General features: G+C 34.7%; 5 protein-coding genes and 1 long non-coding RNA gene across 9 annotated transcripts; 1 reads left to right on the top strand and 5 right to left on the bottom strand.

Moving 5' to 3' along the window:
• Positions 1–5,431: 5,431 nt before the first annotated feature.
• On the bottom strand, positions 5,432–12,172 carry LOC121239667 (ras-related protein RABE1c-like). 3 transcript variants are annotated; one of them, XM_041136939.1, is made up of 9 exons: positions 12,024–12,172; positions 11,633–11,763; positions 8,571–8,643; positions 8,374–8,474; positions 6,437–6,502; positions 6,260–6,357; positions 6,021–6,083; positions 5,856–5,948; positions 5,432–5,731 (listed from the first exon to the last, which is right to left on the bottom strand). In XM_041136939.1, exons 2-9 carry the CDS (start codon positions 11,703–11,705, stop codon positions 5,648–5,650), a joined length of 651 nt encoding a protein of 216 aa, XP_040992873.1. In that variant the 5' UTR covers positions 11,706–11,763; positions 12,024–12,172; the 3' UTR covers positions 5,432–5,647. The 3 variants fall into 3 exon arrangements, with proteins under 3 accessions (XP_040992873.1, XP_040992876.1, XP_040992874.1); XM_041136942.1 differs by having other exon boundaries at positions 11,870–12,114; XM_041136940.1 differs by having other exon boundaries at positions 11,923–12,114.
• Positions 12,173–26,393: 14,221 nt separating this feature from the next.
• Positions 26,394–28,826, bottom strand: LOC121239666 (40S ribosomal protein S15a-1-like). 2 transcript variants are annotated; one of them, XM_041136937.1, is made up of 4 exons: positions 28,673–28,826; positions 27,974–28,121; positions 27,720–27,880; positions 26,394–26,661 (listed from the first exon to the last, which is right to left on the bottom strand). In XM_041136937.1, the coding sequence occupies exons 2-4, from the start codon at positions 28,104–28,106 to the stop codon at positions 26,563–26,565; spliced, it is 393 nt and encodes a 130-aa protein (XP_040992871.1). In that variant the 5' UTR covers positions 28,107–28,121; positions 28,673–28,826; the 3' UTR covers positions 26,394–26,562. The 2 variants fall into 2 exon arrangements, with proteins under 2 accessions (XP_040992871.1, XP_040992872.1); XM_041136938.1 differs by having other exon boundaries at positions 26,607–26,709.
• A 17,518-nt stretch (positions 28,827–46,344) lies between these two features.
• LOC121239732 lies at positions 46,345–47,710 on the bottom strand. The gene is made up of 5 exons (XR_005935352.1): positions 47,569–47,710; positions 47,395–47,484; positions 47,241–47,321; positions 47,110–47,162; positions 46,345–46,592 (listed from the first exon to the last, which is right to left on the bottom strand). It is a non-coding gene; the product is annotated as an uncharacterized LOC121239732 (long non-coding RNA).
• Positions 47,711–47,743: 33 nt separating this feature from the next.
• Positions 47,744–49,255, bottom strand: LOC121238105 (protein FAR-RED IMPAIRED RESPONSE 1-like). Its single transcript, XM_041134959.1, has one exon. The coding sequence runs from the start codon at positions 49,253–49,255 to the stop codon at positions 47,744–47,746; it is 1,512 nt and encodes a 503-aa protein (XP_040990893.1).
• LOC121240079 lies at positions 48,920–50,622 on the bottom strand. Its single transcript, XM_041137537.1, has 5 exons — positions 50,591–50,622; positions 50,360–50,423; positions 50,200–50,259; positions 49,991–50,107; positions 48,920–49,879 (listed from the first exon to the last, which is right to left on the bottom strand). The coding sequence occupies exons 2-5, from the start codon at positions 50,420–50,422 to the stop codon at positions 49,481–49,483; spliced, it is 639 nt and encodes a 212-aa protein (XP_040993471.1). The 5' UTR covers position 50,423; positions 50,591–50,622; the 3' UTR covers positions 48,920–49,480.
• A 2,974-nt stretch (positions 50,623–53,596) lies between these two features.
• Positions 53,597–54,334, top strand: LOC121239783 (probable histone H2B.1). The gene has a single exon (XM_041137105.1). The coding sequence runs from the start codon at positions 53,693–53,695 to the stop codon at positions 54,137–54,139; it is 447 nt and encodes a 148-aa protein (XP_040993039.1). The 5' UTR covers positions 53,597–53,692; the 3' UTR covers positions 54,140–54,334.
• Positions 54,335–70,797: the final 16,463 nt, after the last annotated feature.

The following is a 70,797-nucleotide window of genomic DNA, read 5'->3' as shown; positions in this document are numbered from 1 at the left end:
AAATCAAATTAAGATAATATCAAATCAAATTCTTGATATGATCTAATATCCCCTTAAACTCAAGGTTGAGAATTTTGAAATCTTGAGTTTAAAGTTTGAGTGTAGCCTTTATATTTGTTTGGTTGGTCGCCAATGAGATGATAAAAGTAGTTTGGTGCTAAAGCAACTCGTAGTTGGAATATCAAATCAGGAGCTGTGGTCAACAATGAGTTCCTAATGGGCCAAAACTAAAAAGGAGCTAACAATAGTGAGTTGATTGCTATCTAGAATGACAATAGTGTTGATAATGTTCAACACTCCTTTTAAATACAATGAGTAAATATGAAATTCATATAAAAAAATTAATTTTTTAATAGTGGATCCCACTCTTTTTCAAAAAATATACGCGATGCTTGTACAACTCATGATAGAAAAATAATATTTGCAGTCTTGGAATGTGTAATTCTCCTATGTACTCTCTTTGAAAAAAGTGGATAAATCTAGAATTTATATGAATTTTTTTTTATTTAATAGTGGTCTCTACTTTTTTTCAAAAAGAATGCGTGGGACTACATATTTTAAAACTACGTATAACATTACCCTCCTATAAAAGTATCATCATTTTAAAAAATGGTACGAATGGGAAGAGGGTGAAAGAAATTGCGTGTCTATCATTACTTTGTTTTTGGTTATATTTGAAGTGCAATGGGGAATGTGGTCTAGATCTTTTAGTATCATATAATCCATAGTGGGTTGTAGGGTTGAAAATCAAACTGGCTGGTTTGGTTTCGGTCCAAAATTGAAATTGAATCAACTTGCTTTTTATTTGTATAAGACTGGTCGAACCAACTGATTAAGGACAAGAAAACCAATCGGAGCAGTTTCGATCGGTTCGACAGTTTTTGATTGGTTTTGGGCCCTGGGATGATAATTTTTTTGATCTACTTTTAAGACTAGCCGTATAAATTACACTTCCTTTGGACTATAAATCACACTTCGAATACCAAAAGAATTCATCCTTCAATGTATTGTTAAAATGATCCACATCAAATATACCTGCGAATGAGCTTGAATCTTGCCAAAAATTTGATAAGGCATGATAATATTGAGGGAGAGGTATTTAACTCAGTGGTAGAGAGATGAGAGAGAAAGAGATGGGATGCAAGGTAGAGAGAGACGACATCAAGGTGACAGGGCTGATGAGTTGAGTCTCACCAGTAGACAACAGAGAGATGTCTGAGAGAAACGGCAATGTTGATGAGAGAGAAAGTGAGAAATGGAGCTATGTGAAGATATGAATAAGAGGGATGGGGAGGCTCGAGTTAGGGTTTCAACCTTAATCCAAAATAATGATGCCGCCTTATTTCTATTATTTCTTTTTATAAAATATATATTATAAACGATGTCGTTTAACTCACTTAAGGTAAACAATATTGTTTTATATTAGAATAAAATTAAAAATATGTATATTATATTATATCAGTCGGTTTGGCTGTTTGAACACTGTTCAAGCCGGAACCTAACCGGCCGACCTTAGTTGATCCTAACAATTCCTATTATTGGTCGTCTGGTCCTCTATCAATTTTGGCCAATTTCGATCGGTGATGATCTGTTCGTCGATTTTTGTACAACCTTATTTGGTTATTTGGCAAAACATTTTGTTTAGAAGTTTTATTGCTTGCAATTTAGTATGTAAATATACTATCATTGTCGAGCTTATTAAGTTTATAGATAAAAATAAAAATAAAAAACTAATAATTGTTTGTACTAATTAATGTAGATGGCTTTTAAATATGACTTTTCTTTTCTTTTCTTATCCACAAGCTTTGATTGAGATTGCCTACAGGAATTATTTGAATAAGAGCACCATATTTTAAATATAACATTTTGAAACGCTTAAAAGTATGTATGACTTTTATGCAATCCAAGACCAAATAGTAATATATCATCCAAATAAAGAAATTAAATTTTAAAAACCCCAAATTAATAAAAATCATCGTTTCAAATCCATCCATCCGGGCTTCGGTTGTTCTCTTATAAAGTGAGATATACAAGTGGGATCTACACTTATAATGGTATAGGAAAAATAATTTGTACAAATTTCAATAGACAAGTCTCGGGTAGGTCATTTATAAAAAAAATGAACCACATTATAAAAAAGTGTAAAAAACTTTATCTTTTTTAGTGTGACCCACATATTTACAAAAGGTATGCATGTAGCTTGTCTATTTAGGACCTATACCTATAATTATTCTATGGCATCTATCCCCCTATACTTAAAAATTAAAATAGATTTAAACTAAATATCCTAATCCACTCATCACATGATATGTCTCAATAAATTCATTGGCCAAGAAACTTAATTTTGTGCACCTTGCCTTATTCTTTAATTAATCAAGCCCAAAACTTTTAAATGATTTATATATATTTATATATATGAGTTATTCTATCTTGAGCCAGTATATAGAGCATACCATCAATATCATTTAAATGATAATATTTAATTTATAAAATTTAAAATTTATTTTATAAATCAAATTATGTCACGTAAACGTTTTACTAAATGTGCTCTATACATAAGCTTTAGAGTATAATTTTGCATCTAACTGAGTTCCACACAATTTTAATCTAGATCTAATTAAGTGCAAAAAGTTTCAAGAGAAACCTAATAATTAATACAAAGTTCTATTCATATAAGAAGTAAAAACAATACACAGTACTATTGATATACGACTTCAATTTTTTTAAGCAAACATATTATAAATATATATATATATATATATACACAAAATAATTATAAGATAGAAATAAAAAAAAGAAGGATATGGAAGGAATGATCACTTGGCTCCCAACCTTCACAAAAGGAAGCTGCCCATGTTCTGTAATTTAAATACTAATCTTTCACAGTAAATATTCTTTAAATCTCATAGAATATATGAAGTGCAAGTATTTTTTTTGTTTTTACCGAATGAGAAAATAAAATAATAAAAAAAGTTGGTAGAACATTATCGATCTTGTTTTATTATAACTAGCTAATTTTACTTGGATCATTAATTCGTCATCACTAACTTAAATTCCTAACTCTGCCAGCAACAAGACCACAAGGCTAGTGGAGGGATATTCTTTTGTATCTGACTCATGCTCCTCCTCCGAGTCCTTCACCAAAAGCAGAGAGCATGCATGTATGTGTTAGTAAAAAAATTTAATAGGAGTGTCATAAAATGAATTCACAGCTAAAAAGATATCTCATGGGTTTAATGGAAAGGAGCGAGTGGAAGTTTAATATTAAAAAATTAATTTTTTCACGTAGATTTACTTTATTATTTTTTTTTTTTAATGCAAACTCATCTCAAAACTAGCTTATTACGAATGATCTCAAGAATTTACTCACCGCCGGCATCGACACCGCCTCCTCATCAGTACTAGAGCTGGAGCGGGGGGTGGAAGGAGCAGAAATACGACATTCTCCGCCTGGTTTGGCTCGTCTTGTGTTGATTGGGATCGTTGTTGTTGAAGCTGACGACACAGGTAGACTTGGAGTTGATCCAGATATGCTTGCATCAATCCACTGTAGTATTCTGCAGCGGGAATTTGGGGATAGACACTATACCTTGCAGCCATATATATGATCTCTTTCTCGCTCTAAAGTAATAATCTTAGTTCCTTGCAGTTGAGCTTTCTCTGTATAAATTGGAGTGCATGCATGCAGTTAAACGTATTATATCGATACGTACATATAGAGTGAGTTTATGAACTAGGATCTCTGTGTTGTTTTAATTGGGACTAGGATTTGGAGAAGCAGAATTTTAGTAGGAGTGAAATTTGAAAACAATTAGATAATGACAAAATTATGAAAGATTGGAATATTATTATTATAAATTGAATATATATTATATATACGTGGTTTGTGAGCAGGATAATTAGGAGTTGGAGATTGAAGACGATTCGTTAATGGATTTGGAGAGAGAGAATTTTGCCGGAGTTTTGACTCGCCAAGTCAATGCTAGCTGCCTTTAAAAGACGAAGAAGCAATATTCAAGGGGCTCCACTAGATTCATTCTCCATTCTACACATATATGACCACCATATATGAATATATAAATAAAGAAAATTTCTTTCGAGTTTTGCTACTTATCATCCCTACACACTATATACTACATTTTTATTTAAAAAATAAAAATTTAAATTTTTTTTGGTTTTATTTTTCTTAAACTAATTGAATTCTTCTACTCATCATCCATACATCACAAACTTAATAAGAGATAAAAATAAATAAATAAAAAGTGTGGTGTGTGAGAATGATGTATAGAATTTTTCATTATTTTTTATGTTTTATTTGAAAGTTTGTGAAAGTTATAATAATTAGATAATGATTATATGAAAAAATTAAAAATCTGAAATTGGAAATGTTTTATATTTGAGTGATATTTGAGAATGAAATATCTAATAGTATCTAAGAACACTTATATTTCCAAATTCTAGTCCATAGATGCCATAGAATTCCACCATTAATTTGATTCATATTTATATTTTATAGATTTCTTGTCCGAAATCTAAAGATTAAAGAATGAGAGAGATGGATATATAAAAAGAAAATTCTATACACCATACTACCATCCCATTTTCATCTCACATTATTTTGTGAGCATTTAATAATGGTCAAGATATTAATTGAGAACGCACTTTGTATGTCTTATTTCTATCCCACAAGGTCTTAAAGTTTGGACAAGAATTCTGTAGAATCCAAATCCGTTTAATTGTTGTTTCCAAGATTTTCTAGAATCATTTCAAGCAGAAAATTTGTGATCTTCTACGTATAATATATGGAAAGGAAAGAATGAAACCTGACCTACAACTTATACTTCCTATTATTTGGACTATGCCTTTTTAGTGTTTTTACTCTTAATTATCAAAAAAAGAAACCTGACCTATAATGGTATTCTAGATGAGGTTTTAATCAAATTGTAAGATATGGTATATTTTTACATATTCATGGAAGAAAGTACCACCTTTTTGTTTTTTAAAAATTGTGATCTCTTCCTAAAGAAAAATTATTCTCATAAGTCACTATTCATCATTCCACACTCAATAAAAAATACCCCACACCCTATAAAAAAGCTATAAAAAAATTCAAGTGTAGAATGTGAAAGTAAATAATAACTGATGCATAGTAAATCCAAAATATCCTTTAAATGTTCAAGACAGACCAGTTTTTTTGGGAATAATCTGAATTGGCCGTCTTGTTTCTAATTGGCTTATCTTTCATTAGAGAGGTTAACCAACGGTCAATTTTTTTTTTTTTTTCCCTAAGATTATAATGGCACCTGCTCAAAAACTCTCTTTATGTGCCTTTTCAAGTTCCAAATTTATCTCATTGAAAAAATTTTGAAAAAAAAAAACTATAAAACAAATCAAGCTGGCTCATGTCCCATGCAAATGAAAGAAAAGGGGTAGAAAACAAATAAAGCTGTTGATTGCCAGAAAATACACATCCAAAGTTAGCAACAAAATAGACTCTCAAATATGAAAAACTACTCTTCACACACTAAAACAAAAAAGAATTTGAGTCAGAAAAATTACAAGCACCCATCAAATTGCTATCACAATTAGTTTTTTGCTTTTCAGAAGAGTGTCGGCCTCCATTATGTGTGCTGAAACAATCGGATTCTTAAGACCCACAGCAAGCCGATTTTTGGGCAGATTGGCCACCTCCGGCTGCCTGGTCTGCTTGATTGATCCTAATGGTCGTAGGCTGCAATGATACAACCATACCAACACTTTAAAACAAAAAATGGATACCTGAGGGTGATCGCTAATAATATCAATGTATTTCGTTTTCTTCATTCTTATTCAAGACAAGGCAGGAATTTTTGTACCTCAGCCCTATTGTCGGTGTCTGCAAGCCTTTGCTTTATATCCCTTGCTATGGAAAAGAAAACTTGTTCCACATTTAGATTTGTCTTTGCACTCTGCAATGAATAGTATATTTCAGCACCTGCTATCCTTACAAATCAGCTTCTATAATCAGTTGCATTACTTACCGTTTCAAAGAATTTGATACCATACTCGTCAGCAAGTGCTTGGCCCTTGGAAGTAGGCACAGCCTACAAAAAAATATATGTAAAATACAATGACCTACAATTGCATGAGAGAGAGAGAGATTGCAATGGTCAATAATCAAAAGCCTACATGAGTTGGTAGTCTTTTCTCATCCCTAAGCAAAAAGAAATTTTATTTGAATAGGTTTCATTCAGTAGGAATACAACATAAAGGAACATACCCTCTTGCTTTCATCCATGTCAGCCTTGTTCCCAACCAGTATCTTGTTAACATTATCTGAAGCATGCTGTTCAATGTTGCGAATCCAATTTCTGATGTCTGCAAATAAGTGAATTTTGTCAATCAGTGCAAGGAAATGTGTGTGAGAGAGAAGGGAGCTGAGGAAGGAAAAACATACTGTTGAAAGATGATTCATCAGTCACATCATAGACCAGCAAAATGCCCATGGCTCCACGATAGTAAGCTGGAAATGGTGAAAATAATCAGAAGAAAAAGAAAGTAACAGTGGTAATAAGGTGAAAAATATTGATCTATGCAAGTAACTGCGGCAGTACAAAACAATGAAGGACAATAAAAAACGCGAAAACAGCAACACAAGAATTATCAGCAGACCTCCCAGTGCTAAGGTCAAAATATTCAAGTTAGCGATGTCTAGTTGATGGAGATCGTATAGTGATCTACGCACTTCAACTACATGGGAATACTTGATGGAGATCACCAGAATCCCTTAGATGGTTCCATGGGCTGAATGCTAAAGATAATTTGGCATTTCAAACCTAACGTAAAAAATAAGGGCATAACTCTGGCATTTTTATTTGGTACATCTTTTCAGAGATGAAGACAAGCCAAGAGACGATCAATCTGCCGAGCTCAGGTTGGTTGTCGAATGGTAGAGCTTGGCTCAAGCACGGAACAAACCACACAGGATCAACTTGAAATTAGCTGAAAGGCTTACATTTGACGCATAAGTTAGTGAGCCACTCTGGAACTCCATTGTATATTATAATATTAACCCTGAACAAGGGGTTGGCTCAAGTGCTAAAGGCCAGGGCTATGTTCCCCCTAGATCTAAGGTTCAAATCCCCTTGGGTGCAAACAATCCCTAGGGGCCATCGGACTGGGGGATTTTCCCCTTGAATTACCCGAGGTGCACTTGCGAGAAACTCCTTGCCGAGGACCTATGCACCCCTAGGATTAGTCGGGACACTGTTCCGGACACCCGGCGCCAATAAAAAAAAAAAAAAAAAAAAAAAAAAAGGGCAGGCCCATGAGGTTGATTCAAGTTTACAGCAAACAATTTCCAAAGAGCAACCTCTCTTTTGTATTTACTTTATATATAACATTTACTCTCAAGGTGCAGCCTTGTAGTCAAAAGGCAGAATTGGGATCAGCAGTAGACTCAGATATCCTGAGTTTGACTCCGCACTAAAGTTTTTTTACATTACCTGATCCAGGGTTCTGGCACGTGGGGATCAGTATTCAGAGTTTACTCCTCAGGGGGAAGGGCCCTACCTTGTTGAGGTTTCATGCCAACAAAAACTATTCTTTTCCCCAAAAATAGGAGTTCTCTTATATATATCCTGTGTACTAGGGTTGCCTCCTTTTGCACATCTTAAGGGAATCTTCTTATTAAAAAACAAAATCTTTATGAAATTCAAGCACCAATCTTTAGATTATTTAATTATGGAGTAAAATGATTATTAAAAGTTATGGTGACACCAAAATCCAACGTTAGAACCACTGAGACAGTATTTAAGCAGAGCTTTATCTGTAGATTGCTTGACAAACGTTGAGCAAGTTCAAAAGCTTGCAAGCGTAATTCTTTTTATGTTTGGACCTCTTGTTTTCTAATTATTGAGCCTTTCGACTGGTTCAGCCTTGGTTTCATCAAATAACCACCAAGCCAAGTGAAGCTTTCTTTGGGGCCAAGCCCAAGATTGCATGTGGCTTCGCTTATCGGCAGGTGATCACTTTGTTCCAGAACCCAGTCTACCACCCAAACTATTATTTTTTAGGTGTCTGAGAAAAAAGTCCCGAGTAATCATGGGAGCGCACAAGCCCATGGCAAGGATACCACTCAAACAATATTTTTATTTCATTAAATTCCATTTTTCAAAATGCAAGATAAATAAGCTTATAAAATCAACTGGTTTCATCATGGAAACTCATCTACCATGGACGACGTAAGTGTAACAAATCGCCCATCTATCAACGGCCCTCATTAAGTGATTTGAATAACAAAACATAATGACCAGATTACCATACTGTCTAGAGCGTCTACCTTTCTGTAATATAAAAATGCTTGCAAGGGAAATATCAAAAAAAAAAAAATACCGGTCGTGATTGTTCGGAACCGTTCCTGACCAGCTGTATCCCATATTTGCAGCTTGATTCGTTTTCCATCAAGCTCAATAGTTCTTATCTTAAAGTCAATGCTGCGTACAGAAGAATGACAGTGAGATAGGTAAGATTTTACAAGAACCCAACACTAAATGCTGCACTTCAACTCCAATGTCCAAAGAATAGGATACCCAATGGTGGTGATGAAACTAGTCGTGAAGGAACCATCTGAGAATCGTAAAAGAAGGCAACTCTTACCCACACCTGTAGAAGTAAATGACATGAATCATCAAAACCTCCGTTGTCAAACCTTAGGTGCACAACATTCATAATCTAAAAGTAATTTTTTTATAGGTTAATCTAAAAATAAATTAATGGGATAGATAATTTCATAGCCCAAGAAACATTCTCTAATTATGAATATGGTAAATCCCAAAAGACTGAAACTTTGCTGATATGCTCCCCAGAAATATGGAATACAAATTGATATACCCCGAGTGAATGTCTCCACATTAACAGATTGAAATACAAAAAAGCATCAACCAAATTGCCAACTCATTAACAGATCAAATGATCTCCAACATCAACTCAACTAGATAGCATAAGCATCTCCACACAAATATAAAGCTTCTATAATAAGCCAAGAATATTCAAATCAATGGAAATTAACAGTGAAAACTCATCTGAATAACCCAATCAAGGTCTGTCTCTGCTGGCTGTCCCCACTTCAACATCACTTATTTTGTCTTAGTTATAATAATAATAATAATAACTATAGCAATAACAACAATAACCATAAATAACATCACTTTCTTTGTCCCAAATATCATGATTAACATTGTGCCAGAGAGAGAGAGAGAACAAAAACAATGACAAAGAGGCCTAAGAATGTATCAAAAGCTACAAAAGAACTTCAAGATTTCTAGTGACTGACCACAAGTAGGTGGGGCAGCCTTTGCCAATTGAATTCACTTGAAGGGTACACAATAAATTGAAAAATAAAATAAATATTCTGAATCAGTAGATTACCATGAACTACCCATTTTAAAATTTATGACTAGAAGTACTCCAAAGTAAGGTCCAAAGCCCATATAAAAATTTAATTAGAACACATTGCTAAAATAATATAGGTCAACATGACAAAGAACGGTGATTTGATTGCAATCGCAACCTTTGCATGCAACAGTCAGGAAGCCAACAAACGCTAACATGAATAAATAATCAAGTAAAGCTTAGCAAGATTCTTTTTTTTTTTTTTATAAGCTTAGCAAGATTCTAACCACACATATGAGATAGAAGTAGTGAACCAAAAAAAATATTGATGAAACATGTGGTTTCAATTTACTTGATTTTGTAAAACCAAGAAAAAATTACAGAACAAGCAGAATGAAAAATGAAAATAACATTTACATGGCAGCTAAACCACTTTTTTGTTTCCCTTCAAGTCATGTCATTTAAGAACTGATTCACTTCCTATAATTTTGGTAAAGGGAGGGGGTTTCCATCTTTAAATGTAACTGAATCGATTTTGAATAATTAGTTAAATGCTCTGAGCCCCTAAAAGAAAACTGAGCAAAAGATAGGAACTATTACTGGAAAGACAAGATTGCCTAAATACTTTATCATCAAAACGTAATCTTTTAACTAAAATACATTTTTCTTCCTCTACATTTAGACCTATCATCATTTTGGTCACAGGACTTGGATTTGGTTCTTGTAAAGATCAAACTTGGTCAACTTATTCGTTGGATTTCCATTTTCCATCAATTTAATTCTTTTATCTAAATCCAATAATATAAGCCATTGAGTGTTAAGAGATAATGCATTAAATGATGCCGCATTTCATCTAAAAAAATATTAGAAAAATAAATGTAGAAAGTTTCAAAAATTCACTCTGTCACATTGTACTAGCTTTAATTCTTTTGAGTCATTGGAAGTTGCTGTGATTTTTTTTTTTTTCTCTTTTTAATGGCACCGGGTGTCCAAGAACAGCGTCCCGACCAATCCCAATGGGGCACAGGCCCTTGGCAAGAAGTTTTCCGCAAATGCACCTCAGGTAATTCAAGGGAAAAATCCCTCAGTCCGATAGCCCCTAGAGATTGTTTGCACTCAATGGGATTTGAATCTTAGACCGGGGGGAGCATATCCCCAACTCCCAAGCTCAAGGCCTTTACCACTTGAGCCAACCCCTAGGGGTTAATTTAGAATTGCTATGATTATAAACCAAACCCATCATCCATTCCTCAAGACGCAACCCATCAGAACCTTCTATCAAATATGACGTCCTTTAACACTTTTTTTTCTTTTGTACATTTAATGGTAATCAATCTCCTAATTTACAAAGAAGCATTTTTTTTTTTTTTTTATGTCGGGGAACCTCTCCAGGGCCCTTCAGACCCATCCGTATAGAGTAAACCCTGATCCCGTGCACCGCACTCTTGGAAGTTTCTCTACATAGAACTGGTTAAATCGCTGACTTTTCACCAAGAGGTGTGGCCCCAAAGGATTGTTTGCACCCATGAGGTGTTGAACCTTGGACCTTGAAGGGAGTGATACCCCAAGACCAAGGTCTTCACCACTTGGGCCAACCCCTAGGGTTTACAAAGAAACATATTGACAACAAATTGAAACTTCAACGAATAAATTGACCAGATTTGAACTTTGGTATCAAAATTCCAGCAAACCTAAATCTGTGGCACTTACCCTATAAAGAGAAAGTGATTAAGTTAGAGGTCATTGGCATAAACACAAAAACACTGCAAAATACCTCAGCAATCACCCCCAAACGTATTTATCTATGTATATTTACAACAAATAATAATGATGATGATAAATCGTGAGAACCTTAATTTAAAGAAATTATTTGGGCATAATTGGAATAAAAAATAACATTCTTCAAATTCCAAAATAGTATTTTTTGGCTAATTCGCGTAATTTCATTTAAATCCTCAAAATTTTAACACCTAACAGCTCAAAAATCAGGTCAGAACAAGTTTAAAACAAAATCAAACTAGATCCACACAAATACCGCATCACAATGTCCGGTAATTGTAAACCTCGACAGAAACAAAAAATTCCAAATTCCATAATCTAAAAAATTATAAACAGAACAAATCAATCCAAGCCGCATGCAAGCTAGAATGCAGAATTTTTTTTTTTCCAACACTACCACAGTTTATGTTCTCAAATAATCCCTTCGATTCTCGCGAAAACGAGAGAAAAAACAGAAGGAAAAATGCTCTAAGTGACATACCGCTGTCACCGATCAATAGGAGCTTTATGAGGTAATCGTAATCGGCCCGAGCCCTTGCCGGTGGAGCAGCCATTTGAGTAATAATTAAAAATTAATATCAATATAGAAAGCCCTACAAATAATTTAGCTCCCTGCAAGCAAAGGAGAAAGCGAACAAAATAAAAACAAAAATTCTATACCAAAAGCATAGAAAATACAATGAGAACCAGAAAAATCAAAATTAGCAAGAACAAATACCAGATCGGAGGAAGAGAGAGAGAGGGAGGGGGAGAGAGAGAGAGAGAGGGAACGAGTTTTCCCGAGAGAACGTGGGAGAGAGTGGTCTCCGAGAGGTCAGAAGTGAAGGAGCAAAGAGCTATTGAGGGAGAGAGAGAGAGAGAGTTTGGGTTACCCTTTGAAGCTCCTCCGATTATGGTGTGGGTCGCTAAATTGCGCACTCTTCCTTACCTCCCTCTTTCTTTCGCCTTCTGCACTGTGCAGGCGTGCGCCCTTTCTTCCGCCTTCCGCCTTGTGCCTCCTTCAATGAACAGAATCCCAGCCAACGTTAGCTTGACATCTGTTAAACAGTATGTAAAGTTTTCCTCGTTTTGCCAAGTGTCATTTTTCAAACGGCAGGTTAGATGTGGGCCTAGAAATTATCAAGTGGTGATGCATGTAGGTTGTCAAAACTAAGTGTGTGAGTTGGCATCCTCATCATCGCCAATTAGGTACCACTTTTTTCAAAGCGTTAAGTTACAACTGTCAGATGGTTGTGTGGGAACGTAGCAACGGTAGCATAGAAAAATCTTCGTTGGTACATGGAATCAGAGCCGCCCACTAAATTAATTTGCTTATTAAAAAAGGAGAACATTTATTTGTAAATTTTATTTTTTTACGCACTCAGTATATTGTTGATGTAAAAAAGTTTCACATTAATTATATTAAAAAATTATTGATGATTTAATTTTTTTTAAATTATAATAGATTTCACTATAAATTATGTGCTAACACACCAATTTATATGGAACAAAACTCCACATTTTTTGTTTATATTTCTAGCGCGTCGACGTCTTAAGTGATTTTTTATATAAATCATATAAATACTTAAGTTAAGATTTAAAAATAATCGTAATTCTTATAAATAAATATTTTATAAATCATCTAATCCTATTATTGTTTTAGCCACAAAAGAATTAATTAAAATAAATTCACAAACTGACGTAGTTTGATATAGTATATTAAATTGTAAAATTATTTTTATTATAAACTAATTTTAACGTATCACATGAAACTAATTTACGTATATGAAATCTAGCACTATTCTTCATGTTTTTGAACAATATAGTTACGAATTAATCCAAGGGAATGATTCAAAGGGCGTCATGTGACGACATGGAAATGAATATGATTATCCGAGAGTTTTAAAGGCAGATGGGTATGGACCCATCGTGGGGTTTCCTCACATGGGATGGAGATGGAGATGGAGATGGGAATTATACTATGTTTCTGGAAACAATTTCAAAGAAATTGACCAGGTTGGCCACAGGCAATACTGGGATGTTTTTTCCAAACAAAACTAGGACGTGGTCTGAGGTATACCAAGTCAGTTTGGAACCTGTATATAATAATCTGTCCGAGCTTGTCTGTATTTAATAAATTAAAACATGGTTTGTTTTTCATTCTGCCCCTTTTGGACCAGATCTAGCAACTTGTCTTTCTTTTTGTCTTCTTTTTCATTTAGATTTGCTGTCATTGGATGATAGTACTACTACTGCCAAATCAGTTGCTTGATCCAAGAATATTCATGCATGTTTAACTTCCTAAACCTGAAAGTTTTGATGTTGTTGCACGAAAACTGTTTATTTGTATTTAATTATTTCTTGTAAAAATGATTAATTTTTATTAAAATGAGTTTGTTTTAATCACAAATAATTATTTTCGTCATAAATAATTCTTCACAAATATTCATTTTTCTTGTAATGTATTATATTCTTGCTCACCCAAAAAGCTGAAAAATGATCCAAACTATGAACATTAGTTGACCTAAGTGATTCAAGTGCGTGCATATACATTGCCTCTAGTGACTGACTATGTGGTCTCCACTCATAAATGCAACGCTAAAAGAGATTCAAAACCGAGATGCCCATACCGATACCAATACCTAATATTGGACTCCACACCACCATGATCATGTATTCATGTAAACACAGTCTTTATTGATCTATTTATGCACTAAGATTATATATATATATATATATATATATCTTCTTAGATATATATCATATTATTGAGTTTTTTTTTTCTCCTACTGGTCATCATCCTCTTGGAGCCCCTTGTCATGACATTTCCTGATCGGATAACCACAATCAAACTGCATTAATAAACAATGGCTCATGGTTTGTTGCTTTGTGACGGTGATCAGCTGATGATGATCTGCAATCTGTATTTTGAGCCCACAAAATTTTTTAAGATAGTGATACATATATACATGCATACATACACACGCATTTATATGGCTTAATTTGCTCAGTGCATGGTCAACTTGCACTATGGGAGATCACCAACCACCTTAAATTAAGTTGTGGGTACATCGTTGTATAAAGAGAATCTAGGAAGGAGGCTTAATTGGACATCATTTTATCCTAAGACTGGAGGATTGGTGATGTGAGCTATCCGTCATTATCATAATTAAGTGGAGTCTGCAGACATTCAACTTCGTGAAAATTTTTCAGCAACAAATCTTTCTAGAACCGACAAGCAAAGAGAAAAACAATATTACTCGACAAAAGCCACATGAATTTTCTAATTCTAACTTATTAGCTCGTGGAGTAAAGGCCTCTAAATGATCATGATCAACTCCCCTGCTGTTAAATATTATACTTGGAACTACAGAAAGAGAAAAGGCAGCATTAGTTGATCAGCTTAAACGTATATCATCATGCAGACAAGAGAGCAACGATTTTGGAATGCTCTCTTTATGGAATATGATTGGAAATCTTACTGTAAAAGCCACAATTGACGCTTGTTTCTTTTATAATCAAAGGTATATTGTTGTATATATACACCATGATTGGTGCATTTTATATAAAAGGAAGATATATTGTCACAGCGCTTGTTTATGTAAAGTTTGGTTTGTATTCGTGTGCAACATGATTTAATGACCTGACTCGACAAGAATTCGTTGCGTTTTTTTTTCTTTTGTTAACTTTCAATGAAGTTTGGATCATAGAGCGCAGACTTGGGTCGAAACTTTTGACCCTAAATGATCTGACCCAACCCGCTAATTAGGGTTTGCTATAAATTATATTAAACCCTTGCACGGCCGCACTATATATTTGATCTTTCTTCTAAATAAAATCTTCTACAACTCCATAGATGTAAGCCCATTGTTGAATCATGTAAATCTTATATTTGGTTGATTTCATTTTCGTTTTATTTTTCTTTTATTGTTCATATACATATATATATATATATATATATAGACACGCGCGCACAAATGACTTCACCATCCATGTTAGTGGGTTTCCCTCTCTCTTCTAAACGTGGTAGTTGACATGAGATGTCATGTACGTGATTTTATCTCCATATATTTGCAATAAAAATGGTAATAATAGGGCAGGATGGCTCGTGAGCATGGGTTGTCCTCAGGCTGATGTACTTGATTGTTTGTCTTAGGTTAAGATCAATAAGGTGATTGGACCCGATAATTATGGGTTCATTTCAAAACTGACCTCCCATTAACACTATTTACATCATCTGCAAGTAATTGGTAGCTTAGGTAGCTAAGGCTAAGATATATATATATCATCAATCATCTTCAGCTGTGAGAACGAAAATGAAGAAGAATGTATCATATACGTAGCATATTTATCCTTTTTGGCAATTTTAACTTCATATATATTGTCCCTCGCTCGCTCTTTTTGCAGGAGATGAGCGTGTTTCGTTAATATCCCATGCGCATCGCATAAATAAGGACAACATCGAATATGATGTGTCTCTAAATTAAAAGATTTTAGGACAAGTGAGATTTCGAAATCTTCAATATTATTTAAAACGGCATGCATGCTGATCTTGAAAACTGTTTATAGTTTATACCCAACAAAGAATGTTAATGGAACATTCTTCATTAACGTGAGAAAATATACTAAGCATCGATACTATTTTATACAAAACTCAATTGATTTGAACTGTTAATTTTGGCGATACCTAGTGATTATATATATATATATATCTATATATAAACTATATGGCTTGACTTGGATTTAATGAGTTAAAAGTATAATAAAAAGCAATCAAGGATGTAAGCTCACAAATACCAAGACAGGATTAGGTGCATTCTCATGATCTACCAATGGCCTCACGCCTCACGCCTCACATATCATGTGATCGGCACACCCCTGATGATACGTACGTACCAAGAATTGATGAAAATTTGTAGAAAGAAATATCCAATTAGAGGACAAAAAAACGTGCTACCAGACACATGAGTGGTCGGCCTTCAACCCAATAGCTAGAAACACATGCACCTGGTACACGTACAATATTTATACTCACAATCATTACTACTGTGATTTTTCATTGAGTAAGCTGGGAAACATCAACATCTTTACTGCTCACTTCATCATCCAAAGATCCTCAAAATCTGCTATTGACCTGCATTTTGGGGCAAGATATCCTACCAAATCAAAGATAATTGGCACGGTCAAATAAAGTCTAATAATAATCTTACAATTAGTGTAGCTAGTTTTGCTTATGAATAAGATCGTATATAGTAATTGGCAGGGTAGATAATTTGCCATCTTTGTATTTGTCGAAGGGCTGGGCAGCAGGGCTCCACACCACCACCTCCTTTGCGGGCCAAGCCTAACTCAAAATGTGTGTATATATATATATATATATATACATATATATATATAAACTCATTATCAAAACAACTCAAAGTGATGTTGTTTTTAGTAACGAAATCTTTTTTCAAAAAGAGCAATGTTACTCTGCCACTCAGAGCAGCTCGCTCCAAGTGTTCACTAGGCCAAATTGACATTTTTATTTTTTTTATTCATATATATATATAAACTCATTATCAAAACAACTCAAAGCGATGTTGTTTTTAGTAACGAAATCTTTTTTCAAAAAGAGCAATGCTACTCTGCCACTCAGAGCAGTCCGCTCCAAGTGTCCACTAGGCCAAATTGACATTTTTATTTTTTTTATTCATATTTTTTTATCATTTTAAAATTTTTTTAAAAAATATTAAAAAAAAATATCAATACTCTAATATTAGTCACTTCTTTAACTATTAAGTAAAGGAAAAAATTAAAAAAAAATAAAACACATGAAATATCAAAATGAGGGTAAGTTGAGCGAGTAAAGTAATATTTTTCTTTTAAAAAAACTACCGCCAAAATGAAGTCGTTTTTGGGGAGGGGGGTTTAAGTTTAGGGTCCCCCCCTCCCCTAGGTGATCGACAATGCTCTACTCTCTTCCCTCCCATCTCTCCCTCTTTCTTTTCTCTCTCTTTTCTGCGCCATGTGCCACTGCCCTCTCTCTCTCGTAGTCACCACGGTGCCGGAGTAAGAAATTGTTGACGTTTAGGTTTTTTTCTTTTCTCTCATTTGAGTCTCTGGCTTGGCTGCATATGTATTGTGTTTTGGTTTTTTCTTTTTGGTAGTTTTGGTTTTCAATGTGAGTTTGATGTGCATTAATTGAGAAGGTTTTGTAACTTTTTTTGAATTTTTGTGTGTTTTTTCGGATGGAACAGCCATGTGTGGCAGTGGACGATGGGGCGCGGAAGGATGAGGAATCTGCCCCCACCCCCGGGATAATGGGCCGGGAATGCAAAACTCACCCCAGCTCATGCAGGGGCACGGTGATGGAAGGGGTTGACTGCGCCAGTGTTCTTTGAATAAGGAGATATCGGGCTCCAATATTAGGATTTATGGAGCTCTATTCATTTTCAAGCAGTTTGCCTACTTTATATGTTAGAGGGGAAAACTTTTCTCTTTTTTTGTTTTTTTACGACCTACGAGTGCGTTGTTTCCACGTCTTTTTTTCATGAGAAACAGCTTTTAAGGGAAAAAAAAAGGTATAACGGTCCAAACTTCAAAAGCATGTTGATATGGGGAAAAAATTAAAAATAAATAAATAAAATGATAGAATATTGATAGATATGTAAATTGCTAAAAAAACTAAAACTCCCATTATAGATTATTAGGTAATCGAAAAGTAGATGGAAAAGGAATGGGCCAGCAGGTTAATGCTCCAAGCATATGCTGAAGAAGATCCTCTCCCCCCACAAAAGCCACGCGTACGTACCTACTCCCTTTTTCAAGTTTTAAAGCTCAGAAGCCTCCTCTGCACTATCCCTCTTCCACAAAAAACCATCCATGACCTTCATCTAGGTTTCCCACTGCAGTCCCACGTGACAGTTCTCATGGCGTCTAGGACGTCATGCAGGGCAAGATCAACGGCGACGATGGTGATGACGACCACGAGGAAGATCATGATCATGATCATGGGAGGCAAATGAATCGCCGCCGTTGAAGTTGGGGGGACATGTTTGATCGGTTTGGGCAACCAAGGACCCTTTGGCAATGCATCCTAGAATGCGATGATCATCATTTGTGCCTGTGGCTCAGGCTTTGTCTGTCAATTAAGATGGCTTTTGTGAGAATTAACCTTTGTTTTTATCTCCAAAGCTTAGATGAAACATAAACTAAGCTGTATTGCTAAGAGCTCCAAAGCTTGCTTTGTTTTTGTTTTTTTGTTTTTTTTGTTTTTTTTTTTGGTGCTGCATGTTTTTTCAGTTTGCTGTCTTTATTGTATTGTTTTCTATGGTGACTTCTTCACGTTTAGCTTTAACATATTTTATATTCTGTCTTCTGAGAAATATTCTTGTTTAATTATTTGAAGAAAATATTACTCAACAAATAACATTATTTAAAATTTTTGAGTTCGAATTTTAGAGCTTCAATCAAAAGAGATAGACATTTAAAACGAGTTTTATTTATAAGGATTTAGTTAATAATTAAATATGAGTTTCACTTTACATATTTTTTTTTTTTTAATTGAGAGAGTCAAACGCTACTATTTTATTTAGTTAGTTCAAGTTGTAGAATTAAATAAATGAATTTTTTATTATTTTAATTTAGGAATAATTTAGGTTATCTTTATTTTTTATATATATATGGAAGATGGAGGATTTGATCATGGTTCTATTAACGAAAAATTAAAGTATTACCAATTGATTCAAAAAATTTTAACAATTTAGGTTATCTTTATTGACAATGATACGATGCCGCCTAGAATAAATAGTTGGACATGCTCTAGTGCAATTGTACTACTTCTTCTTCTTTTTTTTCTTTCAAATGTTTTTAAAATATTTAAAAAATAAATTCACTAATAATCAATTCTTTAATTATTAAAAAAAATCAAAGACACGAGTGATAAAACTAAAGGGCAAAATCATAAGACAACTTAGCATTTTCCTATCTTTATTTCACCAAAAAATATTCTGAGTGAGATTTTTCAATTCTAATATAACAACACAAAATATGCCTATTAAGAATGAAATATTAAAATAATTTTTTTAATTATAGCTTTTTTTTCTTAGTTTTTGGAGAGAGAGAGAGAGAGATCAGAGAGATGGGCCTTCTCTAATAATAGTCAATACTTTGTATTGAAGTGAATCGTACATATCATAGAAATTGATAAAAATCTTTTTAGGACCTTCACGAGAATACTTATTTCCACTCTTTTTTTTTTTTTTAATTTGAGTACTTCTAAGAATACTTTATTATTATTTATTATTTTATTATTATTTTTTATATTTTATTTACTAATATTTAATATTTTATCGTTACTTTTTCATTACTTTTTTTATTACTGTTCACAAAATACTTGAGAATACTTTACTAAATTCTTTTTTATGTTTTAAATTGAATATTATCTTATTTTACATTTAAGTATTATTATAAATCAGGTCATCGGTATCTTTTTTGTTTCATGATTTCGAAGTTGTCTCCAGATTGATCTATTAAAACGATTAGTTATTAATTCTTCAGTTACATTTTGTTTATTACTGAAAAATAATTTGTGTGATGCTGGGCTGCCGTCCAGATGGACGTGAGCTATTTGCTCTTCACATTTTTTAGGAATAATTCTTCATCTTTTTTATTTTTTATTTTTTATTTTTATTTTTTCTCTTCACATTTTTAAAAATAAAAAAATATTAATACACTAATAATCATTTTAATCAGTAAGTAAAAAAAATTAAATATATGACCAGTCAAAATGAGAGAACAAAATAAGAGTACATACTAGTATTATTCAAATAATTTTATCAAAAGATCATTTCTCAAATCAGATTTATTTATTTATTTTTAATTTTCTATTTTGTTATAGAAATTCATATGCATATTGATATTTTCAATTAAAAGAATTTAAAAAATCCTCTGCCCTGCTTGAAGGTTCCATTTTTTCATAACTAATACAAGATATTTTATCCATATACGTAGAAAATGCAGGATCAATACATTGGAAATATTTTTTAAAAAACAATACCAAACTAGAAGTTTGGATATTATTCAGTGAAAAGTCAATGGTCGCAGACACTATTTCCTGACGACTTGAGAAATCTCCAATTTAATATGACGTATTTTGACTCAAATAATAATAAATTATTATTTTTTAAAATTATAATATGACGTATTTTATTATTTTTTATTTTTTAAAATTATTTTTTCTTTTTAATTTCCTTTCGTTGGTAAGAAAAGAGCAAAGAGAAAGAAGAAAAAAAAATTTCAAATTTCTTTTCGTTGGCAAGGAAAGATCAAAAAGAAAATAATATTTTGAAAGAGGATATATTTCCGTTGGTGTCGAGAGAAAAAGAGAGAGGGGAGGAGGAGAAAGAAAGAATAATAAAATAAAATTTAAAAAGTGAACAGTGTATCTTTAAATTTATAAAAATATTATTTATAACTATATAAATTTTTAGATATATATAATACGTCTAATTTAAGATTATATTATACAAATATGTAAATACATAATCCAATATTAGTTCTCTTTGATACATTCAAATATTGGGCGACAATACGCATTGCGGCGTGAAATTGTTTTGGTTGGGCACTATGTAGCAAGCCAAATACGCAGAACTGCACTAAGCATCTCATGCCGCAAATGACAATGCGGTGTAGTGCTGGTGAGCCATCTAGTCAAACTAACTTTCCATTACTGTTGGACACAGACACATGATGTTACTTCAACAAATAGGGCAATATGCTTCTAAAAATCAACTTCATGTCAACACCAAACATCCTCATTACATATATGCAACGCGGACTCTGGAAATGGAACTACTGTTAATCAAAAGTCAATATACGTTTCTATATTCAGGACCCAGATCACCGGAGAGTCGGAGCAAAAGCTCGCAAGGAGCCTGCTGTTGCAAAATATCGAGACCTTGCTCTACCAGACACCTGCCCAGAAAGATTGTATCGATAGACAAAGGCGTGAATGCCAAGTTCGAAAACAGAGTTCCATGACATCAAGTCCAATTAGGAAGGATGGATTGTCCACCCTATGAAATAATCAAGGGCACAATGTTAATGAAAACATTGAAACCTATACTGGCAACTATCAGCTTCAATGATAATATCATAGATTCCAAGCCATCCTCACAGTAGATACATGATGGTTCATAGCACTGGAATATTTATTCATTCTTCTAGAATGTACGATAGTTTGTTATTCTCTGCTGTGACATTGTTATTCTCTGCTGTAAACCGTTATGTACGTATTCGTCTTATTTTTTGTAAAGGTCTATATATAGATGCTGTACTCATCATTTCAATATATGAGGAAATATTCTTCTTTCAAGTATTCTGTCGAACATGGTATCTAGAGCCATTTGACAAACTGTCCACGTTGATCCATGGCCTCGTCTTCATCAAATCCTCCTCCCCCTCCTCCTCCTTCCTCATCACCCTCCTTCTCTCATCTTATCTCTACCAAACTGACCACAGAGAACTACCTTCTATGAAAAGTTCAAACCACAGGTTATCTAAGAGGCCAAGACTTATACTCCTATGTCGACAGCACCTCTAACTCACCTCTTAAGTTTTTTATTGAAACTGATTCCCCACCCAAACCTAATCCTGCCTATCATACATGGTGCCGCACAGACCAATTAGTTCTCAGTATACTTTTCTCATCGTTGTCTGAGTCCATTCTCAGTCACGTTCTTTCCGCTACTTCGACATATGATCTTTGGAACAAGCTTGCCTCAATGTTCTCCTCCCATTCTCAAGCTAAGGAGTTTCAGGTACGGTTTCAACTCACTAATCTCTCACGAGGAGAGCAAACAATTTCTGAATACTTCGGTAAGGTCCATTTGCTTGCTGATTCTTTGGCTGCTACTGGAAGCCATTTATCTGACAAAGAACTTGTTACTTACCTTTTAAATGGGTTAGGTCCTTCTTATGAGACCTTTGTCACTTTTATCACTACAAGAACTGACCCTCTTAATTCCCATGAGTTGTATGAGTTGTTACTCATTCATGAAACCTGTATGTCTCACAATGCTAAATCTGCCATTTCCTCTGGAGAAATTTCTGCAAATTACAGCACTTCTACATCACGTGACCAAAAGTTTCGTGGGTCTTCGCGTGGTGGTAGAAATGGCCGTGGCAGGGGACGTCATTACAATAATGGTCGTGGACGCCTGTCCTTCACCAACACTGCTCCACAGAACCACTCAACACGTCCCACTTGTCAAGTCTGCAATAGAGTTGGACATGTTGCTCTTCAATGCCGAAATCGTTTTAACAATGCCTTCCAATATGAGGCTCCTTCAAACTTCTCTGCAAATTACACAGCCAACTACACTGCTCAAAATGGCCTCCATGACAACTCCCGGTACCCAGATTTGGCAGCGACTCACCACATCACTAATGACATGAGCAACTTAAACCTGTCTTCAGAACAGTACAATGGTGATGAAACAATTCGGGTTGGTGACAGTAATGGTCTTCCTATCAGTGCTTACGGTGACTCTTCCTTTCCCACTTCCTCTTCTTCTTTTCTTCTCCAAAATCTATTACATGTCCCTTCCATTACTAAGAATCTTGTCTCTGTACTAAAGTTATGTGTTGATAATTGTTGTTTCTTTGAATTTCACTCCACTCACTTCTTTGTGAAGGACTCTCAGAGCGGGAAAATCCTCCTCATAGGACCAACTCGTAACGGGCTCTATATTTTTCCATCACCAGCAATCAGTTCCACTCACTCCCTCTCTCCCTCTATTCATTTTGGTGAGCGTACGCCCGTTGCCCAGTGGTATCGAAGGATGGGTCACCCATCTCTAGATCAAGTCTCCCGAATCCTGCGCACAAGGTGTTTGCCTGTTGTTTCCACTGAAGCTATTTTTCAATGTCCTAAATGTCCACTTGCAAAAGCTTGTCAACTTCCCTTTAACTCCAGTCGGTTTTCCTCTAATGGGCCCTTAGAATTGGTTTGTTCAGATTTATGGGGCCCTACTCCTTGTGTTTCTCGTATGGACTTTAAATATTATCTATCTTTTGTTGATCACTATACAAGATTCACATGGATTTTTCCTCTCAAACTCAAATCTGATGCCATTAATATTTTCTCCATTTTTTTATCCATTGTTGAACGCATGTTTAAAACCAAGTTAATAACATTACAAACTGATGGAGGTGGTGAATTCAAACCCATCACCTCCATGTGTCAAAAACTTGGAATTAAACACAATTTTTCCTGCCCACACACTCATCAACAAAATGGGCTTGTCAAAACAAAACATCGTCACATTGTGGAAACTAGGCTTGCTCTTCTAGCCCAAGCTTCCTTACCTTTTACATTTTGGACTGAAGCCTTTGAAACCACGGTATATCTCATCAATCTTCTACCCTCTCCCACTCTTAATAATCAATCCCCTTATTTCATTGTAAATAAAAAAGAACCTGATTATAATTTTTTGAAGGTATTCGGTTGTAAATGCTGGCCTAATTTATGTCCATATTTACCAAATAAACTCAATTTCCGTTCAACTTCTTGCATATTCCTAGGATATTGCAATACCCACAAAGGGTACAAGTGCCTTGATCTCACTACAAACCGTCTCTACATTTCGCGTGATGTTCGCTTCCATGAAACATCATTCCCTTACAAAAAAAATGACGCGGCTCACTTCACCTCTACCAACTTCAACAACCCACACTCTTTTACCTATTTTCCCATCCTCTATTCTCGGCCTATTCCCTTGTTCTTCATTGCCTGGCCCATTACAATCCGACTTCATCTCCCCATCGTTACTTGACCCTAGCCCATCACAGTCCAGTCTTACTTCACATCTACCCAACCCGATAATACCCTCATCTTCAACCTTCGACACCCCTGCTTCTCCCGATCCCGATTAGTCCCCTATCTCTCAAAATCAAGTTCACTCTCTCTCAAATCCTGTCCCTCCACGCTCCCTTATTAAAACTCACTCTACCACAAACTCCCTTCGACCATGTATTGCCTCTGATGGAACCATTCCGTACCCGCCTCGTCACTGTTTTCTCACTATTTCTACTGTGCCTGATGACCCTTCAAGTTACTCTATAGCTTCTAAATTCTCAGACTGGCGTGAAGCTATGGCTCAAGAGTACACTGCTCTCATAAAGACCAATACGTGGAGTCTTGTACCTCCTGTCAATATTTCTAACGTGCTTGGTTGCAGGTGGGTATACAGAACAAAAACCAACGCCGATGGTTCGTTTGAAAGAAGAAAGGCTCGATTAGTTGCAAAAGGTTTTCATCAGCAGCCTGGAATCGACTACAACGAGACCTTCAGCCCTGTGGTCAAACCGACCACCATACGCCTCATCTTGTCCATTGCCATTACCAGGAACTAGCCACTGCACCAATTGGACATCAATAATGCTTTCCTACATGGCACACTCACTAATGAAGTCTATATGCAACAACCTCAAGGTTTCATAGACCCTCTACGTCCCAACCATGTGTGCAAGCTCCATAAAGCTCTGTATGGCCTCAAACAGGCTCCAAGATCCTGGTTTGTTGAACTCAGCTCTTGGCTTCTTAATTATGGTTTCATTGCATCTAAAGCTGACCCATCATTGTTTATCCTTCATCATGCTCACACTACAATTTTTTTGCTAATTTATGTTGATGATATAGTCATCACGGCTTCTCATACTTCTTCCATAAATGATCTAATTCATCCTCTCGACAAAGCCTTCCTTGTGAAGGATCTTGGAAAATTATTTTTTTTTCTTGGACTTGAGGTTGACTACACTAAACAAGGCCTTCTGTTGACACAACGTAACTACATTAAGAGTCTTCTAACTCGAAGCAACATGCTTCATGCCAAGCCAATGATGTCACCCATTGCTGCTTCTCTAAAATTATCGAAATTTGATGCTCCAGCGTTTGAAGATGTCACTTTATACAGAAGCTTAGTTGGTGGTCTACAGTATCTGTCATTAACCCGACCTGACATAGCCTTCTTTGTCAACAAGGTATGTCAGTTTCTTCATGACCCGAAAGCTACACACTGGAGTGATGTGAAGAGAATACTTCGGTATCTCAAAGCTACTATAAATCATGGACTTCTTTTTCAACCTTAGTCCAACTTCACTCTTCAAGCTTACTCTAATGCTGATTGGGGTGGATGTCCAGACGATCGTAGATCAACAGGAGGCTACTGCATATATCTTGACAAGCACCTACTTTCATGGAGTTCAAAGAAGCAAAAGACTGTGACTAGATCCTCAACAGAGGCCGAATACAATGTTATTGCTACCTCAGCTGCTGAACTTATTTGGATACAAACACTTATACGTGAGCTTGTATTTCTCTTCCTCAATCTCCAATTCTTTGGTGTGACAACCTTTGAGCAACATATCTTTCAGCTAATCCTGTTTATCACTCCAAGACCAAGCACATGGACATAAATTATAACTTTGTCCGAGATCGTGTTGTTGCCAAAATGCTTCGTGCATCATTTATCAGTTCTAAAGATCAGATTGCAGATGTTCTAACAAAGCCCTTGGTTGTTGATAAATTCTTGCACTTCAAGTCGAATCTCAATGTGTTTGATACCCCCTTAGATTCAAGGGGGCGTATCAGCCTCAATGATAATATCATAGATTCCAAGCCATCCTCACAGCAGATACATGATGGTTCATAGCACTGGAATATTTATTCCTTCTTCTAGAATGTACGATAGTTTGTTATTCTCTACTCTGACTTTGTTATTCTCTGCTGTAAACCGTTATGTACGTATTCATCTTACTCTTTGTAAAGGTCTATATATAGACGCTGTACTCATCATTTGAATATATGAAAAAATATTCTTCTTTCAAGCATTCTATCGAACAGCAACTTCAAACCTCTACCCTCTCCAACCCTGAAAATACTCTTAACAGGTTGAGCAAACCCCGTAGACTGTCATGAAAAATCTAGATACACTACTTACGGCTCATATTTAGAAGAAGAAGAAGAAGAAGAAAGAAAGAAAGAAAGACATTACCTACATCAAAAGAAAAGCTTCTTATTATTGACTATTAATCCAACAACTATCATATCACAGCTATGATAGTTAACCCCCCTGCTCCCCAACCACCAAAAAATGTATGGGATAAGTTGTTGAATTGTGGCATTACTAAGAGAAGATCGAGAGGAAACAAAAGTACTCAGTGGGGCAGAAATAAAAAAGGAAAATAATTACCAGGTGACATATTAATTCCAACAAGACATCAAACTTGAGCAAAATCGCATTAAACTACAACAAAAGATTTAAGTCGACGCAAACTAATACCAAATTTGGAACAAAACAAGTTCTTTCTAAATTTTTTTCTTTTCTAGGGAACAAAGAAACAGCTCTGCAGTACCCCGTAATTCCAAAAGGATCTTTAAAGCTCTGCTTAATAAAAGAATCCAAGTACTTTGCCCCCAACATTCTTTCTCCTTGCTTCTTCATGGTCCATTATTCCCGCAGATGTGGTCAGCACAATATATCCAAACTGTAAAATTTATACACCATGTAAGCAGGTCAGCACAATATATCCAAACTGTAAAAGTTATACACCATGTAAGCAAACACAGTCTCTTGCCAAAAAAGTAATGCCCTTTGCTTTGTGAACAATAAGGTTGGTTTGACTATATAAAACCAAACTATCTCATCTCACATCATCTCATCTCATATAATCATTACAACTTTTTCAAACTTCCACACAAAATATAATAAACAATTCAATTTTATCAAATCTAAAAAAAAAAAATAATATTATAACAATATTTTATTTAACTTTCAACAAAACATCTCATCTCATCTCATCTGAACTACGTAACCAAACGAGGCCTAAATTGTAATGAACTTATTTAGTAAGGAATTAAACACATCCCATTATAGGTTCATGTAATATAATGTCCATCACATTATCTAAATGGTCACTTCAACAAATGCATGTGCTTCACACTAGGGGTGGCAATATGTGACACGACCCATAAACCTAACACAAACACAACACGAAATTAACAGATTTGAGTTTAATATAAATGGATTCGGGTCAAAACGAGTTGACCCGTTAAGACATGATTAATAAACAGGTCAACCCGCTTATCCAAAAATTAACCCGCAATAGCCAGTTTAAATTTTATTATTGTTGGATTGTAATATTGGTATTTTTCAATATGCTTATATTTTTAGTGTTGGGGTTGTAATTATGGACCTATACTCATATTTGTTATTGTTGGGTTTGCAATATCGATTTTATTATAAGTTAAAATCTGAAAAATATTAATATTTTTTGTTAATAGGTAGTCTTATTATTTATCTTTTTGAAATATTGTGGCTACTAATAAATATAGAATTTAACTTTTATGTGAAATTATGTTAATCAGATCAAATGGGTTATGCGGGTTAGTTCAACCCATTTACCATTAAACGGGTTAAAATGAGTCGTGTCGTGTATTTATGCAGACCAATTTCTAATTAATTATTAAACGGGTCAAAACGGATGACACAACACTATCCATTTTTTAAGGAAGCAGCAACAAATAAGAAGGTACCGAGGCTAACCTGTCTTGAAGGAAGCAGCCTGGCAGTCCAGCCCTCAACCTCTTTGACACCAACATCAAAACGAGGACTTATAACACCACACTTGTTCAGCCTTCCATTCAATTCAACGACAATCTTGCCAGATCTGTGATCATCAACAAACTCAAACTCCCCAATATAACCTACAAGATCAGGTCAGAGTGACTTAAATTAGAACTCATCATACACGAAAAAGGGGAAAACATGAGAGGATAAATGAGTGCAATCGAACAAACCATGCTTCTGCATGACCAGCAGAAACTTGATAATCACTTTAGAGGACGGCCTAATCATGACCTGTCGTTTTCCCGTCTTCTCAGCATTGTACATACTCTTGAGAGCATCATTCAACACACTGACTCTCACCATCCTCCCAAATTCAAGCTGCTCAAAAAGGTAGCACCCAGAATCGATTAATTAACAAAAACAAACACTTAATATTAACAAATCAATAAATCAACGCAGTCTGCATCGAATACAACAACGAAATGTACGAAACCGAGCCGAATAAAAGGATAGCATCCATTCAATAGGCGATCAACATGAAAAAGCCAAAATTATCTCCGTAGATGCTAGTTCTTACCAGCAGATTAATCAGTCAATTTTTTTTTATAAGTAATAATTTTATTCAAAGATAGGCATAAGCCCAAGTACACATGACGTATACAAAGGAAACACCTACAACTTCCAAAAACAAAAAGATTAATCAGTCAATTGATGCAAAAGATCAAATCTAACACAAACAAAGCGGTATTCGTTTTCCTTAATTTTTTACTCACCGAATCAAAGTCAGACTCAACCCCAAAGCATCAAAGTGATCTAGCTATTCTAATATGATTTATCTTACAATGAGCAAAGTAAAAATCGGAGAGAGAGAGAGAGAGAGAGAGAGAGAGGGATCCAGTGAGTCTAAAGTTGGGAGAAGATAGGTTTACCTGAGAGCAGAGACAACGGCCGCGTCTAAGAGCTTGAGGTTGAGGATGGGAGTGAGGATACAAGACAAATAGGCTAGGGTTCACGTTATGGTGGTTTTGTTTTGCGAAAGTATCCTTAGGGTTTGGGCCCAATACATTTCAGAAAGCATTGGCGTTGGAGGTTCCATGATCGATAGACTCGGCATGGGCCATCGACCTGGACTCGGCACGGGCCTGGTAGAAAAAAATATGTGGCAGGTGCACCGATTAATTGATGGGAAACTATAGCCCTATCCTAATAAAAATGGATCGAGATTCAACTAAGGCCCGTTTATTTTCACAAAATTTTTCAACTGATCTCATATCATATCATCTCATCTAATTATTACAATTTTTTTAAATTTTCAAATAAAATAAAATAAACAATTCAAAATTTTCAAATAAATAATAATAATAATAATAATATTAAAAAAATATATTCTAATAATATTTTATTCAATTTTCAACTTTTATCTTAGTTCATCTCATCTCATGTCATCTACGAAAACAATGCTCTAAGTTGAGTAAGAGCATCCAAGTCTGGTTTCCCAACATATTTTTTAAATTTTGGCTAAAAATCATTTTTTCTTAAATTTTACTCATCTTTCAAAATCATTCTATATCTCACTCTATTCTTTTCTCTATTATATTAAAATAATTTTCCCCTCTATTATATTAAAATAATTTTCCCCTATCTTTCTTTATTATTTTTTCTTTCACTTCTCTTTTCAATCATAACTACTCACTCTTTTGTCTTTTTCCTTCAGTTTGGAACTATTACTCTCAAGCGAATATTTTTAACATGTCGTCGAAAATTATTTTTTTGTTGATACGATCAAATTTCCAAAATTATTACGATTTTAATAATAATATAAATTTCCCTCAAAATTTACCTTTTCCAATGGTATTATTTTGTCGCAATTAAATTTTAAACGGTATTGATGTTTGTCCTTTTCCTGACAGACATATTTTCAAACAATAATATTTTGGTGTGTAAATAAGAGCACTTGCTCTTTCATTGACATTTAGAGCAATCTAAGTTTCATTTCAGATTAAGAGAAAATTCTCATTGTGGTCTCATTCTCCAAGCGCTTCTTCAATGGCTCATTGTTTCTTTCGCAAATTGATACTTTACTTAAGATTCTGAAGATGAGTTGGAGATAGTTCTTAATGAAGATGGAGGATCAACATCTCATTGTGGTAGTACTCGTCAACGTTGTAAGTACATTAGGCGTGATCATTTAGAAGGGCATGAATGGTTATTTCACGACTATTTTGTAAAATCACCAATATATCGCTCAAATCTATTTCAAATGAGATTTTGTATGGGTTGTGAACTTTTTCTTCGTATTCAGCGTGAGGTTGAGGTTTATGAGTCTTATTTCATCCAAATAAGAAATAATGCTAGAAGATTTGGTCTATCTTCCGTGTAAAAGATAACTATAGCACTTAGAATGCTTGTGTATGAAGTTGCTGTCGATTTCATAGATTAATACATACAAATTGGAGAAAGCACCACAAGGGAGAGCTTGAAAAAATTTGTGGCTATCATCGTAAATCTTTTTTCTAATAAATATTTAAGGTCTTCAAATGCTAATGATATTGCTCAAGTGCTCTCAGTTGGTGAACAAAGTGGATTCCTCAGGATGATAAGGAGCATTGATTACATGTATTGAAAGTGAAAAAATTGCCTAGTTGCATGGAAATGTATGTGTTTCGATCACAGTCGTAAACCAACTATTATCTTAGAAGTGGTAGCATCATATGATCTTTGGATATGACATGTTTTTTTTTTTTGGTTACCCGATTCGCATAATGATATCAATGTGCTAGAGATATATTTTATTTTCACTAAGCTCGCCCAAGGGCATACTCCTCCAGTCAATTACTCAATTAATAGTAATGAGTATACTATGGGGACATTGTCGATGGTATTTATCCAAAGTGACCAACATTTGTTAAAACAATCACATCCCTACAAGGGCAAAAAAAGAAATATTTTACAGCAGCACAGGAATCGGTAAGAAATGATATAGAGCGTGCATTTGAGGTTCTTCAATAATGTTTTGCAATAGTTCGTGGACCAGCTCGAATGTTCAAAGTCAATGATCTTAAAAACTTGATAATTCTACATAATATGATTATCAAAGATGAGCAAGATGATAATCATGTTCACGACTTCGAGTACGAACAAGTTAATGATAGTCCTCTTAAACTGTCGCACAATCATACAACTAAACTTATTGAGTTCATTCAACGTCATCATCAAATTAGAGACAATTCAACCCATTATTAGCACCAATCGAACCTAATTAAGCATCAAAGGCAATTATATAGGCATACTTAGAAATGTCTGGAGCTAGTGTAATATCTATTTCACAAGATCCTTGTTGTTTCCATTCCTACTAAATATATGTTGTATCAAACTAATATCTGTAATATATGTTCTATTAAAACATTAAATTATTGTGTTACAAACATTATCCTCAAAAGAAAAACTGTCCAACATTCCAACAATATCCTTAAAAGACAAAGAAAAAACATTTTATCTAATTTACAAATTAACCAATGCTTGCCATTGGTGAAATGTGTCACAATGATTAACTTAGTTACAACAAATTAACCAACAAAATAACAAAGTGTCACTGTCTTCCCTATTACTTTTTGCCACAATTTTCACATGATGTTGCTGGAAATATGTGCGTTGTATTTTAGGTAAGCCAGTGACGTCCATCAACATGATTCTCTCCTCCCTTTCCGGTCGTTCTCTCTCCACTTTCTCCTCTACTTTAAATTGATCAAATTCAAGTTTGTTCGCTCCCAACCACAACCTCTTGTCTAACTACTGTATTTTCACCTCCTCCTTCTCTCGTTCATAATGCATTTTTCTACTCCTTAAAAGAAAAAAACTATTTCTCCTGATCGCGTGACTCCTCAAGAAGAGTATACTTCATCTTGAAGAGCTCAACAATGTCCTCAGTTGGCCTAGTTGGAGCCTTCCGCTTTGACATCATCATTGTCAAGAACACATGCTTCTGCTCGGCATCATTTACTGAATCGACGGCAACAAAGGTATGAGTTGGGGTCGGCGACATCGTGGATTTTCGTTTTGCACCATCTTTGGAGCAACACTAAATCCATTTTGGTTGGTCTTTCAACAGGTACCAACAATCCTCGAATGAAAATTAATTTTTCTCCAACGATTGATACATGAGTTTTGCTTTCTCAAATTTGCAAGATAAAAATAAAAATAAAATGTTTAGTACGTATTTATCCAAAAATATAATAAAACGTATGTACAAGAACTTGTGGATGGATATACATTATCTTACTCGATCATGCTAGTTTGGTTTTACCATTCGACTTGGGCTAGTTTTGCAAAGAATTTATTGGTCACTTTTTGAATCGCTAACCACCAATGCATTAAGGATCCAATGGTCTGCTCCATTGTACTTTGCTTATACTGATTGAAGTATAAAAAAAAATTTCTTCCAAAGTTGGGCATGTTTTTAATCGGTCACTTGTATTGCATCTATTAAAGTATTTAACCATATTGATACAAGTAGTTTATCTTCCTCTTGGGTGAAGTTGGCACCTCTATTGGATTTCTTTATGGTAAGAACCTCCATTTGGTGTGGGGGTGGAGAGTCTTCCACTAACATTGGACTGTGTTGAGTTTAACTCAAGAAAGTGTGGTCAATGTTAGGATCTTGAGTTAGGAGGGTTGTGAAGAACATATTTTCATGCTCTTGTGAGTCTATCTCTATACAATCATAGAAAATAATGGAATTTAAACATTAGAAACTCAATGGTCAATGGTGAAAGCATTTTGCAACCTGGCTTAGGAAAAGAATGGTGACATCAAGAAAATGGCAATAACTTATGGCTGCAACACTCAATTGTCAATATTGTCCATCTGAGTTACCTTGCCATTGAGTTTTTGCACATATCCTTTGTCCCCACTCAAGTTTCACATCATCACAATCGAAAAGGAAAAAAAAAAAGGTATTATAGGGGCAATGAAGTTGCTACCAACATGGGTTGATGGGACAAGGGCGCTGCCCCCTTGTACGCCCACCCAACATCTCAACATTGCACTAAACATGTCACAAAACAAGTTATAAGACACATCATGTCATGACAATTTTTCTTATCTACCTTATCAGCTAAGAGCACCTACATTTAGCTCTCCAAATCCAACCAAGTAAAATGCAAAAAAACATACAGGTATTATTGCAACAATGCTCAAAGTTAATGCGAAAAGCAGTGATGGGGTTGCCATATAAACCAACAAGGGTCAAGTCACCTTGTAGTACAACCAATCAATGAAGCCAAGAAAATACAAAACACACACGAAAACAGGTTATAAGTTGATAAAATGAGGGCTCAAAATGGTCCAATTTCAAGTATAGCAAAGAGCACATGATTGAATGGCTACACCTCCGGGTTTCCTTTATGAAAATTTCACAATAAAGATGATCATCTGGGTTATCCTGCCATATCGATCAATGAGCATTCACTATAGCTACTAATATTACACTCTCAACTTTCAATCCTACCATCATTACACCCTCGTAACGTTAAAAAAAAAAAAAAAAAAATCCAATGACAACCAATGCATGTCAATCCCAAAAGTTGTTATCATAAAGTACATAGCACAAATCTCAGAAATCACAGACAAATGGTAAAAAAAATAGAAACCCAATGTTGCAGAAATCATAGCTTTCTTTATAAAGATGGATATAATAATGTTATCCTTAGAAACCCAATGCTTAAATCACAAGAAAAAATCGAATCATTTTGCAAACTGGGGCAACGTAAATCAGAGTCCAACACACATCCAGAAATCACAAGTTCCATATAAATAAATAAATGTAAATCACAAATGTAATCAGAGACTCAAATGTCTGGTAATCACAATGAATAATCCAATCATTTTGCAAACTAGGGCAGCGTAAATCAAAGCCCAACATGCATCTAGAAATCACAAGTTCCATATAAACAATTAACGTTAGGTTTGGATAGTGAGCTGAGATGAAAGTTAAAAGTTAAATAAATATTGTTAGAATATTATTTTTTAATATTATTATTTTGGGATTTGAAAAAGTTAAATCGTTTATTGTATTTTATGTGAGAATTTGTGAAAGTTGTAATGATGAGATGGGTTGAGAGCAAAGTTTTGAATACCGTACCAGACACCGTACCTGTCAAGGCACTGGAACAAAATATTTCAATACTAATACCATTTCGTGTATCGTTTCGTGATAGTCGATATATGAATAAATTATATATATAAATATATAAAAATTATATTCCAAATAATTGTCTATATATGAATAAATTATATATAAATACATATATATAAATTATAAATAGCCTAGTTTGAATTGGGGTCAAACAATGAGCTTGTAGTTTGAAAAAAGAAAAAAAAAAGAAAAAATTAAAGGTCGAAATATAAGCCGATATGGGCCGAAATACTGGCCGGTATTTGGGTCAGTACGAAATATATGTAATACCTGTATTGGACTAGTGGCCGGTACGATACGGTATTTAAAACAATGGTTGAGAGTGTTTCTTAATCCAAACCTAACCTAAATGTAAATCACAAATGTAATCAGAGACCCAAATGCATGGTAATCACAATGAATAATCGAATCATTTTGCAGACTAGGGCAACGTAAATCAGAGCCCAACATGCATTCAGAAATCACAAGTTCCACACCAACAAATAAATGTAAATCACAAATGTAATTAGAGACCCAACAAATAAATGTAAATTACAAATATAATTAGAGACCCAAATGTCTGGTAATCACAAGGAATAATTGAATCATTTTGCAAACTGGGGTAGCATAAATCAGAGTCCAACATGAATACAAAAATTACAAAATACATATCAACAAATAAATGTATATCACAAATGTAATTAGAGACCCAAATGTCTAGTAATTACAAGGAATAATCGAATCATGTTGCAAACTGGGGCAACGTAAATCAGAGCCCAACATGCATCCAAAAATCACAAGTTCCATAAGTTCCAAATAAAGATGGCAAATGTAATCAGAGACCTAAATGTCTAGTAACATGTAAATCACAAATGTAAATTACAAGGAATAATGGAATCAAAGCCACGTCTAGAATCCAATACATGTAAATACATGTAAATAACAGGCAATTCCAGAGACTTAAATGTAATTCAAAGACCCAAATGTAAATCACAATGAATAATCGAATTAGGGCCACATCTAGTAGCATGTAAATCAAAGCCCCATCAATCAAGTAAATCACAAGGAATACTAGAGCAATATGGATTTCAAGTGAACCCTACAATCAGCTTAGAGCATTTCGATGACACAAACAGACAGAGAGAATGAGAGAAATCGCATGTGTGTTGATTTATGGGTGTGTGGGTGTTGGAGGTGCATAGACTTATCGGAGATGAAGACCGGAGGAGCTATCGAATAGGGACGGAAAGGAGGCTTGGTAGCAAATAGATTTAAGGGCTGGTCTCCAAATGAGAGAATCAGGTTCGAACTCTCCACCCTTGTATAAAAAAAATTAAAAAAGTACAGTCCCTCTCATAAACAACCCTTACTATAAGGTGACTATTTTCTACCTTGAGATGGAGTCATGAATTCCATCTCAAATGAAGGTGGAGGCCCCCTCACCAGGTGCAAAACAGCCTCCACTCAATTTCTTCTCTAATTTTCTTATTTTTTTTTATTTTTAGTATATTCTTATTTATTTATTTTAACTTTTATTGTTTGCCATGGAAGTATAATAAACAATAATACAAAGTTGGCATGAGCTAAATACACATGTTGAAATTATACTTATCGGTATTTTTTTCAAGTAAGGATGAATGCTAATAATATGGTCAAATTATCCATGGTGGTGTCTAGATGGAGGTGCATTGCTTGAAGAAATTCATCAATGTCATGAACAACAATAAGTACAGAAAATAGAAATAAAGAAAAGAACATATAAATTTATGCGATAGACAACTTCACGAGTCCTAAGGAGGTAAATCCACTACAAATTATCTATAATAGCATCTTAAGCTGATCCCCCTTACAATAATAGAAATGGAGGAAGTGAAAGGTTGAAGATGTTGGTCAATCTAGAGAAGAAGCCTCATCCTATCTCTTTTCCTTCTCCTTTGTCTTTTTTATGCCAATCATTGATTTTTTTTTTATACACTTGTTAGCTTTTAAATTTATTATTTTGTCATCCTTAATCACTTTATCACTTGGACTGCAATATCAATTTAATCTGTTGTCACTTTATGATTTATCTTTCTACCATCATGGCGCGGCACCAATGATGAAGGTATGTGAGGCCACGGCCCCTCCAAAAATTTTGACAATATATATTAGCATATAAAAAGTTTTCTACCAGTCCTTCACATAAATATATTTTTATTATTTTTATGCATGGTCTGTACTCAATAATTAGACCAGCATTGAGAACAAATAAATAAATATAGAGTAGTTGTAAAAGTAGCAATGTTGATGTTTTAAAGCAATGAGTTTCTCCATGACCTAAAGCAAAATGCTATGAGAAATACTAGGGACACAAAATGATCCACAAACTGTAAGGGTGGGCAGTAAGGGCCCGCACCTCGCTGTCCCTCTCTTGTTCGTCCCTTCCCACAAGGAGAATGTCCAGCGAGGGCAAGGGGCGGGCTGACTCTACTATATATAAAAAAATAAATTTTAAATATTTACATAAATCAATATATTGTATATAAATATATACCATTTGTTGAAAACTTGAAGTTGTATTCAAGTTACTGGATTGCCTTGGCGTCCTAAGCCAAATTTTATATAGGAGGTTAAGATAATACAATAGTCATACTTAAGCAATGTGGTAGTAAAATAAAATAAAAGAGAAATTTTGGATTTTGAATCCGTGGATGGGAATTCAACTATATTGTTAAACAGAGCAGAACTTGAGCAAGATTTTGTTTTCCAAAGATTTTTTCCCTGTTTTGGATAACTAACAATGTGTTCACTTTTTTGTTTCCTTTTGCCCCCGAGCTCTTTGTTTTTATTTTTCTTTTCCAAAATGATTTCTTTTCATCCTAAGTTTACTTACCGAGAAAGTGAAGGAAAAATAGAAAGTCGTGGTTTTAAGTCTTATTGTTCCATTTGAATTTAATCTCTTGGATTTTTTGGAGTTTTTTTTTTTTTTTTTTTCTCCAGCCATTCCCTTTCTAAATTTTTTGGGCAAAATAATATTGTTTGGTCTTCAAAATTATTCTTGGGTGGAAATGTTTGTGTTTTCCTTATATTCTTTTGTCTTTATTTTTGTCTTCAAAGACGTATATCAATATTTTGTAGGAATTTCCTTTGTTTTTGGGCGAATCAGAGAAGGCTTTTGGATTTGATAGATTTCTGGGTATGTGTTATGTTGATTCTTGTTGTTACTGGCTTTTGGAGTTTTAAGGATGATGAAGCTGATAGAAATGGGGACGAAGAAGCTTAAAGGATGGGCTGGACGACAGGCTGGGTTTGTGTCACAAGTCCACGAACGAAATACATGGGCCATAGGCCTTGGGCCAATTTAATTTAATTTACAACTTTATTTACTTTTATGCTACCTGTTATTTGAACCACAATATAGCTAGTGGGTCTTGGGCCGTAGTTTTATTTTCCTATATGCTTTGAGTGTGTTAGTCTGGGCCCATGTAGGGGTCATCTCCTTTATGTACGAGCCAAGGGCTCTAGGGTTTTTCATCCAGAAACTTAATGAAAAATTCTACTTTGCTTATCTTATCTTCTTCTTTATTTTCTTTCTATGGAGGTGTTCCCCTCGAAGTGAGTAATTTCAGTATATTTTGTCCTAAGTAACTTGAGGTGTGTTACAAGTATTTAGAGTCAGGCTTTCCTTGGCAGCTGCTTCATCAATCTATGGAAATGGAAGAAATTATTGTATCTTTGGTCAAAATCAGGGAGATGGTAGAACAATCCCTACAAACTCAAGATCGAATCCTGCAGAAAATAAGAGAATTTAGGAGCAGTTTAAATGAAAACTCGAACCATACAGAGCACCAAAACTGCAAAATACAGGAAAAGGAAAGAGAAGAACATGCGCTTACCGTTGAAATCTCTATGGTTGAAATTTCTATGGTTGAAACTGCCAGTAACGTGGAGTCGTTCAGATTGGCTAGTTTGGCGAAGGTGTCCGAAGTAGGAGTGTGGGCTCCTGAGACGGTGGCGATGACATTGTACTCTAGCAATGACAATACTGAGATGATGTACACTCATGTGTCACCGGGGCCACTGATGGTGTCAGGATCGTTTAAGGAAGGAGAGAGCTCGTTGCAAAGAGTGTCGGGGAGGGCCAACCTCAACGCTGATGAGTTCCATAAGCTACTTCACGAGTCAGATCCGGTTAAGGTCGAGCTCAATTGGCTCGAGAATGAAGTGAGAGATAACGACTGTGAGTTGGAATAGGCCCAAACGACGATAATGGCCTTGAGGTTCTCTGAAAGACGAAAATGTAGTTAGAAAAAGGCAGTTGAAGAAACACTCATGGAAGAGCTGTCAAAGGTTGAGGAGAAGTTGAAGTTAACCGAATCTCTTCTTAAAAGTAAAAATCAGGAAATAAGGAAAATCAACAATGAGAAGAAAGCTTCCATGGCATCTTAGTTTGCTGCTACAACCACTCTTCAAAATGTTCATCTAATCTCTCATGAAGAACAATGTAAAATTTTCATGGAGTTGCAAATTTTGATCGATGAGAATTTTGCTCTTAAGTTGCTCGATGAATTGCCACCTTTTTGGCCCTTTGATAGGGGAAGAGAAAAAGAAATAGCCCTGAGATTCCCTCCTCTTCTGCCGCTCAGTGTGCTCTACTTTTGCTCTTCCATGGTCGTGGCTCACAAGGATGAAGACCCAACAACCAAAATCATGTGGGATTTCCCTATCTCTCTCATTCCCACTACCCACATAAGATATGTTCAAGTACCCTTGAAAATCAGTCTATACACTAGAACAATTAGTAGTGGCTATTTTGAGAATTCTAATGGTGGTGTTGATGGTGAGGTAGATAAAAAAGAGGTGATAACATGTGTGAAGGAGAGAAGGTTAGGGTAGGAAACCTGGGTAAGAGTTGAGGTGATACAAAAAATAGGATCAGATGATGAGTGCCGATGTACTAATCCAAGATTGTTGCTACTTGGAGTTAATTTGACTTTCTAGAGAGATGGGAGTGTGGAGCGAAAAAGCAATGCCATGCTTCACAAAATTTCTTCTAAGAATTGGTTGGAGATTGATTTTGGGATTGCAGAGGGAGTTGAATTTATTGCCATATCATTTTTCAAGTCTGTCGAAGTGATTGAGCATCTTAAAAGTGATATTGCAGCACGAGATCGCAATGGTTGCATTGTTGTGATTACAAAGATAGAGAGTATTGACTCACTGAAGAACTTGGAAGAGATCCTTCATGCATCAGAGGGAGTTGTGGTAGCAAGAGGAGACCTTGGTGCTCAAATAACATTGAACAAATCCCATCAACCCATCAAAAGATTCTTCAACCATACAAGCATTTAAATAGGCCTGTCATTGTTGTCTCCCAACTACTTGAATCTATGAATGAATACCCCACACCCACCATAGCAGAAGTGGCTGATGTTTCTGAAGATGCCAAACAACTATCACCCAGTAAGCTAAAAAGGAGACAAATAGAATTAAAGGACCTGATGAAGAAGTTAAGAATGTCGGATGCAGAATGGAAGCAAATTGCGATAAACGACTTAAATAATTCATTTATGTTTTTGAAAGATCATGAATTTGCTCTAAAGGAGTTTCTAATACTTGTTGTTCCAATTGATTTCTCCAAGGAGCTCTCTTGAGTATATTTCATTGCTACGGAGGCACTTGAGGTAGTTGAACAGTTGGAGTACATAAATGCTTTTCTTGGAGACACAAAATTATTGTTGGTCCCACCTGTTGCTGTTATCCATGGTTGTACAATGGAAGATAGGGCCTATGATGGTATGGGAGCAGTCCTTAATGGTGGTGTTGTTTTGAAACATAGTATCTCTCCTGAGAAATTCTTGTTTTTGACCCAAGTGGTGGGGCAATTGTAGGTAAGGATACCGCATCTTGTGAACAAGGTGCTTGTATGGGGAATGGTTTGTCACAAGTCTACGAATGGAATACATGGGCCTTGGGCCAATTTAATTTCATTTATAACTTCATTTACTTTGATGCTACCTGTTATTTGGACTACAATATAGCTAGTGGGCCTTGAGCCTTAGTTTTATTTTCTTTTGTGCTTTGAGTGTGTTAGTCTGCTCATGTATGGGTCATCTCCTTTATGTATGAGTCAATGGCTCTAAGGTTATTCATCCAAAAATTTAATGAAAAAATCTAATTTCTTTTTCTTATCTTCTTCTTCATTTTCTTTCTATGGAGGTGCTCCCTTAGAAGTGATGAATTTCAATATATTTTGTCTTAAATAACTTGAAGTGTGTTACAATTTGGGGTTTGAAGCTAGAAAGGGAGAGAGTTTTCGCCCAAATGAAATCTGAAGAAAAAAAAAAATGATGTCACTTAGTACGATGTACCTATTTCGGGTTGATGTTGGATATTGAGAACTATTGAAAAGTTGAAGATTTATTATCTAATTGACAAATTGATTCGATTTGTCTCGATGGCAATTTGAGTGAGTTTGAGCGAGTTTTTTTTATTATGAACATCATTAAGATAAAGTTTCGAAACAAAATAGAGGATAATTTTTTTAGAGATTATTTGGCAATCTATTTCGAAAAAAAATTTGCTAAAAAATTTAATACGGATGTCATAATTGATAAATTTTATTCAAAAAAAGTGCGACGAGCTCAATTAGTAAAACTGATTATATTTTTTTATCCATTCACATTTGTATTGAGAAAAAAAAGTATGTTTTATTTTATATAGAGTTATTTATTTTATATAGAGTTATTTCATACTTTGTATATAAATTTCTACATGTAACTTAGTCCCTCCTCCTTTGTTTTTATAATTATTCTCATTCTATTTAATTATTATAATTTTTTTAAATTTTTACACAAAATAAAATAAATAATTCAATTTTTTAAATTTTAAAATAAAAGTAATATTAAAATAATATTTTATAAAAATATTTTATTTAATTTTTATTTTTTATTTTAACTCATCTCATCTTATCTCATTGTAAAGACAAACGAGACCATTTCTAACTTTGTCTGTGCGTGTCACAGTCAACTTATTTCACTCCCAACAATGCTATTCAAGAAGTTTACGTTTGTTAAAAATGTAAAACTCGATAATCAAATTTATTACTTCTTGAAATGTATATATATTTTTCTTTAAAAAATTAAAAGTTCCAAGGACGAATGAGATGTTATCGATTCATTAAACTATGAAAATAGATTCGGAATTTTGATTATAATCTTGGTTTAAGTATTAAAATAGTCTCTAAATTTTACAAGTTTATTATTTTATTGATTATGTTTCTTATTTAAATTTTTTACTTCATAGGTTTGGACAATTTTATCAATAAGGTCTGTTTGTCAAATTTATATTAACTAACTTAAAAGAGATATTGATATGGTATGTTATATATAAGCATGCTATTATGCGATGAAAAAGAGTTTCACATTTAAAAATAAAAAATGAAAACTCAAAATAAATAAATAAATAAATAAAGGCAAAAGCCCAAAATTATGGACAGCATTTTGTTAAGCGAACAAAATGTGTTGCATGTCCATTATTTTTTTCCCAAGGCAGAATCTGATATAAAAATATGCCACGAATATCACAAAAAAAAAATTAAATAAATAAATAAAAACTTGGTTTACACATAAATTTTATCAATTCTGTTACAGACAACCGAGCCGTGAAACCGTGGGGGAATTGGCATGCCACGTCAGCCCATTAAATAAATAAATAAAACGAAGAAGAAGAAGACAACACAGACGGGAGGGAAGAATTCATGTTAAATAGCAAAGACAAAGACACTCGCAGAGATCGCGTCGTCGTGTCTTTTCTTCAACCATGTCTTTCTTCATGGCCACTGGATCATTGGTATGCTACAGGCAACTCAATCTTTTCTTCCAGATCCAAAGACACTATTAGTACTAATGGAGGTATGGCTGTTAAAGAGAGTTTTATACGGAAAAAGAAAGAATTTTATGCGGGAAAAAAAACAAAAACAAGCAAAACCAAGAACTAAAAAAGAATACCCATAACAAAAATTGCAGACCAATGATCCAGAGGCCGAGTCTGAAAATGGGTCTGGTGGAAAAAAAAAAAAAAAAGAAAAGGGGGGAAGACAGAGACCAAGATCTCGAAGTTGGTAAAGAAGAAGAAGCAGCAGCTGTGGTGTTGTCATTGTTCATTGTCCAGCAACAAAGATGATATATTCTGACAAAAAATGGGTGAAAAACTTTACCAACACTTTTCATTTCAAGCCGATTCCGTGGAAACCTTGAGATTTTGGTCTGAAGGAGCATACGAAAAGAGCTTTCTTTGTCTTGGAATTGAAGGAGCAGACCAAGAGAGGACAAATGCATGAACATTCCTGAACTTAAAGAAGCAAAACCAAGAACTAAAAAAAATACCCATAACAAAAATTGCAACCCAGCGTAAAGTTTGTGATTAGACCCTTAACTATAGCCCAATCTTGACCTGAGCTCTTATGGCTTCACTAAACTCAGTAATGACATCTTTTTGGGGCTTTTTTTTTTTCCTACATCGTTTAAGTTTAGCAATATGGTCATAAGGAGTACTATTGGGAGTACGGAAAAACAAATAATGCAGAAAAGAAGAGCTTAGTAATAATGGCTTGTAAACGTAAACATGGGAAATCAAAAGAACAAACCAGATGGGTCGCCAGACTCGCCACGAACATCGGTAATAAGCTGCAGATGGGTTATTGAAGTCTATGGAGGAAAAAACAAAAGAATATGAAGAGAGAGGAAAAGCTGGTTAAGTCGGTTTCGAGGAAGAAAACAAAAAAGCTATTTACAACCGGTTGGGGAACCGGCGTGTAACCGAGGCCTACGTGACACGGTTTGGAAACGTCGTTGTCCCAATTTGAAATGAAGACTCGCAAATACAGCTTATTTGCCTCATTTCTTTCAGAGCAAAAATTTCATTTCCTCCCGCTTCAATCCATTGTTCCCATCGTCTTCACCCAACCAGGAAGACGCTCGAACGAAGCTCACCTCCTGGTCTGAAAGCTGCGAACCACGAACCACCACGAACCACGAAACAGGGGAGCCCTGTCGTCTTCACGGAACCACTTGGTCTTCTGGGGCGAAGCACGAACCAAGGAGCCCTCTCGTCTTCTCGTCTTCATCGAAACACGGAGGTCTTCTATAGTGAACCACGAATGGCGGAGCCCTCTCGTCTTCACCGAACCACGGAGGTGAGCTGGTTCGAACCACGGAACCCTGTCAAATGTGAAGCCCTAGCCCGAAAACTCGAACCCGAACCCTAACCCTAACCCTAACCCTAACCCGAACCCTAACCCTAACCCTAACATCAAAAATTTTCCCTAATTCAAAATCGGACCGAGTTTGAAAATCAGGTTAGTTCTCTGATTGTTATATTTTCTTATATATTGTTGAGCTCCGATTAATAACTTGGCTTTGAATCCCTGCATGGAATCATAAGAAAATTGTAAATGTTAGTGGACTGAATTTCTATTTGATGAGCAATGGATTCTGAGGAATGTGTATTGAAATTGTAGAATTCACAGAAAAATCAATTTATATTGTCAAACTTTGTATTTGTCAAACAATTAGAATTATTTAAAAAATCATTGATTTGTCCCTTGAGTTAAGATTAATGATATATACAAAGTGTTGCGATTATGCTTATGGCTGATATTTTATTTGTTTTGGCTGTAAAGCATATTGGCTAATAATCATACTTGATTACAATAGCAGTACTTATTTAATTACTCTTGATTTTATTTATTACTAGAAAAAACTTGAGGAAATCATTGAATGCCATCTGTAATATCCAAGTACTGAGGTGTGACCTTTTTTTTTTTTTTTTATCAAATTTTCTTTCCACTGATGCTGAGATCTCTAATTCTTTTCTCCATTATAGTTTATTAGTTTACATTGACCAATATCTCCAATTATCCAAGAAGAAATTCTCATTAGTTTTATATATATAATAGTTTGTCCAAGTTTTTGAAGGGGATCTATGAGCTTGCTTGTTTCATATCCATTCTAAGAGCAATGACAAATATGTGAATAAACCCTTCCTCTTTCTTCTCCATGCATTGATAATTACTTCTTCTTCCAAATATGTTTTTTACATGACAGAGTGCAATGTTAGAAATCTGTTCAAGTTTTATATTGAACTGATTATCTGATATTATCGTTAATCATGCTTAACAATAATATCAATGTGCCTATTTTAGAAATATGCTAGAGATCATGCATTTTGTTGGCTTAAATGGGTAATAGCACGAAAAATTTAAAAAATGAATAATAAAGTATTGATTAGTGGGCTTTCTATTAATACTGAAAGTTAATAGTGTAAGGGTGGGAATATATGAAGCTTTACACAGCAGTTGCCATTGCTTATCTCAGCAGCTTGATTTGGATAGTATTGATTCATTGTGGTTAGTATCAACAATTATAAAATCACTTCAATTTATCTCTTATTAATTCAAGGATAACAATAGTATGTGATGTTTTTGACATTAATTATGCAAATTTTAGCCAACATTCTCATTTGGCCAAGCTAATTAGGATGTTTTAAGGAGATATTGTAATATTTACAGATTATTATTTAGAGATCTTGTATTTATTTATAGGAGATCTTGTATTTATTTATTTCATTAACAGATTATTATTCAATCATAGAACTCTCGTTCAAATTATATTATACTTATTTCTGTACTATATATAGAAATCATATTATTTAGAGATAAAGTTTGCCATGGGGTACCCTTGGGGCCATGGGGTTGGCCATGCGGCGCCCCACCAACAATTTTTTTTTTTTTTATGTTAACTGCCTTAAGAACCTGCTACAATGTCCTAGTGCTGACCAATTTGGATCCCAAGGTCTTGGCGCATTGAGAAAAATGTTTTTCTCCTCTAATTCATTATCTTTTTTTATTTTCTGGTTTTTTAAAAGAAAAATCTTGTTTCTTCCTCCTACATTTCTATAATCTCTAATAACACCTATCTCATATCAACTAATATAATTAGTTGGATTAAATATGAAATGAAAAACATTACGCACAAATATCGCAGTATACATTTCTTTGCAAAATCAGAGTGTTTGGGTCACTTTATTATATTAGAGTGTCTTACTTATTGGTTGAGAACCTTTATTTTTTTTTCTTCTTTTTCCTTGACGTAGCTTACCAATTTTAAATATGCATGGTTTAACTAATACAAGGGATCCATGGCTTGATTTTTCAGAATCACACATGGCATCATCTCAATCATCAGATTTAGTTAATGATGATGTCATAGAATCACCAACTTGTTGGTGTGGTTTGAAAACACCAATAAAGACGTCCTACACTAAGAAAAATCCTGGAAGGAGATTCTTTGCCTGCCCAAAATATAATACGGTAAATAAACTTTATAGTTGTTAGATTTGCATATCGATTTGTTGGTGGCGGGGTGTACATGGATCCATGTTAATTGGGAGTTTTTACTGTGTGCATGGAGATGCAATGTGTGAATTCTTTGTATGGGCGGATATATTTAAGTTGATAGAGGAGAACATTTTATCAAGAAAGAATAAGGCTCAGAAGACGTTGGATGATGTATTAAAGGGCGAGTATGCCGTTCGCAAAAGGGAAGATAAAGTGAGAGAGATGGCGAAGAAGTTGAAAAAGGAAAAGGAAAAGCGAAAGTTATTGTGTTTGTATTGGATTGTCGCCTTTGTAATATTGTTAGCTTGGTTCGGATAATTTTTATGTAAAAAGTCCTTTTGTGCAATTTTATCCTGTTTCGCTTTCACTTTATTGTGAAAAATTAGACTTCGCTTGGGAACTTGTTTTGTAAATCATTCCTGAAACTTGTGTAAAAATGGGACGTTGCTTTTATGTTTTGTAATAAACTAGTGTATTGCTTTTATTGCTTAATTGGGAATGTTGGTGGAGATATTAGAACACATATTGGTTTTATGGCTTGAATGCATGAGAATACCTATGACTGCCCAGTACATACTCAACAACGGCTTTTATTATCACTTGACTGCTTTATAAAAAGGTTGATAGCATTTTAATGCACATTTTAGTGTGGCTTCAGGATGACAATTTGTAATTTTATATTTGTTAGTGCGGCTTCAGGATGACATTTTAATGCACATTTACAACTTGTTCTTTCACAAACTCTTGACTATCTTTTCACTCTCACCAGCTACTACACTTATACCAGCTATGATCTAATAGATATATATATATATATATATGAAAAAAGCTATTTAGTCCAATCTGCACCCAATCTGCACGAGAACTATACTGCGCATTACTTAGTCCAAAAAGGGAGGCTCAAATAATCATCTGGACACAATCACACAATCTGCACCTAATAATAGCATGAAGCCAAGTTTACAAAAATATTGCGCATTAGTCCAAAAACGGGATGCTCAATTAACGGAGGACACAATCTGCACCTAATAATAGCATGAAGCCGAAAATGACAAAAATAGCTCCTGTTACATCCTCAATGCCCAGAAGCAAAATACACAATAAATTGAGCAGATTACACAATCACATTAAATGCCCCGTGCATACAGCACAACTCATGAACCCACCAAAACATTGAACTAAAATCAATCCAACTCTAGAATAGCAACCAACTTATACATATGCATGGTTTCCGCTATACACTAAATAAATCCAGCTCATCAAGTACTCAAAACTGCTTCCATTCTGCAGGCCTAGACTTCTGTCAATAGAAATGAATAAAATCAATGTCAAAGACCAAACAAACTACTAATAAATATTGGTACAGTATATGCCATCAATAAAATCAATATAGGCAACTTGGTTCAAATTTTCTTCTTCTTTTTTCCATTTAGGTTTTAGTATGTAAGCATTAATGAGTCTTGGGCATATGAAGAAGATAGAAATATTAATTGCATTAAGAATAAGTGTTGGGCAATTAAGCATGAACATAAAATCAATGGCAAGTATCTGCTACTTGCACATGAACAAACCTATCATTCTTGGCAAGTGTCCGCTAGTTGGCAAGTGAAAAAAAACAACAAACCAACTCCATACGCTAATATGTTGGTGTGTTCTAGTCAAAGGCTGAATGACAAAATGAAAGAAAGAATATATCAATGATCAAAAGTCTCATTTCCAAAGACCTTTCATATTCAAACTACCTAGATGCTTCTAAACCGACATAGATTGACATAAAGGAAAAATAATAATCAAGAATAATAGTCAAATATACATACCCACAATAATCATATCATTGTTGTGGTTGTGATTCATCAAACTGAAATTACATCTGTAAAAAATATTAACTCAATTTAATGTGCTATCGACTAATATCATTACAATATCGTTATAGTTTGGATCCACTTACGCTTTCTTGACTTTGAAGTACTGTTTCTCGAGGCTAGGTTTGACTAAACTCAACAGCTGGTATGCTTTCTGCATTAGCCTCCTGATAAATACTTGTAAAAAAGTTAGCAACAAATCAGTACATAACCATTATAAATATATACTTACTATATTACCTGCAGGTGTCCAACATTGGAGACGTCCAAATCGAAAGGGCCAAATAGCTTCCTGCAAGTGTCCGCTACTGGATTCTCTTCCCCATCTCGCTAATAAAATAGTAACCAATGAGGTTCTTGACAGCATTTGTATGAAAATTTAGCAATAAACAATATAATATAACAAATTTGCACCTGTTTGTGTTTTCCCTTCCCCTGCGCTTTCTTCGTCTTCTCCTTAACTTTTCGCAGTTCTCTCTCCATCCTGGATACTCTCCTCAGAGATGGGGGTCTGCCTTTTCCTAGCACAACAAGTGGACTGAGTACTTTTGTTGAACTACCATATGTCGATGTGTCCTTTGTCGCGACATCAACATTTCCACACTTCAGTCATCGATGGAGGTTCTTGGTTCGCTTCATACTCTGCAATCATCGCATGTAACTTAGTCGTTGCATCCTCAGTATGCTTTTTCGAACTCGCCGCACAAGTAATCATCTTATAATAGATATTCAACAGACTTGAATATCTATTAGAATCTTCCCGTTGATCACCTACGTCATATCTACTATTGATCAACGTGTATCTTCTTTTGATATCTTTCCTCCATCGATCCAGCAGGTACCTATCTGGTATTGTCTTAATCCCGTTACATTTGAAGACAGCGAAGATGTGCCTGCATACTATCCCCCTCATTTCAAATAAACCACAAGAACGCTTGGCGACTGCATCGTCATCACTAAAATCCACTGAATGTGTAACCAGCTTAGTGAAATCTTCGAGATGAACTTCATCCTCTACCAGATAGGTCTTCACTGTACCGTCCTCTTTAAGTAAAACTGGGTCCAAGTCAATAATGCCGGTAAGTTGTATTTGAACTTTCCTGAATTTAGCATTTGTGTACAGTTGTTGATATCTCTTTTCAATTGGAGATCTCGAGATGCAGGGAATTGTGACGTTAAATGACTGGAAGTCCGTGCAATTTTCGTTCTCAATCTTCTTTTTCAAGGCATTATCATACTGATCGACAAACTCTTTCAAATTTGTCTTAGCATGAACATAACCATCAAAGAAGGTATTCATGCTCTCGCTCATCTGTGTTGTACTCATTCCAGCCCAAAATACATTTTTCAAGAAGGTCGGTATCCAATGCTCACGCTCAGTGTATAAACTCTGCAACCAAACATTATCATGCAAGCTGTACGTACTAATCATCTCATCCCAACATTTTTCAAACTCTTCGGGCGTTTGTGTGTCATACACACATTTCATCAGTGTAGTTTTCATTCCACCTTTGTAAGAACCATAACAGCCAAGCTTTTCAGGGGCTTTCTTAAGGATATGCCACAGGCAAAATCTATGTCGGCTTTCTGGGAAAAAAATTGCAATTGCATTCTTCATGACTCTGTCTTGGTCAGTGATAATAGCCTTCGGTGCTATACCATCCATACACTGCAACCAAGTTTGGAATAACCAAACGAAGGTCTCAGTATCCTCAGAGGAAATCAATCCAGCTCCCAACAAAATTGACTGCCCATAGTGGTTTATACCAACAAATAGCGCAAAGGGCATCCCATATCGGTTCGTCAAGTAGGTGGTGTCGAAGGTTACGACATCCCCGAAATATTGGTAGGCTGCTCTACTACGGGGGTCTGCCCAAAAAATATTTTTTAACCTCCCTTCATCATCCAAATCCATTAGTGCAAAGAACCCCGGATTTTTGTACTGCATTCGTAGAAAGTAGTCTCGAAGCGCTCCAGCACCACCTGCGCCCAATCGTAGATGTCGTGCCTTGTCGATGTAGTTACGACAATCCTTTTTCAAAAACGGGAGGTTCTCAAAATCACCCGCGCCAACAACAAGAGACCCAAAACTCTTATTCATTCGGATGCCGGCCAAATCATTTGTATCTAGGACCCTTTTAACAGATTCACTCACTTCTCGATTACATCGAAAGAAGCGAGATTTCTTTGGACTGAGGCCGTGGTTGTGGAGATTGTGAACTGTAGTCAGTCGAAACTTTCCGTCAGCAACTTTTAAGGCATTAATTTTTGCCTTACATTTCGTCTTTCCTGTCGAACGTGGGTTGGCGACATTTATAGTCCTATTCTAGGCCTTCCCTCTACGGGCACAGGCAAGAGTGACATATCTCACAGTCTCATCCTCTCCCCTCTCACTCCTTTTTGTCATCACCCCAAACCCGCATTTTTTGCCATATTCCTTATAATAACTCATTAAATCTTCTAATGAATTAAATTCCATCCCCGAAACGGGCTCATCATCACCATCCATTTCCACTTTCTCAGATGTTTCGGCACTACCACACTCGATTTCTTGTGCATCTCGTCTATCAAGATGAATTTCTTCAACTCTAGAAGATGTAGCTGCCGATTGAGTTTCCCCAACTGAGGGTCTAGTATCCTCCGTACCCAGAAATCTGCTTGTAACGGAGATATTGCTGAGAGACAACTGGCTTTCCATGCCATGTTGAAATGGGTAACTAGCATTCTGTTAAAAAGAAAAAAATGCAATTAAACTCTTCAAAATAATCAACTGCAATTCAACTATTCAAAAAAAACCAACAAGATTAACATATAAGGGAGAACATGACAGAACCACTTGTATATTGCTTGGATATTGGTTGACAGCGGGAAATGGGAGAAAACCCGGTGACCACACAGGCACTGCTCCATAGAAATCGTGCATTGGGATGTTTAGAGAAGTTGATGGTATATCCTGAAATGTTATTAGAACAAATATTGATATGATATCCACACAAAAAATCAACATAAATCAGATCTATTGATATATTAAATTAAATTACATACCGCGGATGAGGGTCGATAGTAACCGTGCATTGGGATGTTTGGAGAAGTTGATGGTATGTCCTGAAATGTTATTGGATAAATTATTAATGTGTTTAGAAAATAAAAATCAACTAATCTTGAATCTAATGTTATTGATATATTGCACCATATAATAACATACCACAGATGGGGGATTTGAGGTAGATGGTCTTATGGTAGATGAATGTTCTTTTCCTTTTTCCATGCTGAGAGGTAGACAAATGCATATTGTAAATAGCAATATTGTATAACTCCAATCACAATGGATCTCATTTCAAATAAATGAGATTCCTATTTATTTCATTTATGAGCATGTGGAAATGGAAATATGGTTGCCAAATGGGGGGCCAAATGCACTTACTTGTGACTTCACCTTTTGTATAAGTTCTGTTTTTTTCTTCTCCAACTGCCTACCGTAGCTATTGAGTTTCACTATCTTTTCCTTCAAATCTTGTATTTCTGAATCTTTCTCTCTGCAAGCAACTACTTTATCTAGTACCAAGCACCTTGGAAAGGAAGGGACAAAAAAGGCTTAGCTATAATAAGGAGTTTTATTGTTAAAAAAAAAACCAACCTTAAACTCTAACTAAGAAATTGAAAACATTTGACTCCAGCTAAAGAGTTGCACCTAGAGGAGGATGCTAAATTTAGAGGTATAGCTAAACCTTAAGGATTTTTATTGTTAAAAAAAACCAACCTTAAACTCTAACTAAGAAATGTTTAACTTTTGACTCCAACTAAAGAGTTACTACCTAGAGGAGGATGCTGAAAACAGAGTTCTTGGTTCAAGAAGCTAGTTGTTATGAAGTCATTGGCCTCTTTTTGTTATTGTAAAGTTGTGAATCTATATGTGATTCTCAAGGAACACTTATGATCTCTGTGACCACAATCCGGATTCAGGGAGTTCTTCTAGGAGTGATTCGGATGCCGATAATGCACAGTCTTGAGGCCATCTAATTAAAAGGGCTTCCCAAGAGTAGACTCAAGTGGAGAGCTGGATCAAAATGCCTTTCTTCTTTGAATACCTTTCCCATTTGGGGATGTTGGGTTGTGTAGTAAAGTTATACCTCGTGCTATAATTAATTGCCTTCAGTAAATTTCCTTCTTATTTTTGTGTTATGTGCTGCATTTATGAAATCTCTTTTGGCACAAGGGATGTTAAACTCGGAAATGTGTGATTTGTGGAATTTTTTTTAATTGTTTCAAGCATTTGGAGGAATTGTTGGAATGGGCATTTTGGCTATGGAGTGACGGAAATGTAAAAAGGAGCCCTTGAGTAGGGTGAAAAAAAAGTAGGTCAGATGGTAGAGAACTGTAAGTGTAAACAGATTAGGGATTAGTAGATGATAGTAGAGTGAGAGATTTAGAGTGATTGAGAGATACCATTGTACACATTACCCCCGCATTAATACATATGATTTTCTTGGAGAATTTTGTGGTTCAATTTATCCATCTTGGTGGGTGTGATTCTCTTAAGCACGTCACAAGAGCCATTTCAGTGCAAATAGGGGATACATATGAATTTATTTAGTACCAATATTTAACTACATAAACCTACGTGCTTCACATTAGAATTATGATGAATTTTAATCATTTAGCTTATGGCCACCGAAGTTTGAACTTATGGCCACCTGATTTGATTCCATGTTTAATTACTACTTATTCTAAACTTCTAATCTAAAGGGAAATAGTGAATTGATACATTGGTTTCTGAACTCAAATAGAAGTTTAGAGCTTTCTTTCTGTTAAAAGTTGTCTTAAAAAAGGCTAAAGTCATAACAGAGTAGTAAAACCAAACCAAGTAAACATCAATCTGTACCTTCCATTTCCATGATCCTGTGAAAGCAACATAATTTGGGATACTAACATCACCAAGATATAATGAATCATTAGCACTTCCAGAACTTATATAGTGAACAATTGCTTTAATATCAAACGTGTCAAGAAGGATTTGCATAGTTATACAAGTGAACAATTCTTTAGATTCTTCTCTAATTTGTTCATACAAGAAGCTTGTTGGGTATCTCTACAATTTTCACATTCCCATTTGCTCTTGCTTCAGTGTTTGTTGCTAATATTTCTTTCACGCATTTTATCAAACAGGTAAAATGCAACAGCTCGAGTAAACAACTAAAATGCAACAGCTCGGGTACAAGCTCCACCATCACAACAAGCAAGTATACAAGGGGGTTCGAAATCAGGTTGGATGAGATTTGGACCTGATATTCAGTCCAAATCGCAGCAAAACCGTGGTCAAATCCGAAATGAAATGCGAAGTATAGGAAGCGGAGGAGAGAAGAAATCCACAAAAACGAAGCTCACCTCCTCACTCAGTGACCAGTGTGCTTTCGGACCCGTAAAGAAGGCGACGGCGGCGACCACAGACCAAGATACAATCAGAGGAAACGTTTCGGGGGTTCTTCGAAAGATTGTTTTTATTTTCCCTCCATTTCTCCCGAATATTTCACTCGGTTTCGCGCCGGCGGTTGCAAGCAGAAGAACTGGGAAGAAAAAGTGATCTATTGCAACAGGCCACGTGGGACGCGGTGCCCCCGCGGTTCCCCTGGCTGGTTGTAAATAAACTTTCTCAAATTTTATATAAGAAGGTCTCCATAATATATGTTTTCATATTATTCGTAAAAGTTTATTTTATTATAAAATAAAGGTTGGTTTGGATTGAGATAAGATTAGATGAAAGATGAAAGTTAAAAAAAATATTGTTAAAATATTATTTTTTAATATTATTATTGTTTTTATATTTGAAAAGTTGAATTGAAAATTGAAAAAGTTGAATTATTTATTATATTTTATGTGAGAATTTAAAAAATTCTTAACGATGAGATGAGATGAGATAAAATATTTTCTGAATCTAAACGGGGTCTTAATGTATTACATTAAATTATATCACTATAGAAATATCATTATATGAAATTTTTATGTAAACCTTACAATTTTAAAGCTTGTTTGGAAACACAATTATTTTTAAGTATTTTCAAATTATTTTATAATTATCTAAAAATATTTTAAAATATTCTTAAATATTCTTAATATCCGAATCTCACTATCTTACAAATATTTGGGTTACTTCAACGACATTGACGTAATTTCACCGAAATACGAAAGTAGGCGCTTCCTCATTTTCAAACGGTACCGCGCGAGCCAAAATAAACGAAAAATAAAATAAAATAAAGTTACCGCGCGAGCCAAACACGTCACGGATCTAAATTTCGCGAGCTAAAAGCATCTCAACTGTCGATTTGCTAGTCCGCCTCAAAATATCAACGGTCCATAAACACTCCAAATCATCAATCCGCGTGAAAGCTCCATTATCCAATGCCAATCCACTTTGTCTCTCTATATAAACTCTTTCTCAACACCTCCTCTTACATCAAAAGCCTTAGCGTAAAAGATTCGCTTCTTACTACATTTACAGTTTATTTTTCTCTTTAACCTTTTACTTTCTTGGAAATTCCCGATGGCCCCCAAAGCTGAGAAGAAGCCAGCCGAAAAGAAGCCCGCTGAGGAGAAAAAATCCACCGTGGCGGAGAAGGCACCGGCCGAGAAGAAGCCTAAGGCCGGGAAGAAGCTCCCGAAGGAAGGTGGTGCCGGCGCTGCCGACAAGAAGAAGAAGCGTACCAAGAAGAGCGTGGAGACCTACAAGATCTACATCTTTAAGGTTCTGAAGCAGGTTCACCCGGACATCGGGATCTCCAGCAAGGCTATGGGGATCATGAACAGCTTCATAAATGATATTTTCGAGAAGCTGGCCCAGGAGGCCTCTCGACTCGCCAGGTACAACAAGAAGCCCACCATAACCTCCCGGGAGATCCAGACCGCAGTGCGCCTCGTGCTGCCTGGTGAGCTCGCCAAGCACGCCGTTTCAGAGGGGACCAAGGCTGTCACCAAGTTTACAAGCTCTTGAAGAATTGGCTGTGACAGCTGCTGATCTGCTTACGCTTCTCTTTGCCTAGGGTTAGGAATAGGGTTAGTGGATGGATGTTCTTTAATTTCAGTTTCCTCTGCTTATTATGATTATGGTTTGTATGTGTAGTTGGATCTGCTCGATCGGATTTGTGTATGGTAGAAACTAAATTTGAAAAGTTTTTATTTTTGTTTCCGTATCGGTGATATGTCCAATTTTGCTAATTTGGTTTCTTGAATTGATTTCTCCCAAATGCGTAAGGTGTGCGAAAAAAATGTCGTTTTGGCATCACTGCAGTTTCGGGTTAAAATTGCTCTTGTTGGGATATTTCTTGGTGTGTGGCTTATTAGTTACGGGTTGGAATTTAGTGTTGGTGTGAAGATTGTGGTCAAGAGAGGTCTAGAAGCCTGAATGAATCGAGTATTGCCTAAAGAACGAGAAAGTTGGAGATAAGGGTCTTTAAAGACTCTTGGGTTGGTTTAGGAATTACTTCGAGTTACATGCCTGCTGAGTTGCTGCCGAAAGCAAGTTCTTGAAATGCCAACAGCTCAAGAAAGTTGAAGAGCGAAAACTGTGTATCATTCATGTCAGTGTTTAATAAAAAGCTGACAGTGTTGTTAGACCAAGATCTCGGATTCCCTTTTGGCTGGAACCTTTTTCCTTCCCATTTTCGCACTTCATGTTCATTGATACTGTGTTTGTTTACAGCTGCCATATTTTATTGAAGTAATTCTCAGAGTGCTTGAAGTCTCCGAGAACTTTGTCATGGATGCGATTGATTCATTCCAGGTTAGAAATGATGTTTGCACTTTGTAGTGGTAAATGGTGCACAATTCGAAAAAAGTTGCTAAATAAAGGATTTTTTTTTTTTTTTTTTTTGCAGTAGTAAATAAAAAAATTAATTATAATGAATTTTTTTTATAAACAATTATAGGTATTTGTTTACTCCATAATTATATATAGTATTATTCTATTTTAAATTGTAAATAAAGAACAGGATTTGAGTAAATATCAATATAAATATAAAGCATCGGAGCCATCATAATAGTTTATTATTAGATTATATTGATGTTTATAATTATATAGATTGTTATAAATATCACACCTTAAAATTGTATTCTAGGCATTAGGCTCCGTTTGCGGTTTGAACTTTGAAATAGTTTCGATTCTTTTTATTTCATCTCAATATTTAAATATAATTTAAATATAAATATTTTTAATTTTTAATTTTTTTATTTAATCATTATAACTCTTTCAAATTTTAAAAAAAAAATATTTTTTAAATTTTAAAGCAAAAATAATATTGAAATAATATTTTAATTTTATAGCATTTTTATTTATTTATTTTTATCAAAATTTCATAAAACATTATAATTCAAACTATTTTAGTAGTATTCACAAACTATCTTATTACTATTATCATATTTCTTATCTCATCTTATGTGTAATCAAAAGAGAACTTACTCTTTTACATCTACATATTTTGCATTTTGATTTGTCTCTTAAAAAAGAAAGAAACAGCAGATGCTACCTAGGGATAGGTACATAAATTTATTTTCATTAAAATGAATAAAAGCATAATCAACGACGGCATTTAGCGATATAAGACTATCGATCTAGATAAAAAAAATTGACCAGATCAGATCGGTATTCTTACTGGTCGGTCTCAGGATTTTATTTTTTTATATTGGATAGGATCAAGAACGACCAAATATGTATATATAGTTTTACATATTATATATATATATATATAATATTATTTTATATAATAATTGTAAAAGTTAATCATGCCATTTTCATCCAAGCATCACCATTAAACTTATATACAATGAAATTATATTGTATTAATTAATTATATATAAAATGTTAAAGAGATAACTTAATATTAGTTTTATTAATTTAATTAATTTTTTGTATTAATTATTTTGTCAAAAAATAAAAGAGGAAAAAAAATGTTTATAGACCAAACTTTTCGGTCTATGACCTCTCTAGGATCGGATCGGACCGATTACATTAGTAACGACATTCAACTTCAAAAATCCATAGCCGGAATTAGAAATTTGAATAATATTTGACCGAATAGCATATATATAAAAGTATAAAATTGCAAAATAATCATCCTATTATTGAGTTAAAAACTGGTGAATTATGATGCAATTGTTATTGTTCTTATTTTCAACTTCATTTAGCCATGAAGTATGAACCCCTTTTCGTGTTTTCCTCGTAGGCTTGTGCAAAAATCTTCATTGACCCGACCTGATCGATAAATCCACTCCAACTCACCCGTTAAATGTGGGTTCAACTAAACAACGAGTTGGAACTGCTGTTTAACTAGCGAAAAAGCAGCCCGTCCGCATAAGTGATCTCCATTATAAATCCTAGATGGCTAGACCCATTCATTCATACAGGGGCGGACCTACGTTAGTAGTTGGCCCCCAAAATTTTTTAAAAATATGTTTTAGTATATGGTTTTATTAAAGATATTCTAATATAAAGATAATTTATCCTCTCAAAATATTTTCAAAAATCTCATTTAATACTTAATTGTTTAGGTTTTTTTTAGTTTTTTAATAATTTTTTCATAATTACACCTATTTTTTGTCATTAATAAAATCTCATATTCTCAAATTTTTTTTTTTTTTACATCTCATAAGAGGCAATAAAATATCTTGATTTTTTTTTATAAGCTATTTGGTAAATTTACAACCTCATTTTTTCTGTTTATTTACACTTTTCCTTTTAAGTCTTCTACTAACTAGCTTGTTTGGATTAGTTTTGTTAGTAAGTATATATATACTATCATCAAGTTAACAATTAAGAGTGAATGCAACAAATCTCGCATAACTATTTCTATCTATATTATAGAGATTTTACAATATTCAATTTTAGATTCAACAAAAAAATTTATCTTTGTTTACTTAATTTTTATCATTTGCTTAAAAAAATCTTACATGGCTATTTCTATTTAATTTTTATCTTTCACTTGAGTCCGATAAAATTCAAGTGAGAGGTTTAGATTGGTGGTTTTAATAATTTAATTTATCCCTAAATAACAACATTATATGATTAATATTAAATATCGATGATGCACTTAATTACCTTAAATATCGGTTATTGTTCACCCCTACTTATAACACACTTCGATAATCGCCACCCACGCACTAAATTTTAGTTCCGCCCCCTGATTTTAGTTCCGCCCCCTGCATTCATATATATATATATATATATATATATATATATATATATATATATCTCTCTCTCTCTCTCCTCGATCACGCCCACAAGACCGAGTCTATCTCTTTATCTATATCTTTCTTCTTCTTTCTATAAGGGCTTTTAGGATGGCTCTGAGTTTGGATGACGTTGAGTTTTGGCTCCCACTTGAGTTCCTCACTGACGACGGTTTTTCCATGGACAAGAATGAAAGAAATGGGTTCGACTCCGACTTTGAGACGATGAAGGCTTTGTTCCCTTTAGAGTTTCCCTACGGGTTTGACTCTTTAGGGACTTCCTCAACGGATCTTGATTCTCCTGTTGAGTCGGGTTTCGATTCGAGTGAGACGAAGAGCGATGAGGAGGACTACCTTGCTGGCTTGGCTTAGGTGCTCAACAATGACGTCCCTAACCAAACCCATCACCATATCCATCTTTCTTCTAGTTCAGATTGAGGTGGGCATTCTTCGCCCAAATTGGTTGGATGGTGCCAAGTACCTGGGCCAGCATCGCGTCGATGGCTTCCCTCTACAATGCTTGGGAGAATGTCGACTTCATTTAGTACTATGAGGATGTTGTCACTAAGAAACCTGTTCATTCGGAGTTTTACATTGATGCGTATTTATATATAATTTATCTTTCATTTGCTCTGTTGTTTGGTAAATTTTTGTTAAATATGGGCACCCTTTCAAATCGAACTATCTCCCCTTTTTTTTAACACAATATGCTGCTGAAAAGGTCTACCTTTTCTATATAACAGATTGTTCGTAATCGAAATTTGTCTTTGACATGAATTGCAAGATGTTGTCCAAGGAGGAAAGCACATGTCATGACGTTTGAAGTGGGAGCGATGCTCGAGGATGCCCGGTAGCAAGCCCCTGTATACTGTTTTGAAAAGAAGCATGATGATGATGGATCCGACCCAACTGCACAATCTGTCACCTACCAGCGCTTTTCAAGGGCGTTTACTAGATGGAGCACTTGAGGCTCTGATCTCTGTCATCTTTGAAAATTCTGATATGCATGTTTCTATTGCTTTACAAAATTTCTCATGAATAAACTTAGATGTTTCCTTCCCCAGAAAATGGCATCCACTCTCACAACAACAGCAAACGCTTGTTGGTAATTTGTTGCAGATTGTTAAGAAAAAATCATCTTATGGTGCTAAATAAGTAGCAAAATCTTCCACAATTCTTATTAGTTCTCATTTATCCTGTAATGAATGTGCTGAAGGGAAAACCGTTCGGTTCCGACCCGACCCGAATGTGCTAGGCCAGGTCGGGTCAGTTTCGCCCTGGTCAAGGAGAGGTCGGGTCGGGTCGGCCCAAAATGTGCCTTGGGCAGGCCGGGTTGCAGGCCTATTTCCTCGTACAGAATTCTCTATAAAAATTAAAAATCATATTTTGAAAAGGAGAGATCCTTTGGTCTTACCATAGTTCGTATGCATTTTGCATACTATGTTGACAACAATGGGTACTATATATTCTTGATCATCATTTCAATGCACCTTATCTGTGTATTTGATCATCACTGTGCTTTTCATTTGTGTTAATTGCTTATCTCTATAGCTAGTTTGATAAAAATCTTCTTGATTCTATGTACAATCGTTTGCTTCAATGTAGAACTTGATCAGGATCATATTTGGGGGAACTAAATTTTGCACTCTTATGATTGCAATCATTGTTTCAGTTTGCATCTTAAACTTAAATTTTGCAAATTTGTGGCAAAATAGGTAGTTTAGAGTGTTAATTATCATAATGTGGAAGTTCAGAGAAGGAATTAATAATGATGGTTGGAAGAAAATGGAGATACTTAGGAGAAAGAGTGAGGAAATACCACAGAACTGGTTCACATAGTAATATATGATCCACCATCCTTTTTTTTTATACAAGGAATTGATAAGTTTTATTCATAATATAATAGGTACAGCCATATACACAAACGTACTATATATCATGAATATCAGTGTATTGATAATTTTTTTTTTTTAAATATTTAAATATGTTTAAAAAATATTTGAAATAAAAAGTAAAAGAAAAATATAATTTACGCTAGGCGGCACACAAACTGGGCATATAGAGGAAGCATAGTAGCACTACTCTTCATAAAAATATATAAACTCACAAGCTGACGTGTTTTTACGTTATCAATTAGATAGCTATTTTATAATAAAAATAATTTTACAATCTAACATATCACATTAAACTATATTTGTATTTAAATTTATTTTTATAAAATTACTTTATTTATTTCTCAAAGAGTAATGTTGTACAAGTCCCGGGTAAGTCATTTGTAAAAAAGTGGATCCAACTAAAAAAAATATTCTTTTACGCTTTTTAAAGGTGAAATATACTTTTTTACAAAGGTTAATTGTGTGGGACTCATCTATTTGAGACTTTTTACAAATCGTTTCTCTTTCTCAATAGTTAAAAACTACAGTACTTAACACTGCTATCGCAATTGTTTGGTGTACACAAGGCAGTGGATAAATAATTAGTAATTTATTTTAGAGTTTTTCTACTCATCATTTTTATCCATAGATATTTGTTAAGAAAAAAAAATAATAAGATAAAAAATAAAATCAGATATTTGGTGTGTGTATGATAAGTATTATAATCTTTTGTGAAATTAGTTACGAGAAGCAGATCAACAACAATTGGGTGCGCACTTTAGCCAACCCACGACCAAAGCTCTTAGGCTCATTTGGATATACAGTAAAATAAAATAAGTTTAGATGAGATAATTTTAAATGAGTTGAATAAAATATTATTTTTTAATATTATTATTATTTTAAAATTTAAAAAAATTAAATTATTTGTTACATTTTGTATGATAATTTAAAAAATTATAATAATAAAATAAGATAAGTTGAAAATATTTCCTACGTAAACATGCCAGTTTCTGCTACACTATCATTTAACTTAAACAGTTTATGAACGAGGTCCTTCTTGGCAACTGCTCTTGATTAATACGCAGTTACGCACCGCCATATAATCATCTTCGTCTTCTTCTTCTCCTCCTCCTGAACCTCTCTCTATACCCACTGCTAAATTTCATAGACTGGTATATCTCTCAACCATAATCATGGATTCTCTTTCAGCTGTGTCTTTCCGGCTTCTTTATTTTCCCTTCTCCGCAGTACTAAATTAATGCTTAAAATTTTTATTTTATTTTTTAATTTATTTTGCGGCTGCAACATTTTCTTGAAGTACTTTAATTTTAGAACATTTGAAGTTTCAGAGCTGCCTGAGCAACCAAGTTCGGAATGGGGAGGCTCTTCCTCATTGAATTCGATCATGCTCCTGGCAAGAAGTTCTACTTGTGCCGTTCATGCCGTACCCACATTGCATTGAAGGAGGACTTCATTTCCAAGGTACAACTGACCCAGCTGTTCTCTTTCTCGCTTTCTTGCATGCTTTTCTTTGTACGTGTGAGATCCAGTACCTACGTGTCTGTCATGTTACCTTGAAGCCTAGCTGTTGCACTATTTGAACACCTTTCCAAATCTTTTGGGTTTTCTTGGATGGTTTTATACGTAAAAAAAGAGACGTTGTTGGAACTTGGAAATTACATAAGGAAGTAGGAAACGTGTTTTGAATGCTCTGGTGAATCTGATTCTTCTTGGGATGTGTTTTGGAGATACGGCCCGCATTTTTTGGTTGATAAGAAAAGCATCATAGTTGCAACTATTATTTCGAAATTACAAACGTTGCTGCATCTTCTTAGCATTTCCATCCTCCACACAAACAGTAGTGTACTGTAAACATCCACCGCCCCCTTCGATCAATCTCACTTTCTTTGTGTGCTAATTTACTAACAAAAGAAAAAGAAAAGAGAAGAAGATCGAATAGCACGACTGCATGCAGTTTCCAAGTATAATTTTGGAGATCGAGGTCTAGCTATATAATATGTGTACATAGACACATATATAATATATATACATACAATATATATATATATATATATATATATATATATATATTGTTAGGAATCCGGTTTATCTGTACTGTGTTGTTATGAGAAATGGTATGGGAATGGATTAAAGGCTGCTGTTTGATAAAACGAACCAGAGAGTCACAAAGAAGATTAAGATAAAAATGGCTACATGCCTTGGGGTATTCGAGGTTGCCAATTCTTCCAAGAAAAACCAAAAAGTGTTTCAGCAATAATCTTCCAGAATATCCTCTCCCACCATTCAGGCGTGGGTTATATAATAGATGCCTAGGAAATTACTACAATATCCTTAAACTATAACAGACTGAATATAAGTAAACTACATTGTTTTACTGCTTTTAAAACACTACACTACATTTATTAACATTGTGCCGTATAATAGAAATCAGTCCAAGTTGTAACTCTGGCTTTAGGCTTGCGACGTCGTTTCTCCAAGTAGCGACTTCAGATGGCAAGTTCCACTTCAGGTTCATAACATATAGTTTACGTGTCTCTTGCCCTACGACGTACAGATTGATCAATATTTAGGTCCAGTTTAGATATAGAAATACTCTCAACTCATCTTATCTCATCTCATCTCATCTCATCATTATAATATTTTCAAATTCCTACAAAAAATATAATAAACATTTCAAATTTTTCAAATTTCAGAATAATAATAATATTAAAAATTAATATTATAATAATATTTTATTCAACTCATTTAAAATTATCTCATCTCATCTCATCATCTAAACGAGCCCTAAGCAGGTGATACTACGCACCTGCAGGAATATTATGTGCAGCTTCAATTTATTTTCGTTAGCACGTATAAGAAATGAAAAATTCTAAATATAAGCGCATCTAAAATCCTATCACGTGCAGCTTAGTAGTGCTCGAATAGAATAGATAGCTCAAGCGAAACTCAATATATATTCAACTAACTTATACACTATGATCCATTTATTTATTCAGCAATAATTCCCCCTTAGCTAATTACAAAAATGGTCATACTGCTTGGCATCAGTTGTAAAAAATTGATGTTAATGCCATCATTATTGCTATTACTTTCATTTCCATTTAGCATGAGTTTTGTCTAATTTGTACGTCATGACTTTTTCCCAGGCCACCTGTTTCTCGTTGTCCTCATCCCGTATAAATCTAATTTGTATATATGAAAATCATATCGCGACAAGTAGATCCTTTTGTCTCACAACTGTTTGCAATGCATTTTGCAGAGTGTCTGCCAGGCTTTAGGCGCCTTTGTCGCAGCGTAAGATATTATCCGAACTTTATTTCGTGCAGCGCGCTAGTACTGTTTGTCTGTTGATCACCACTGGGCTGATGTTCCTTCCTGTTTACAAAGATGGCTTTAATTTCGAAAGATCGCCTTCGATCGGTCATATATATATTGTATTATATTGCTTTCGTAAATATATAACTGGGGGTACTTGGAAAATTACGACAGAGTACAAAACGTCAGTAAGTCTTATTTCTACCCAGATGATCGAACGATGCATTAGTTGGAAGACATCCTGCATTCATTTTATATATATATGCATTAAAATTATTAAAAGGTATGATTAATTCTATGAATCGTGTGTTTTTGACATGCATGCAGTGTCAACCTGGTGGTTGACGATCCAGCACATCATAAATTGAGGAAAGCAAATATAGTGGCGCATGTCTTTTGTACCAGATGCTACATGCACCTAGGCTATAAATTCGTAAATCTATAATATTCTTCATTTTTCTCTAGAATTATTGATTTTTACTTCTTGATGCGAGTACAGATCTCCTAACTAATAAAATATTTCCAGGTTTATGTCAAACGACCCGACGGGGTAATCAAAGTAACCGGCAGAACTTTCATTTTTTTGTAAGTTCTAAAAAATATCGATCATTATGACACAGCATATAACTCTAATTAGATGTTCGTGGGGGTCTGATCCAAGATTTATTTTGAGCAGGAACAAACTCCTGTTTTGGAATGGACGGCAGCTGCAGGTTGCTACAATTTAGCTGGTTGCTGGAATGGACAGCAGCTGGTTGCTGTAAAAATTAATGTCACTGCAATTATTCATGATGGATGGAACCACCCGATCGAGAGAACATAATCATGTTAGATAGCTATCAAAGAGAGTTCATGAACATGATCCTATGACTCTATGTAGGCATCGTTTAAAATTAATTGAACATGATGAGATTACTGCATTGGGTTCTTCTCTCTCTCTCTCTCTCTCTCTCTCTCTCTCTCTCTCATCTTTTGTGTTTTTTCCCTGATACATTTTCCTATTCTTGTTCGGTGATTAAGATTAATTAATTCTCTCGGTACTTCTTTTTGGTGTTTGGATCAAAATGGCGAGAATTCCATGGATTTGTCTCGCAAGTTGGGGTTGGATAGAGGAATTGAGAATGTGCAAATAATGCACATTTGGTCCCTTTTTATAGAACACATGCAGCGGTTGGCAAGAGGCACAACCGTTGGGTTGAGTCAAATGGTTGTATCTCTTAATATTTCCTCAACCGATAGCCCCCATGTGAATCGTCACCATAGGGAGGTTGTATATTCACCGGGGTGCTCCGTTTAACGCGTCATTAACCCCCTTGCATCTATATTTTCCACTTGAACAGACAACAACAGGGACAAATTATATAGTAGAGCATTTATCTTACTACCAATATTAAATTTTCCACAACATTGCTCTCATATGCAACTATTGCATATCGTCGTCAGATTGTGATAACTAAGCCTTATGTGCCCACAATTCTATCATTATTTTATTTGACTGTACCATTTACCATATGTTCTCGCTATATCTTTAGTGAATGGCACCAATTATCCGTGATTGGGTAAACATCATTGCCACAATTGATAACTTAGTCAAATACATAAAAACATGTAGTGACCTGTACTAAATTTTTATTAACTACTTCCTTTAAGGCCATTGCTGAGGCTTTCTTCAATTACCTTATCAGTGACTTTACAAATGACCAACCCTTAATTCGGATAATTTCTCATAATTCCATTTATCTAGACATCCCCAAAATTTCTTGAGTCATGTATGTTAACCATATGGTTATTCTACTTGAGTATTTTTCAATCCTTGCTCATTCTAGCTACATATTCTTTAAATTTCTCTAGAGACAATCCCTTAATTATTGGATCCGCTACCTTCGCAATCAAGGAAACAAAATTAACTTTAATCGTACATCTTTCTACTATATCTAAAATATAGTGATAATGCACGTGAATATATTTTTCCTTGAAACTATGTGCTCTACTTTTTATTAACAAGATGACAGACTAATTATCACAAAACACATTGACTAGTTCAGTGGATGTATTTAAACTTAAGATTTCAATATAGGGTTTAATCCAAACAACATTACTAACTACAGTGTTACAAGCAATATACTCGGCTTCCATTGTGGACATAGTAACGTAGCCTTGTTTCTTACTTAACCAAGAAACTATTGTACCACCAAATAGAAATATATATACACTTGTAGATTTTCTATCATTTACATCACTTCCAAATCAACATTACTATAATCAATTAATTCTATATCACTAATTCTAAAGCACGATTTCATATTTTTAGTACCTTGTAAATATCTTAATACACATTTTATTACTTGACAATGTTCCTTACCTAGATTAGATTGATACTTATTTACCAATCTTGTACTTGTCACTGCATACATGAAGTTTCCCATAGCTTGAACATAGATAATTTTTAAGTATTTTGATTGTTTACTCCTAATCTTTTGGGCATATACCTTTATTCAAAGTGTCCTTTACAAATAGGTGTACTTAAGAATTTACAATTTTTCATACCAAATCTATTAAGTATTTTGTCAAAATATTTTATTTTTATCTAAGTATAAAAATTTTGAATTCCTATCTCTTGACATTCTTACTCCAAAAAAATAGGTGGCTTTACCCATGTATTTCATTTCAAATTTAAATCTAAAAATTCTTATGTTTTGTTAATCATATTCGGACAGTTACTTGCTAACAATATATCATCAACGTATAATGATAATAAATTTTATTTTTATATTTCCTTATGTATACGCGCAATGATCCAATGGACTAATTTCATATTCAATTTCCAAAATTGCTTGGTAGAACCTCAAGCACCATTGTCTTAAAAATTGCTTAAGTTCATGTAATGATTTTTTTGATTTGTAAACTTTATCTTCATGTCCTTTAATTTGGAATCATTCAAGTTGAATCATAAATATATTTTCTTTCAATTCACCATTAAGAAAAGCCATTTTCACATCTAATTAATGCAATTTCAAGTTCATTTTTGCAACTATAGACGTGATTATTCTCATGAATCTAAACTTCACTACAGGCAAATATGAACCTACAAAGTCTACAAGTGGTTACTGAGTTAATCCTTTACTCACTAATTTTGCTTTATATCTTTCCAAACTTCTATCAGAATTAAATTCTTTTTGAGAACCCACTTACAATCAATAGCTTTTCTACCCTTTGAAAGTATTGTTAAGTCCCAAAAATTGTTTTATTAATCGATTACAGATTTTCTTTCCTGACTTCGAGTAATTTATCTGAATCAATGCTATTGATTGACTCAAGAAAAAATTCAGGATCGTTTTCAAAATTTTCAATACTAGTATTAAAATCATAATGATCTTGAAACAATAATGATGATTGTAAAGTTCATTTATTCCAACTGTCTTCGACATCGATTCTTAAAGATTGATTTTGAAGTTAGTCTGCGTTAGGAGTGGACGGCACGAGCAACCCTGCCTGCCCCATGCAGCCTTTTTAGTAGTTTAGGATTTTTGTTGTTGTGGATTTGTTGTGGAATATAGATTTGCATTTTGAGTGGATTTCTTATGGATTTTTTTTTTTTCGATTGTATCACAGATGTGGATGGGCGATGGACGCGGGGGCGAATAGACCAGTGGTCTGCCCCCGCCCCCAACATTAGGACAATAGGCCCTACCTCTGGTGTGCGAGGTGGATTTCGGGAGAGAAAATCCGACCCTCTGTCCATGCTAGAAGGGGCCACCCCCGCCCCCACAGGGGCGGGTAGCACCCCTAGTATGTGTCTGAGTAACTTCAGCATTGTCATAGTGTAGAGATTTGTTGATTTTCAAGGTGATTCAACAAATCTATCCGATGAACTACAGTAATTAGATCCATATTTTCTAAGAAAACTGCATCTTTACTTTCTATCAATCATTTATCAAAATGATAAAATCGGTAATCAATTTCATTTTCTACATATCGTATAAACCTCGATTCTCATATTTTACTTTTCAATTTATTTCTTAATGGCTTTTAGATAAGTACTTGTGCCTTACAACCCGGCACTTTGACTTTACTTAAATCTGGTTTATGACCATAAACTCGTCCATATTTTGTAAGATGTAAGAGGTTTTTCTTTGGTTTCAACTCTATTTAAAATGTAAGCTTTAATCGACACTGCTTCCCTCAAAAAATGTGCTGGTAAGTTGTAACACTCGGGTCCAACACCGAGTTCACATTCTATAAGTTTTTATTTATTTTTTATTACTTTTAGAGGTAGCCCAAGTTTTTTTTTCTAAAAACCCAACCCCCTATAACATTTTCATTTTTTCAAATATTACAAATTTTTAGAGTTCCATTCACGTTAAAATTCCTTGAACCTACTGTCTTCAACATTTTTTTTTTAAAGCCATGCACATTTCTTCCTATTTTTCTTTCCTAGGGTTTCAACTGCCTATATATTTTATATATCATCACATTGCACATAAAACCTCCCTCATTTGGGATTGCCACTTGTGATCATATTTCTCTTCAGTTATTTTTGTTCCCTTCATTTTCTCTCCCACACATCTACACCTCTTTTTCCCGAATCTCTCTCCATCATTCTTTCAGTTTTTCCCATGATCCAAACGGTTTGATCTCTTTATTTTGTATTTGTTTCTTACCCTTTTCACTTTCAAATCCACTACAGCAGATGCCTCCCACGCTCCTGTGTTTTGGTCGTCTCTATGGGTTCCCATTGATGCGTGACTTCCATTCCACACTGTTGGTTACTTCTCATAAGTGAAATTCTTCATTTTTCTCAATAGTTTTCCTCTCCATTACCCACATCCTTATCTCAACAACTACTCTCGCTCATCCTTTTATTTTTTTTCTCTCTCGTGGGCCCTTCGATTCCATTCCGGGTTCCTTCGATGCCATTTCAGTTTCTCAGATAAACTTCACCTTGTAAATGCTCTCTTTCTCATCTTCACCGTCAGTTTATTTGCCTTATCCACTACACATCCTGTTTCAAACGTGCACCCACTTCACAACCAATGTTCTCTTTCTCCCTCTCATTATACGACCAACACCTCTATTAGGTTCTCATCAGCCCTCTTGAAAACGTTGTTTCCAACCGAACCCCCTCTCTTTTCTTCTCTATGAATTCTCACCGTAGCAAACAACATCCCAAAGCTTCTTGCACACCACCCCCACATACCGAGACCACCCCTGCCCAACCTCTTCCTTGCTTCATCTCCACAAACCACCAGCCACAAGTTGTTGTGAACCCTTCCGTCGCTGTACCTGGACGGACCGAGAGAAAAAGGAGGCAACCTACGGCTCAGTTGCACGTCCTCAGCCACAGCAGCAGGCTGTTGCCTTTGAGATCCTCCTAGCCACCACGTTGCTACCCTCTTCAACCACCTCATTGCCACCGTCTCCTCTCCTTAGCACCTTGCCCCACGTCCATCGTCCTCACCAAAATTCAAGCAGGTGGCTCACAGTAAAGACCCTAGTTTTTTTTGCCCAAAATAGAGCAAATTTAAACTCACCACCTCTTCAGCCTCCATCCATGCCGAAAAATCCACAGAAATCGCCGACAACCCCACTGTAGCCACAGTTCAAACACTTTAGTACCCCGTAAGCCTTCGTAGTCCGTCCTCGAGACACCACCCAACTAGTACCTGCACTTCCATGTACGTAGCACCGAATAAAGGCCAACACAACCCCTTTACCTCACAGATATTCCCACCTCCACCTAGCTCCACCAAAGGCGCCACTTGAAGAGGTCAAACCATTAAGAACATGGGACGAGAAAGGAAGCCGCCGTGAGTTTCGAATCAGACCAACCACCCGAGATCAAGCCACTGCACCACGCTCTCTCTCTCTCTCTCTCTCTCATACTTTCATGTTCTACCACCATGGACAGCCATCGTTGCTCACCCACGCCGGAAGTTGACGAACAAAAATCAAGACCCACATCGCATGGTTACTTTGTCGTAAGCTTTCTCATTTTCACTAGTTAATACAACAATTTTTAAACTCTTGAATTTAAAGTTACATGTATGCTCCTGCACAGTAAGTGGTCGTAGCTTTTGGTAGCATATTCTCGTGATTAAACTAAGAGAAATTAGATGGTTCCAATGTGAGGATATGTTAGAATTTAATCATATGATGATTTGAAAAAATTATGAAAAATCAAAGTATTTTGGGAAGCGTCGATATTTTAGAGTTTCGAAGTTCTTAGACATTAGAGAAGTATAGAGCTTTAATATCCCGGGTTTTAATTATGAAGTACGTATTCAGTTGAAAATTTACCCAAGTTACGTGATTATTTTATAGGTGATTATTGACATCTCCTTGGCACTATTGTAAGGAAATTCAAAGAGGTTAAAAAGTCCAGGTAAGTGGGATTCCTATACTAGATTTTTATAAAAAAGAAAATGAACTGTGGTTGATTTGTAAAATGTGTAAGATATGTTTTAAAAAAAATCGTGAAAACAACCTCAGTATATGTGTTTTGTATTCACTCATGAAAATCTATATGAAAGAGAAAAATATTTTTTGACATGAATAGTGTGGACATGAATAATATTTGACATATTTCTGAAATGTGCAAAAGAGCGAACATGAAAATTGAGATTTTTATACATGTGATATGAAATGTTTTGATCTATTATTGATCATTTGAAAATTATATGAATGTGTTCGGCACATGATTTGATATGATATGGATATGAAAAACCTTTGGCATACTTATATATTTTTATTCTGATTCTGAATATAGTTATGATATGATGATACTAGTTCACATGATATGGTTGGTACCAACATGATATGAGTACACCCACTTTGGAAACAAAGTGGTCTTTTATGTGTTATTTTTTGTGTACACACTTGGAGCTCCAAAATTGAAAAATGGAAAGTTTCACAATATGATACTGTCTGGTTTGGCCACTAGGGATAATACAACCTTACCACGGGGGTTAAACATGGTATATGATATGATATGATGTAATAATATGAAGATGTTCAGTTATGTTATGCCAAGGCGTTTTTTAATATAAAAAATGGCCTTACAGTTAGTTTTTGAATATGAAAATGGTATTTAAATATGAAAAGTGTCTTTAAACATGAACAGTTGGTTTTTGAGTATGAAAAGATTGAAAAGTCGCTCTGATTTTCTGATAGCACATTTTTTAGATTTGCATATGAAAATGAAATATTTTGTTTCTACGTACCGAACTTTTTGAAAGGGCTCATGTTTACATACTAATATATATTCTCTACTTACTGAGTTGTTGATAACTCACCATTTATCTCCATAACATTTTTCAGATAATTTTTTATAGTACAGCTGAGATCAAGACTAGAAATCATGTATAAGACTACGTTAGCATAGTGGAATAAGTACAAAGAGGGTACTTTGGTTATATGAGCATTTTATTCAATAGTTATGTTTTGCTTTGTCAATTGGGTTTTTTAGAATGTTGAGGTTTATTTTGAAATTTTATGGTGCTTTAGATTATTTATTTTGGAGTAATTGATTTGAAACTGCAAGTTATTTGTATCATTGAAAACTTTGGAGTCTATGACTATATAATTGAGACATGATTTTGAGTGACAAGTAAAATCTCTCCGACCCATCCGGGACCGGGGCGTTACATAAGTCAACATATGTCATCATGGATCTTATCATATCTAATAGAGTTCTATTTTGTATTTCTATAATGCCATCTTGTTGATGTTTGTATGAAATTTTATGTTTTGCGCCATTTAATTTGCATAAATTATTTAAAGCTTTAAATTCATCTCTCATTTCACTATTCAGACTTTTAATAAGCTTACCCTGTTGGATTTCTACTTCTACTTTATATTCTTTGAATTTCTCTATCACCTCATATTTGTGTCTAAGTAAGTATAAATACTCATATCTTGAATAGTTATCAGTGAAAGTAATAAAGTACTCTATTCTCTTGGGTGCTTTTGTTTCAAAATGTCCACAAATATCATAATATATTTTTTAAGTAAATATGCCGGTTTTCAGTTTTTGGAAAATGATCTATTACTCAGTTTGCCTTTGATGCATGGTTCATACATATCAAAATCATCTGAACTTATTTATGGTATTGATCCACTTTTATACATTTAGACCATTTTATTTCTATTTACATGATCCAATTTTAAATGTTATAAATATGTATAATTAGAAGACACATTCAAATAGGTATTTTATTAT

Source organism: Juglans microcarpa x Juglans regia, chromosome 7D, assembly GCF_004785595.1.
Source record: "Juglans microcarpa x Juglans regia isolate MS1-56 chromosome 7D, Jm3101_v1.0, whole genome shotgun sequence".
NCBI classification, from domain to species: Eukaryota; Viridiplantae; Streptophyta; class Magnoliopsida; order Fagales; family Juglandaceae; genus Juglans; species Juglans microcarpa x Juglans regia.
Note: the sequence above shows the minus strand (reverse complement) of the source record. Positions and strands in the feature narration are given on the sequence as shown.

Coding starts and splice junctions, on each gene's coding strand:
- LOC121239667 (XM_041136939.1), bottom strand. CDS start 11,705: ATGGCTGCTCCACCGGCAAGGGCTCGGGCCGATTACGATTACCTCATA. Junction 6,358..6,436: donor TGATGAATCATCTTTCAACA/GTATGTTTTTCC, acceptor ACTTATTTGCAG/ACATCAGAAATTGGATTCGC. Junction 6,084..6,259: donor ACATGGATGAAAGCAAGAGG/GTATGTTCCTTT, acceptor ATTTTTTTGTAG/GCTGTGCCTACTTCCAAGGG.
- LOC121239666 (XM_041136937.1), bottom strand. CDS start 28,106: ATGGTGAGAGTCAGTGTGTTGAATGATGCTCTCAAGAGTATGTACAAT. Junction 27,881..27,973: donor GCTGGTCATGCAGAAGCATG/GTTTGTTCGATT, acceptor CTGATCTTGTAG/GTTATATTGGGGAGTTTGAG. Junction 26,662..27,719: donor GGCTGCTTCCTTCAAGACAG/GTTAGCCTCGGT, acceptor TAAATTTTACAG/TTTGGATATATTGTGCTGAC.
- LOC121238105 (XM_041134959.1), bottom strand. CDS start 49,255: ATGAATAAGAGTTTTGGGTCTCTTGTTGTTGGCGCGGGTGATTTTGAG.
- LOC121240079 (XM_041137537.1), bottom strand. CDS start 50,422: ATGGAAAAAGGAAAAGAACATTCATCTACCATAAGACCATCTACCTCA. Junction 50,260..50,359: donor CCTCAAATCCCCCATCTGTG/GTATGTTATTAT, acceptor ATAACATTTCAG/GACATACCATCAACTTCTCC. Junction 50,108..50,199: donor ACTATCGACCCTCATCCGCG/GTATGTAATTTA, acceptor ATAACATTTCAG/GATATACCATCAACTTCTCT.
- LOC121239783 (XM_041137105.1), top strand. CDS start 53,693: ATGGCCCCCAAAGCTGAGAAGAAGCCAGCCGAAAAGAAGCCCGCTGAG.